Source organism: Lycium ferocissimum, chromosome 9 (assembly GCF_029784015.1).
Source record: "Lycium ferocissimum isolate CSIRO_LF1 chromosome 9, AGI_CSIRO_Lferr_CH_V1, whole genome shotgun sequence".
NCBI classification, from domain to species: Eukaryota; Viridiplantae; Streptophyta; class Magnoliopsida; order Solanales; family Solanaceae; genus Lycium; species Lycium ferocissimum.
Genome location: NC_081350.1, coordinates 40,258,134 through 40,329,647, shown reverse-complemented (window position 1 = coordinate 40,329,647; position 71,514 = coordinate 40,258,134). Strand labels below are relative to the sequence as shown.

General features: G+C 31.6%; 7 protein-coding genes and 1 long non-coding RNA gene across 9 annotated transcripts; 5 read left to right on the top strand and 3 right to left on the bottom strand.

Moving 5' to 3' along the window:
• The first annotated feature begins 13,016 nt into the window (after positions 1-13,016).
• LOC132030765 (homeobox protein knotted-1-like LET12) lies at positions 13,017-17,938 on the top strand. Its single transcript, XM_059420506.1, has 6 exons — positions 13,017-13,729; positions 14,455-14,575; positions 15,340-15,539; positions 16,313-16,444; positions 17,311-17,447; positions 17,538-17,938. The coding sequence occupies exons 1-6, from the start codon at positions 13,340-13,342 to the stop codon at positions 17,572-17,574; spliced, it is 1,017 nt and encodes a 338-aa protein (XP_059276489.1). The 5' UTR covers positions 13,017-13,339; the 3' UTR covers positions 17,575-17,938.
• A 5,852-nt stretch (positions 17,939-23,790) lies between these two features.
• On the top strand, positions 23,791-24,947 carry LOC132069511 (uncharacterized). Its single transcript, XR_009417795.1, has 2 exons — positions 23,791-24,094; positions 24,872-24,947. It is a non-coding gene; the product is annotated as an uncharacterized LOC132069511 (long non-coding RNA).
• A 5,745-nt stretch (positions 24,948-30,692) lies between these two features.
• Positions 30,693-32,477, top strand: LOC132030764 (uncharacterized). 2 transcript variants are annotated; one of them, XM_059420505.1, is made up of 4 exons: positions 30,693-30,842; positions 31,023-31,349; positions 31,627-31,742; positions 32,008-32,477. In XM_059420505.1, the coding sequence occupies exons 2-4, from the start codon at positions 31,206-31,208 to the stop codon at positions 32,270-32,272; spliced, it is 525 nt and encodes a 174-aa protein (XP_059276488.1). In that variant the 5' UTR covers positions 30,693-30,842; positions 31,023-31,205; the 3' UTR covers positions 32,273-32,477. The 2 variants fall into 2 exon arrangements, with proteins under 2 accessions (XP_059276488.1, XP_059276486.1); XM_059420503.1 differs by having other exon boundaries at positions 30,702-30,842; positions 30,974-31,349.
• A 1,134-nt stretch (positions 32,478-33,611) lies between these two features.
• Positions 33,612-37,905, top strand: LOC132030762 (putative glycerol-3-phosphate transporter 5). Its single transcript, XM_059420501.1, has 2 exons — positions 33,612-34,662; positions 35,886-37,905. Exons 1-2 carry the CDS (start codon positions 33,702-33,704, stop codon positions 36,428-36,430), a joined length of 1,506 nt encoding a protein of 501 aa, XP_059276484.1. The 5' UTR covers positions 33,612-33,701; the 3' UTR covers positions 36,431-37,905.
• A 651-nt stretch (positions 37,906-38,556) lies between these two features.
• LOC132030763 (probable protein phosphatase 2C 27) lies at positions 38,557-42,697 on the bottom strand. The gene is made up of 4 exons (XM_059420502.1): positions 42,078-42,697; positions 40,413-40,607; positions 39,555-39,766; positions 38,557-39,372 (listed from the first exon to the last, which is right to left on the bottom strand). The coding sequence occupies exons 1-4, from the start codon at positions 42,240-42,242 to the stop codon at positions 38,814-38,816; spliced, it is 1,131 nt and encodes a 376-aa protein (XP_059276485.1). The 5' UTR covers positions 42,243-42,697; the 3' UTR covers positions 38,557-38,813.
• Positions 42,698-47,773: 5,076 nt separating this feature from the next.
• LOC132069510 (uncharacterized) lies at positions 47,774-49,036 on the bottom strand. The gene is made up of 2 exons (XM_059462847.1): positions 48,776-49,036; positions 47,774-48,179 (listed from the first exon to the last, which is right to left on the bottom strand). Exons 1-2 carry the CDS (start codon positions 48,890-48,892, stop codon positions 47,988-47,990), a joined length of 309 nt encoding a protein of 102 aa, XP_059318830.1. The 5' UTR covers positions 48,893-49,036; the 3' UTR covers positions 47,774-47,987.
• Positions 49,037-56,226: 7,190 nt separating this feature from the next.
• Positions 56,227-58,432, top strand: LOC132069508 (protein RGF1 INDUCIBLE TRANSCRIPTION FACTOR 1-like). Its single transcript, XM_059462846.1, has 4 exons — positions 56,227-56,453; positions 56,594-56,839; positions 57,086-57,223; positions 57,948-58,432. The coding sequence occupies exons 1-4, from the start codon at positions 56,451-56,453 to the stop codon at positions 58,299-58,301; spliced, it is 741 nt and encodes a 246-aa protein (XP_059318829.1). The 5' UTR covers positions 56,227-56,450; the 3' UTR covers positions 58,302-58,432.
• Positions 58,433-60,099: 1,667 nt separating this feature from the next.
• LOC132030760 (heptahelical transmembrane protein 2-like) lies at positions 60,100-65,456 on the bottom strand. The gene is made up of 5 exons (XM_059420500.1): positions 65,226-65,456; positions 64,944-65,113; positions 64,459-64,551; positions 63,648-63,708; positions 60,100-61,046 (listed from the first exon to the last, which is right to left on the bottom strand). The coding sequence occupies exons 1-5, from the start codon at positions 65,292-65,294 to the stop codon at positions 60,363-60,365; spliced, it is 1,077 nt and encodes a 358-aa protein (XP_059276483.1). The 5' UTR covers positions 65,295-65,456; the 3' UTR covers positions 60,100-60,362.
• Positions 65,457-71,514: the final 6,058 nt, after the last annotated feature.

Genomic DNA, 71,514 nt, shown 5'->3' with positions numbered 1-71,514 from the left:
CTTTATACAAGAAATCTGATATATTGAGATGTACTGCCGTCAAATATAGAGTGACAATACAAATTTAACATAAACATACGAGACAATTAGCAGCAGAACAACTGACAATCATGGTAAATGAGTGAATGTTCACAAGTAAAAGAACCAAACACGCATGTCTCAATTAATTGAAGGTAAATTATAGGCTTCATGCATATGCGCCCTCTAAACTTGTCTCTTTTTGCCATTTTGGTACATTAACTAAGTATTGTTCCTATTGAAACCCTGAACTTGGCGTCAAGTGTATCTATCAAACACAGTCCGACTTACATAATATATACGGTGGGTTTCATTTTTTTTTTAGTCGAGTATGGTTGGCACAAGACCTTACAACTCACACTAACTAAAAATAAGCGGGCGGGACGGATGTCTCGAGCGGTTGAAAAAAATCAAAACATATTTTACAAAGAGAATCAAGAATTCACATATGAATACACCATCAACATAGTATTATCTTTATCAACATAGTCAAATTCCTGTATTAGCTTAACTTTCAAGGATAAATCACGTGAGATGCTATATAAGTCGGATTGTATTTGATAGAACACTTGAAGCCAAATTCAGGGATTCCATATGAACAACACTTAGTTGAGGTGCCAAAATAGAAAAAAAAGTCAAGTTTAGAAAGCCACATATGCATGAAACCTAAAATATACTTTTATCGTATCGTAAGGACTAAATTCAGAATTTATCAATAACTCAGGGATCAAAAGTGTTATTACCCATCACTATTTAATTATTTCTCTTTTCACTTTTCTCAATTTGCCATTACCACCCTTGCTCTTCACGAGCAAAAAAAAAAACAGAGGTGGTTTATATTTAATCAATTAACTAAAATGGCTACCGGAGCTGCAGGTGAAGGAATATTCCGTGGAATATTCGAAGGATCAATATCCGGTCACGATATGGAGATTTCAAAAAGGCCTTATCACCGTAATTGTGGATGTGCGCTGCACAAATCCCGAGGCAACTGTTCTCATTCTTCGCGATATATGAATATATCGTATCCGATAAGGAGGTCTTGGAGTGAAGGATGTTTATCTCTCGTTGCTGCTGCTGCGGCGGCCTCAGGAAATTCGTCGCCGGCAGGAAATTCTTCGCCGGCGGTGGAGATTGGAAAGAGGAATTTGAATTTGGTTACGGTTAATGAAGATGTTGAAGATCGAGATCTCGTTTTCTGTAAGGTTTAAATGATTTAATTTTTTATTTTTTTTTTATTAATAATTTGCTGTTTTTTGTTTACTCTATTAAACAATTTGTTCCTCTTGAAATTTGTTTTGTTTAATGTGTATTTGACAGCATGGAAGAAATTATAAATTTTTGAAGAAATTTAGCGTTCATCTTCATGAATTTTTAATTTTTATTAGGAAAATTTAGGCAATTGTGGCAAATATTTTGACTGTATTTATGATATATAGCTGTAGTTTCGAAAAATCACGAAACTTAGTTACATTTTTAGTTTTGCAGTAAATACACACGTAACTATATACAGTCCTTCGCAATTTCAATTGATACAGTATGGATTGATACATCTGATACACGGCGATTACGCTCTAAACTATAACTATTTATGAAATTTTCTCCTTTTGCCATTCACTGTAAGGTCTAATATTTTTTTAAGGGAATAATAATTGCTGTTTTTTACTCTATTAAACAAAAATTACTAGCTGTTGTGAGGTACAAATCCAAATCGGGCGGATCTTTACCCGGAGTAGAGGATAAACCTAAAAAGATGAAACAGACCCATTCAGGAACAAGAAAATACCATCGCGGTTTGGATTCAATCTCCATGAAAGAATACATCAATGAGAAGTTAATTCGATAAGTTTAATGACCCTTTCTTATAACTTAGAATTTTCTAATGGAAAATCGAAAATATAAAAATGAAATTTGTTTTGTTTAATGTGTATTTGACAGGATTGGAAGAAATCATAAGTTTTGAAGAAAATAGTTATTCCATCTTCATGAGTTTTGGTCTTTCTTATTCACAGTTAATTTAATTCCTTTTATTTCTTATTGAATTTGCTTATTAATGATTCTCGTAAACTGTTAAATTTATGAAAATCAAATGCTTAAAATTGCTGGAATCCAATAACTCCATGAAAACTGTACATTGTGTTTTGTATGTTTATGATTGTTGCTGATCATATATTCTGAAATATCTTAAAAATTAAAATTTTAACCAAATTGTTTATATTTAGCGCCTTCACATTTATAGATATAGAGGGAATGTGAGAACTTTTGTAGTCTTCACATAATTTTCAAAATTTTAAAAACTTTTTCATTAATTACTTTTATGTCTTAATTTTATTTATTTAAGTCAATTTTTTTGTTTTTTGTTTTTAAAGTCTACTTTTTTTTACGGCAGTGACTTTTGTAGTCCTCACAATAATTTTCAAATTTTTTTAAAACTTTTTAATTAATTACTTTTAGTCCTAATCTTATTTATTTATGTCAATTTTTTTGTTTTTGTTTTTAAAGTCTCTTTTCAAAAGTTTATCGAACCTCCTACCTCATTTTTCACGTTCTTTGATTTTCGATTCTCGTAAATATCGGATTAAAGCGCAATTAATCCGGATAATATCATCGCGCCTCTCGGGAGCGCTTCCTCTAAAGATTTTTGAATATATCCATATTCTCTCCACCCCTAATCCCTAATTAAGAGAGGTGCGAAAATTGTTGTTAAATTATGTATTTGTCTTAAAAGTTCATTAACTATGTATAGATTATTTATTTAGAACTAAATAACTTGTAAAATTAGGATACATAAGTTATAATTTCATCAAAATGGAAGTTAAAATATTTGGAATGAAAATTTCTTTTTTTTTTTTTTATATTAATTCAAACGGATTGGATGGTCTTTAAATTTTCCTTCGATTTGAAATCTTTAAAATTTGTTTGCAAAAAATGAGCGGTCAAAATTTTAAAAAAAAAATGTATTGGGCAAGTTTAAATTTAGCACAGCATACATGAAATACCAAAGTTACGCACGGAGCTTTTTCTTTGGCATATTCATGAATGTGTTGTTTTCCTCTTACTTTAGTTGTGTTAGTTCACGTTTCTTATAGACTGCACTGTACTGTATAGCATATGCCAAAATTAAGGAATTATCGAATAATGAGGGCAACAACTTGATGCCAATTACAAAACTTTGATAATCCTTTGTCATATTAGGTTGCTTTATTATTAACTTATCAATGGGGCATACTTATGCTCTATCCTTGCAAATTGTCTTGCATATATATGTATTTTTTTTTTTTAACCACTTGCCTATGAATATTCACAAATTTTACAAACATTAGACAAACCTATGTAAATATTGAATGTGATGTACTTAATTTTTTTTCAATTATCATAATATCTTTGATGGAATATACACTTCTTTAGAATCTAAATATAACATATTCAAGTCCATATAAAGGGCCAATTAAAACACATCTTTATTAATTAAGCTTTTTTTTGGAACGGTTATGAGTAAACTACCGGTTGCCTTATAAGCAAAGTTTAAATTTTGTATCCTGACTTTTAGTTATGTTTAACTAAAAAATCTTGTTTCCGACATTTAGTTATGCGGATGCGATAACTTTAACTTTTTTCTCAAAGATAGTCATATGAGATCCGCATAGGACAATAAATTTTTTATTTTATCAAATGGGTTCGAAAAGATTATGTTTTCATCTTTCCAAGAAAGGGCAAAATTTGGACCACAAATATGAAGGGCAAAATTTAAAGATCACTAACAGGGGCAAAATTTAAAGACCACCCCAAACGAAGGGCAATCCGTGCAAAAAAATGTTATATAACTACCCACTTGTGGGACTACAATGGGTATATGGTTGTTGTTGTTGTTGTACACTTGTACTAACACAAATTATATTTCTTTAGTTAAAATATGGCGCTTTTATATCTTGAAAATGGGGCACGGCCTCACATAACTAGTATAGATATACGTGAATATTAACAGAAAAAAGTGATCTTCGTTTTCATGTTGACACTACCTATAATAATTGGGGGTGGATTTGGAGTGTCGTCTACGGATAGACTAAAATATGGGCTTAGCCCGAAGGCAAACCCAACCCAACACTTTATTTAAGTAGGGTTGGGTTATTTTCTTTAGCCCATATAAATATGCTTTTTTGGAAAATATTTTCTAGAGATACATTAAGCAAATTTCGAGGCTAGAAAAGAATAATAAATTAATTAATTTTTTAAAATATATAAGTAAATTAAACAAAAAGATAAAAAGTAATAAGAAAAAAAGAATGTACTTTAGTACTAAGTAGTAAATTAGAAAATAGAGCTATACTTTTTAATCTTAGAATTTATATTATGTTTAATTTCTTTTGAACGTGATCTGAATTAGTGATAAAAAATAATAATTTATATTTATTCTCTTGATTTTTTTTTTCTTCAATGATATGAATACAAGAATGGGTGGTAGAAGATATATTAAACAAATAAACTAAATCTCAAGCAAAAATCAATTAGAAAATGTTATTTTAAGATGGAAAATCTTAAAAATGGGCTAGTCTAGCCGGTAAAAATTTGGGTTAGGGCCATTTTGGTTCTTTTAAAATGGGCTATGTATTTAATTCTTTGGTACTTTAAATCGTCAATATAAAATTATTTTGACACCGCGGCCGTGAACTCAATAACGTTTTTTTCTGCTCTATTTACTAGTAAGAAATACATTAAATATTTATAAACTTTAGAATGTAGTTGCACAAGTGCACCAGTCTATCAAATAATGTTGTCTACAAAAATATGGATATATTTTTTTTAATGAAAAATGAACTCTCAGTTCAATTTGTATGATCACTAAACCATATCTTTGATGCTATTGTTGTAAATATTAAATATTTAATTAATTATTATGTGAACTTAATGAATTATTTTGTAGGCCAGATACAAAAAAATCATGATAATAATGCTAACATTTATTTTCAATATATTAATTCAAATGGACTGGTATATTAATTCAAATGGACTGGATTCAATTTTCCATCAACTTTCCAGGAAGAGAGATTGCAAAAATTGAAGAGGTCAAAAGAATGTAGGGAGTTTGACTAGAATTAATGTTTTCTTTTGGTTTTTCTGCATATTCAGGAATGTATCGTTTTCCTCTTATTTTAGTTGTGTTAGTTCACGTTTCTTAATAGACTGTACCGTATAGCATATGCCAAAGTATGCCAAAATTAACTTCTTACGAATAATGAGGGCAACAATGACCAATTACAAAAGGAAATATTGTCATATTAGGTTGCTTATTATTAGGAGTATCAAGGGGGCGGATCTCTCTATCCTTCAATGACTTGATATTTGCATTTTTTGTCGTTTGCGTATGAATATTCACAAATTTTTAGAATTATTAGAGGTCCTATAACGATGCAGTACTGCAAAAACAGTATTGTTGAGTCTCCTCAATAAATTTTATCTATCACTAACATTGTTAAAATTATTTTTTCTTGTGTATATAGTAGATGATTTTTCAATAGAAACTTTTTGTGTATTTACTCCTTTTAACTATTTGAATCTTTAAAATCGTTCTAGTCCTATCGTTTAATTATTCATATGTCATGTTAATCTTAATTATACTACTTATTATCCTATATTTGAGGGGAATATACTTCTAGTCCAAATATAACATATTTCCTAAATAAAGGGGCTAAAACACACATTTTAATTAATTGAAGGTCAGATGTCTTTGAGTCACATAATTTCTTTTCTGGATTCCCTAACAGAATCTCTATTTCCGTTATTGCTCTATGCAACATGAATTCGGATAGTCATATGAGATAGTCCGGACAATAAATTTCGGATATCAAATGGTTATAAAAGATTATGTTTTCATTTTGTGTAGACATGGAATACTAATAAGTGTTTGTCTTTTACCTTAACTATATTATCAATTATTTATCAAAACACACAGTATCAAATAATGTTGTCTACTAAAATTTGGATATATTTTCTGAATGAAATCTCAGTTCAATTTGTTGATCACTAAACCATATCTTTGATGCGATGAATGGGATATATTTAAATTAAACCTATGTGAACTTGATGAATTATTTTGTAGGCCAGATACAAAAAAATCAGGAAATGAGCACTAGTATTTTTTTATTTTTTTTTAAACCCCTCACCTAGGAAAAAATCATTTCTGTGTGGTTTTTGACCATTATTTCAAAATTGAAAATGAAAAATACTTACCAGAGCAGCCCTCTCTTGTCATGAGCACTAGTATTTAGTCAGGAAATGAGCACTAATATTTAAGCATATCTCTTCGGTTATCTGTTGGTCTAGTACTTCATTATAATTGTACTAGTTTCAAAGCAGAGCAGGTTTGACTGAATTAATGTTTTCTTTTAGTTTTTCTGCTTACTGCTACAATTTTAATATTACTGTTTTCCTTTGGAAATTATAAAATGGAGCACATATGCAACTTAGATCTATATCTAATAGTTATGCCGCTCGGATTCTTCAAAAATATAATCGGGTGCGTCTCCAATACAGTTGCGTTAGCATTTCTAAATTTCTATGAATTATATTGCTCTAATTAATTAACTAGATAGTAGTCGGGATGATGATTTTTTTTTTTATATATCAAGCATCAAATAATATACACAAAAAGATTATTTCCTTTCCACCAAAGCGTATTTTAAAGAAGATTCTCCCCTTAGTTAAAAACAATTTAACTTTATAAGATTTCCATTCAAATATTCTCTTTCATCTCTCATATGTTTCTCTCTCTTCTAAATCTTTTTCACGGAGGGAGTAATAAGTATCATTACCAATACATAATTGGATAATACTGGTACCGTATCTTGACTAAGGTTGATAAAATCCACCCGAATAACATGGATTCAATTTATTGATCATTAAATCACACCTTTGGCGCCCTTGGGACACATTTAAATTAAAACTTGTATCAATTTGATTTTTTTTTTTTTACGCTTGATACGGAAGTCGGAAATGAGCTCTAATATTTAGAGTTATTTTTTTGGATTGGCTTATAACTTGCTTTTAGCTTTTTTATGTTTTTTTAGATGAAAAGAAAAGGTCATTTTGTGCTTAAAATAAAGCTCAAAAAAATAATTGTTGACTTAGCAATTTTTAAGGCGATTTATCATAAGCAAAAAAAATAAGTTTGTTACCCCAATTTATCATGATGGCGGTTAAGGCGAGTTCTTCACGTCCAAACATGCTCTTAGTAAGATACAGACAGTGCTACATTATCATTGTACTAGTTTCAAAGCAGGAGCAGGTTTGACTGAATTGATGTTTTCTTTTGGTTTTTCTGCTTAATGCTACAATTTTGATTTTGCTGTTTTCCTTTAGAAATTAAAAAAGATAAAATACATCAAATCACACTTAACTATACCCAAAAAATTGAGTTCACATTTCAACTAATCGGGCGACCTATTTGCCCCCTATTCTTCTTTAAACTGTAACTAATATCTCCCTAACCATGACGTGGAAGAGGATTTTTTTTTATCTTTTTAAGCGCGAGTAAGAATAAAAAAAAATATTAAAAATTTATTAAAATATACACGTGTCTATTTTTAACGGGATGTTACATAACTAATTGCACTTAATTATTTGTGGGCCCTCGTATCTTTTGTTTACTCTTTTTTTTTCTTTCTTTTTTCTCTGCTTATTTCTTTTTCTTTTTTTCTTTTTCTTTGTGCAACTCTTCTTCGCCCTCATTCTTTTTCTTCACCACTGGAACTCCATTTTTGCAGATTCAATCATACATTTTCCTCCAATGATAGAAAACTTAGGATAATTGTTTAATTAATCATTCTAAACTCCAAACACCACACAGGACATGGCCCATGAACACCCACAAAATCCCTCGTTTATGAAGTAGATCACCTTTCATCTTTTATAAAGGGACAACATCTAAATGTGGCCGGAAAATTTATCTAGAAAAATTTCTTGATCCAAATCCATTTTAAAGTCAATCTTCTACCTTATTCCTATATCTCATTCTAGTCCTCTTTCTCTTAGAATTATTATGCAAAAAATCATTGCCGATAAATTACAAATTATTTCCACAAGTTGAAACCATGTCAAATTCTTAAATCTAAAATGGGTTGGAAAATGTTATTGGTTTACCAATTTTATGGGAAATTTTTGTTTGTTGGTGATTTGTTAGTCAAAAATTTTTTAAAAAGATAATGTCTAGGATAAAAAAATGAAGAAGAATTTTAAGAAAAAAAGAGCCTGGGGGTGGGGGTTTAATTTGATGAAGAAGAAGGGTTTGGGGGGTGGGGGTGGCGTGAAGGTGGAGTAGAAGCGGGGTGGGAGGGGTGGTGGTGGTGGTGAGATGAAGAAGAAGATGAAAAATCAGTTTTTTACTTTAATTTTGTAAATAAAAGAAATATGTGTGAATAAAAAAGGTAAAGAATATAAATATATTGTATTTCTGACGTGGGTTGACATATTTCAAAAATGGGCGATGGCGGGCGTGGAAATGCGGGCATGTGGAGCACCTCACACCATAAATCTTTATACCTCATAAGGTGGTGTTAGTTACGGTTTAAAGAAGAATAGGGGGCAAATAGGTTTACAAAGAAAAAGTGTGAATTATTTTGGGTATAGTTTAAGTGTGATTTGATGTATTTTGCCATTAAAAATAAGCACATAGCAATCCATTAAATCTATATGAATGCTGTTACTTCCTGACCATAAAAAGGTAGAGTAAAATAAGGTTTAAAAAAAAAATTTAGAAAGGAGTCTTGATGTGAACATAATCAACAAGTTATTCTTAAGTTGTATTAAAATGATTTTGCCGGAAATAGAGGTAAGAAACTAACTATATACTACTGCAAAAAGAGTATTGTTGAGTCTCCTCAATAATTTTTATCTGTCGCTAACACTGCTATTATTTTCTTGAAATAAGAAACCGGTTTTTCAATAGAAACAATTGCTACCAACTATACCGTTCTAGTCCTTGGGTATCTTTTCTATTTGAAAAAGAAAACCCCGATAAAACAATTTTTCCACATTAAATAGGCGTATACAATGGACATGAAGTTTGAAGATTATTTTTTAACGGTTGGAACATTTTTCATCCAAAAAGAACAAAAAATAAAAGAGATTTGGGGTTTCAAAAACAACCATTATTTTTAAAAATTTTAAATATATCGGTGTTTGTGTTTCTCAACTAAGTTTATATTTTATAAGAAAAACCCATAAATTGGTAGCAAAACATTTTTAATTATGATTCTGCCATGTGGACGAAATTTTATGGCAAATTAAGCTATCACGCCCTTTTGGTGATTATATTAAAAAATAGTTTAGATCACTATTCAGGCGTGTTTCAAAATTTGATCGTTTTATTGAAACACAAATCCGAAAGTTTGATCAATTGATATTGTGTGTTTTTAGAAATTATTTAAAAATAGAAGGAACGATAAATTCTTGAATGCAGGTAAAACAAAAAGTATGCAATTTATTCTCAGACGTAATAGGCTTGCTTGTCATGTTTTGGGCCTCTATGTAAATGGACCAGACCTGCAATATTAGTGCAGGCCCATGGTAATGCATAAAAACCCATTTTCATTTACTAATACATTACAGTGTTGACCCATTGCATGATCTTAACTGACTAGCGAAATAGTCTAAGCAAATGAAAAAAGTGAATTATATTGCACATGATATATGTGCTTCTAGAGCAAGAAAAATAAACTCCTGAGCAATCCTTCTTCTTACTTGTTCGATTTCTTGTTTATTGCACTAATATAGTCCCATTCGTAATTGCTACACACACTGATTACAACTTCAGAGATTCAAATTGATACACAAGAGAAAACTGAACAATGATTTGCTTAAACGGATCTATATTAGTGTTAAACTTTTTTAAAACTTTGGTCCTTTCAAGTATAGTAGAAAGTCTTCAAAGCACTATTTTAGATCTATGTTTCTTCAAAAATACACTATTTTTGGAGTATTTGACACTCATGACGATGCCGAGTAGTGAAACTACCATAATTTTTAGCAGTAGTAATAGAAGCATCGTGAATATTGCCAGTACTTTGACGATTTTCTATCGTTTTGGAAGCCTCTTAAATTCCACTATCATCGTAAATATTGTTACCACTTGGACGATTTTTACTCATTTTGGCAGCCTCTTGAATTCCACCATCCTCGTACATATATATATATATATTTATTTAGAGTGGGTAGGGGAGCATCGTGAATATTGCCACTATACTTTTGACAATTTTTTAATCATTTTGGAAGGCTCTTGAATTTCACGTTCATGGTAAATATTGCTACTACTTTGGCTATTTTTTATCATTTTGGAAGCCTCTTGAATTCAACCATCATAGAGAATATTGCCACTACTAGAACGATTTTTTATCGTTTTGGAAACCTCTTGAATTTCACCATCATTGTGATTCTTAGCAGTACTGATAACACCCTGACAAGTTGCTGTGACCGTAGTAACACAAAGGAGCACGACAAAGAGGGCTACTGTGATACTTTTATCCATCAAGACAATTTTGTTTAATTTAATTATGTGCTTAGATATATGGAGGGTTGATGTTTATGCATTCACTCAATATATATAGGGAAGAATTTAAGAGATAAGAGTCCATTGTGGAATTGTTTGTATGTGCCTTTTTGCAGTAAACAATCCATTCACTTCCGACAAACTTTGCATTGTTAAATAATCAACAATACATAGTTCACCTATGCAACTTCGAGAAAAAGATTCCACTGTAGAATAGTTTATATAAGAAATACAAATTAGTAGTAACAATCAACAAGGGTCATAGTGGAGTATTAATTGCTCCTTTCAGCTCATTCTCAATCAGAGATCTCGAATTTGAGTCTGAAATTACCTTTGTCAGAAAGCAGTTTATCCCGGGCGTAAGACTTTCCGGCATGGATCCGTTTGAACCTAGCACTCTGATTTTGTCAAACAGGTCATTTGCACGATTGGCCTTCAAAGGCATTGGTCTTTAATTTTTGCCCCTCAAATTATTGGTCTTTAATTTTTGCCCTTGGTTCTGGGTTCGAACCCCGACTCAGTAAAAAAAAAAAAATCGCAAGGCAGAGGTTTGTAGAAAAATTAGGCCTATTCGGAAAAAAGTTAGAGCTTGCCTCAAGGCAAACTTTTGCCCAAACTCTGCCTTATAAGGTGCAAACTCTAGGTAAAGTTTGAATCTAAAACGATGCCTGGCGAATCCAAATCCTTGCATTGCGATTTCTTTTTTTTTTAATTTTTGATTGAGCGGGGTTCGAACCCGGAACCCATGAATTTTTAGGCGAATGCCAAAAATTAAAGATCAGTGCCTTTGAAGGACATTCCGCACAAAAAAAATGTTGTCAAACGCCAATACAATTACCGAATATTGAATGTGAAATTACTAAAAAAGAATAACATGCAAGCATCAACTTTGCAAAAAAATTTAACCCAACCATGGTGGATGGGCACTCTCTCTGGGAGTGGAGCCACAGATTCATCCAAATCGGGATTTCTCAATTGAAATGCTAACGCACCCATGGTGGATGTGCATATATCTTCTTCCTTATCCAAATTCATGGGAAACACACCCTTGTTGGGTGTTGTTTCATGATACCACATTGTGGTGACAAGTAGTGCGTTGCATGTAATAAAATAGAAGCAATTGAATTATAAGTAATCGCTGTGGTAATTTTCACCAGTATTTATTTTTAGTAAATATTACTCGGTATTCATTTAATTTAATTCCCTGTTTCCATAATAATTAAAGATTTGCGTCGTCCGTGAAGTTCACTGCATTGCACAGATTATAGAACAACAAAAAAACAATTAAATGAAAATCATTATAAGTTGAGCAGATTGAATTATGATCAATTGTTTAGCACTTGACCGTCTTTAACCTAAGGAAACTTTGAACTGATTATGATCACCTCAAAACTTTAGGTACAAGTATATGAACTTTAGGCACAAATGTCTGAGCTGCACAAATTTATGAACGTCAGACATGCATGTTTTGTCTAAAGTTTGATTGCACAAGTAATATGCCAAATTTTTAATAAAATTTGATAATTCAGATGCGGATTAATTGAGCAACCACGAACGTGTTTGTCAGCAGTTGATTTTAAAGTTGCTAAACTTATAAAAACATGTACATGCGGCTATGACTTAGATGCGAGCCTTAGAATCGGCTATATATATCTCTCTGCACTTCGCCAAAATATCTGAAAATGCTACTAAATGTTTCAATACTCTAGAAGAAATTTCATCACTATTCCATAGATTGGAATAATTAAGCATTATAATACTTCAGCAAATCACAATTAGAAACGTTAACTGTCTAAAGAATAACAAGACAAGCCGTCACCCGCAATTCTGATATAAAATGTCTGATTAATTAACTAATGGCCTAGTGGTCCTGATCCTCATCAATTAATAATTAATCTTTCTCATTAATCATTATATGGTTGTCACTATTATCAACATGATCTGTCAATTTGCCTAAGGCCTTTATTTCGCAAAATAAAATAGCATCAAAATTTTAATTTAAAAGGGAGTGGTTGTAACAAACAGAAATTTTGCATAAAATACAATATTGAAAGCTATTTTATATGTACACTATTCATAAAAATAGTATATACAATATATAGGATGATTTTTTTAATTTTTTCTGCTGATATTTTTGGATTGAAGCTTTAATTAATCACTGGAAAATCCACATTTTCTTGGTTAATAATCAATTAGGTATGGAGCGTTAGTTGATAAGAGTTGCTAAATGAGACTTTTAACTCAAATAGTTAGTTATTTAATTCATCTACATATTTTCCAAACACCAGCTGGTAGCTGATGTCATGATTTAATTATCAATGCTGGTGAAATTACTTACCTACTTGATCCATATAAATGAATTATGTCCGCAAATTCTGTACATTTGTCGGTTGTAGCAGGTAACTCTTGCATAAGAATTTCACTTTTTATGGATCGTTACCACAAGGGACAGAGCGAGAGTTGTAGCAACGAGTTTAGCAGAACTCAATAGCTTTAGCTGAAATTCAATATTTCTATTAAGAAATTTACTTCATATGTATACCAAATTTATCCATAATCCATTAAGCTTTGTGACTTTTGTAGAATCTAAAAACTCAAAATTTGGTTTCGTCCCTACTAGTATAAGAAGAAAAATTAAAATCGTATGTAAGTTAAACGTCTTTTTAATATATATAAACGACTATTGTAGTAAACGTTGTTTCTTTATTATCTCACTTTCTTTCTGTATTCCATGAAAGAAGCCAATAATTTAACTTGTGAAGAGAATCTCTGGAGTTAAACATGGAGTTTCATGACCATTTTTCTCAAGAATTAGCTCTACAACAACACCAACAACAAAACGTTGATGACGATGTTTCAGATCAATCGATGAATTTCTCCATGAAGCTAAGTCAACAATATAGGGACGAGGTCAATAACAACAACAACAACAACAATAATAATTATAACAACTGGGATCAGAGCGAGAAATATAAAGCGGATATTATGAACCATCATTTGTCTGAACAACTGTTATCTGCACACGTGGCTTGTCTGAGAATCGCGACGCCGGTGGACCAGTTACCGAGGATCGACGAGCAGTTGACGGAGTCACAAAATTTGGTGGCTAAGTATTATGTTGTTGGTCAAAGTCAACGGCCTCTCGATGATAAAGACCTTGATCAATTTATGGTAATTTTACTCTTTCAAGCTTTCTTCGTTTCTATGTGCATATGATCTGTGGCAAATCATGAATTTTTCTATGGTGTTAAAACTTTGATAAAGTATTTAAATTTAAGGTATATACATCGCTGTATAAGGAATTTTACACCATCGGATTACCTTTATCTGTTGTTGTAGATAATCTGTCTTATTTTTATGATTAAATCCCACAATTGAAGAAGATTTTTGGTGTTAAAAAATTGTGAAAGAAACCTTCCTTTGCTCCTGTCGGCGGGATCAGCAGTGTCCCCATGTGTAAGACCCTTTCTTGAAAGAGGTTAAATAGTTCCTGTCCCATTCATACTATTATTGACTTATGTGCTATGTTTAGCGCCGGTGGAGATGATTTAGTATTGTATTAGATTGAATATTTCCTCGATTTTTGATTCAAGAAAGGGTTTAATGGCGAGATAACTCAAATTCTTAATATATATATATATATATATATATATATATATATATATATATATATATTAAAATTTAATTTTCCGGCAATGATATTCAAGTGATTGTCCTTCGACATACGTAGCTCTACGCCTATATATAGTTGTATTTGGATATTTCACCTCAAAAACGAATTTTGAAGTTTAGATATTTTCCTGGCTGTTTCATACCTCAACAAAGAAGAGCGTTGATGTATAGGTTTTTTGCATTCCGGTGTATATAATTAAGCTCTTTTGTTAATTATGATATAGGCACATTATGTTGTGCTGCTGTCTAGCTTTAAAGAGCAACTGCAACAACATGTTCGTGTCCATGCAATGGAAGCTGTCATGGCTTGTTGGGAGCTTGATCAATCTCTACAAAACTTAACAGGTATATATTAACACACATTTCTCTTCTCTTATCTTTCTAAAAAGTTTCTCCAACTATAACATATGTCTATCATCACTTGTTACTTGGTTTTTATGAACTATTATAATCATCAATTATGAGAATTATTCATCAGGAATTTGGTCTTATGCTTTTCAAAGTCTTTTAGATGTAGCAAAGAGTGATTTTTACGTCAGATAGAAAATATAAAAATCTTCTACGTAATTAATATTTTTTATAGTCAGTGAGGATTATATTCATATAACTAATCCCAACTTGTTTTAAATTGAGGCATAATTGTTATTTTTATCACCTGTATTAAAAGTTTCACACAAGCGGTGGATTTAGAGATTAATATATGAATTCATCTAAATTCAGTAGCTTTAGTTTAGACCTTGTACATCTGCCAAATGTTTTACTATATAAGTACAAATAGTTTGATTTCGAACCTAGTAAATTATATTCCTCGTCGGAAGTTATGGGTTCAATTGAATCCGTACCTATAATGGTAAATCCGCCCCCGTCTACCCTGACATACACATGTAAGTAGAGTCAGGTGTAGCCTATGCAATAATAAAACTGAACTCAATATTTTAGACACATGAAATATGTGTGTGTTTGTGAGAAAACCAACTAAAATTTCAACGAAAATTAAATTCAAAATTCATAATCTTAAAAGTATAATAATTTAGTATAAAAGCTTTTAAAAATTGAATTTATCAAAATTTACTTTGGAGATCTGATAATTGGGTATGATTTGCTAACAGGGGCAGCATCAGGAGAAGGTACAGGTGCAACAATGTCAGATGATGAAGATGATCAAGCAGAAAGTGAGACAAACTGTTATAATGGAATTTTAGATGGAGTAGATCATACTAACAGTGGATTTGGTCCTCTTGTACCTACTGAAAATGAGAGATTCTTAATTGAACGTGTAAGGCAAGAACTGAAGCACGAGTTCAAACAGGTAAAGAATCATAGGTTGGTTCTGTATTATAACTTGTTTATGTACTTGCAGTTTATGTTGAAACAATTTAAAAATACTTTTAATATGTGAGCATATCTACACTTTACATGTAGCTTTCTTTTCTTTTCAACTATCAATAATGCAGGACTTTGTTTGCACACCTAATAATTTTTCCGTCGATCTAAGTTTTACATGTCCATCACTAAGTTTTCATGGGCTAATCTGGATATCTGTGTGCCACCTGCATCATCTTAGTATGACCACCAAAGTCTACAAGCTTCTTTTGTGTATGTGTCACCAAGCAACGATTATAAATTGGCCCGTAAAGAAGCAAAGACATTAAGTCGGGCCGCACACCATTACTTTGCCATTTTCATACTCATCTTGCCGGATCATTAACTCTGCTATCAGTTACTGGGCTCAATCTGCTTAAAGATACTTTTAACATGTTTTGATATTGTCGCTTTGCTAAGCCCTCACATTTGTTCTCCATAAGGTCTCATACCATTAAGAGTGTCTTCACACTTTATATGTAGCTTCCTTTTCTTTTCAACTACTAGTGTGGATCTTTATTCACACATCCAGCGATTCACTTATGGAATGAATTTACGACGAGTTTAGTGAATTGAACTAAATCGGTTACTTTATGTTCGAATAATTATGCAAATACAAGCATAAAAACCATTATATATGATCACTCGTTCCAAACATACAAACTTTAAATCTTGAATTCGTTTCTATCTGTTAATTAATTTCTCTTTTGTCTTTTTTAGGGTTACAAGGAGAAGATTGTTGACATTAGAGAAGAAATTTTAAGAAAAAGAAGAGCAGGAAAACTGCCTGGTGATACTACATCTGCCTTAAAAGCTTGGTGGAAGTCACATTCCAAGTGGCCTTATCCCACAGTAAGTACTACATAAAGTTACTAGTATAAAATTATATTATGAATTTAAGTTAATTACTGTATTGATAGTGTAGAATATCTTTCTATTATTAATTAGTACGTAGTTTAACTTATTACGACAAATCAGTTACTGTTTTCACCTACATATTAGTAGTGCTAGTAAAAATTATCATATAAACTTATTAATCGCCTTAGAAATGATTTAACTTTATGAATTTTTTTATTTCGCTTCAATACGTAGAAAATAAAGTAGGGAGTCTTAGAGTAATGATAAAGTTGTTTCCGTATGGCTTATAGGTTACAAATTCGAGCTGTGGAATTAGCCACTGATGGTGACATCAACCGACATGTAGGCGCCTTGGGGCGGGGGCCAAACTAGGCATTAAATTACGGGTTCGATAGAACCTTATAACTTTAGCTCATGTATATATGTTAAGAAATCCATTATGTATATATGTACATAAATTAAATTTAAACCTAATTACTAGCACTTTAAGTCATTATCCTAGAATTCAGAACCCATTAAGGTTCAAATCTCGGATCCGCCTCTGTTTTAAGGTGCGACCTTTTGTTGAACCATACATAAATGTGAGATGCTTTGTGGCGGAGCCACATGCATCCAAGGGGTGTCACCCCTTCGCTGGAAAATTACTCTGTGTAGATGTGTAAAAAGGATTTTTTTATGTATGTATACTATGTGTTGAATCCCCTTATTTCTTCGTATATTTACTTTTTCATATTTTGACGTCCCTTAGTAAAAATCCTAGTTCCGCCACAGTACATCGGGCTGTCTTTTTTTGATGCATATAACTTTAACTTTCTTGGCTTCTATTACTTATACTTTATATGGAAATAAAACTATATTAGGAGGAAGATAAAGCAAAGTTGGTGCAAGAGACAGGGTTGCAACTAAAACAAGTCAATAATTGGTTCATTAACCAAAGGAAAAGAAATTGGCACAATACTCCATCATCATCTTCTACACAAAAAACCAAACGCAAGAGGTATAAGGGTGATTCACTAATTATTTTTACTCCATTTGATGCTTTACAAGTTTATGCTTACATTGATTTTTTTTTTTTGGGTAAAAATAGTGTTGGTGAAAAATCAAGAAATGATCACTTTACATGATGGGGAGAACACTCATGCAAGGGGAACTTGATCGAACATGCATGTCTGGTATAACTGAAGTAATTTTCTGTCCTGGAAAATATTTTCCGATGTTTGATTAGTAAAACATGAGTTGGCTAGCAAAACCTTGCAATTTAGAGGCTGATTCAAAATATAAGGAGTGGGTGCACGTTCATTCAGTATCCCCAATTTAAACTATTTATGTATATATACAAAATCAGAAGATTTTTTGTTAAAAAATATGTATATCTATTAGAGTGAATCCACTGTCTTTATTTGGATCTTGACAAAGCACAATAGGTTCCATTTATGTAATTTTTATTTGTACCATGTATTAATATAGGCTTTGCAATTTTGGATGCTACTATTGCTCGTTTTGTTAATAGAACTATGAGCCTGTTTGATGGGCTTAAAAAAAAGCAGATTATAAGCTGTTTTCAGCTTATAAGCTGCTTTAGATAAGCTAAATCAAACGGATTCAATTATTTTTTTAGGCTTATTTTAAGCACAAAATGGCTTATATTTGGTAAACAACAAACACTCAAAAAAAGCGAAAATTTTATAAGTCGTTTTCAGCAACTTATAAGCCAATCCAAACGGGCTCTATAGCTCCAAGGTTTTGTGAAAACTCTATGCTTTATTCTTAACTTAGGCGCAGTTTGAATCCAGACTTTGTCGTCTTTTGTTAACGTTTTACCCCTAATGCGAGATTTCCCCGTGTGAATTTGAATTTTGTTAGCTTCCAATACGAGTACCAAATACCAAGTGGGAACCAAAACAGAGAAAGAAAACTCTCTTGCTTTATACCAAAATGGCCGAGATAATTTGATATCGTAGATATAGTTCTAATACTTTTATAACAAGTATTTTTTTCTAGTTGACTTTTACATGAAAGGTTTTCTACTATAGATTCATTTCCTTTGATAAAGGGGTCTCCTTTAGGTTTCTGTCTCTCTCACATTATCAAGTAGTGTATACACTTTACAACAGTGAACCTTATCCATTTAAATTGAAATTGCTTTCATAATTTACCTTTAGGGCTCGTTTGGAACAAGATATAAGAATAAATAATCTTAGAATTATATTTGAGATAAGTTTATCAAACATTTGAGTGGAATACAATGGCAGTACAACTAATTCCGGAATTAGTTATCTCGGGATTGTAGTGTTGTTTTATCCCTGTGGGAGGGTGAAATAACTAATCCTAGGATAAGTTATCCTGAGATAACTTGTTTCCAACCAAACGACCCGTTAGTGTTAACGATTGTTGTTTTGCTGTGCTATACTTTATGTCACGGTAAGACTTTGAAAGAAAATTTTATATAAATTGAGGTAAACGCAAACTGATTCAAACATCCCGAATATAAAAAAAAATTATGCATTAACCTTTTTGTTTTGTTTTTTTATATTGCTTGACTGAACACGAAGTTCGTAATATTAGTTTGACATTTGAGAAAACAATCATCAATATTTAAACATTACAAAAGATATGAACATCGTCGGGAATTTAAAGAAAATAGTAAGTACAATTATATTAGTAGCATTTTAAGTGTAAAAAGAGTGTCATAAAACTTTCTCTTTTTTTCTCGAGCTACAATCCTAGAGTAACTTTTATCCGTTGATCGATACCCTTCCATTCAACACTGTTGGTTCGCTAAGGCCGACTTTCCTCCCTACGGGTGGGTCTTTTTCCCATTATTGTATTTGGTGGATATTTATAACAAACCTTCTCTCTGTTTTTTATTTATAACATTAACACCAACAGGGACAGCAAACCTAGATGAGAAATTACACAAAAGATCATCTTCTTCTACACGAGCTCCATCATCAAAATTCAAAGCATAACTCTTAGCATCATACTGAAATTGGGCTTTCGATTTCTTTGAATTACGATACATTTTTCCAATTTTCCTCACTAAATTCTTCAATATCTTGATCTTCAATAGCAGTGACCTGGTGTGAACTTTGTGGGCTTGGGCCCAATTAAAGTTGGAAAACTTTAAGCAGTCACACGGCCCATGTCCAGTTGGAGAAGATGATGAATCGTCGTCGAAATTTGGACTTTTGGTTTCTTGGTTTTGCTCTGTAATGGGAATGTAACTTTTCATGATACTCCTTTTTTTCTCTATATGTGTTTGTTGGTGGATATGGTTGGATGAATAGGAGTTTTCGCGCTTAATCAAAGATTTCAGAGTTTGAGTTCTGAATATGACAAGAAATTCTGATAAAAAACGTTTTGGCTTTTTTTGAATCTTACGCAGCACGAATCTGAATTAGTTGAATTTCAAAATGAATCGAACACTGAATGAGAAATAAAAAATTTGTATGTTTGGGTGAGGGTGTGTGAAGGAGTATATATATGTCAACAACCACCAAGGGTTATGATCGAATGAATAGAATTTTTGTTGCTAATATGAAATCTTGAGTTTATTGGGTTCACAATGAATATCGAACACTGAATGAGAATGGAGAAATAATATGTATGTGTTGGGGTGAGAGAGTGTGAAGAAGGAGAATGCTGGGAATTGGAGAATTGGTAAGTGTTTATTTATATGTATTTGTTTGTGCGTGTGTGATGTGTGTGTGATAGGATAAAGGGAGTGAGAAGTGGACAAGTGGTTGCAATTAAAGGAAGCTTTGAGAAATATTAAATCAATAGGAGCAAAAGGAAGGTTCTTTTTTTAAAAAAAGAAAAAAATCTTATGTGGATTCATCTTAGCAAACAAAATCGAACAAGAAAAGGACATTTTCTTTTTTATTTATCGACATAAATAAAGGAAATGGGGGAAGGTTCAAGATTATTTTTAGTTCGGAAAAATAGGTCAAAGATAATACATAGAGTCAAAGTATGACTGGAAAAGATATAACAATGACTGGAAAAGAAATAACAACACGGTGGAGTAGAAAAGATCTTGTGTTCAAGCCTTCAATATGACGAAATAATCTTTTTTCTAACATTTTTTTACTTAGATTGTGATTCGTTTAAAAGTTATGGGTGTTAGGTATTTCAAAACTTTTGTTTCTCTTTGTTATTCATCTGGATTTCGATACTTGCTTTACGACCCGACTAATTCGAATGCAAAAGTTTCACTTTAAGTGGTAAAACGTACTCTAACGAAGAATGCGTCAAATGGACATTAAATGGTTGATATTATCTCTCTCGGATCAAAACTTCTTGTTTCCATTGACAAATTTATCAAACTTTATCAATCATTAACGAATAATCCTAATGTAATCGAATTTGTTCGGGAAAATGCAGAAATAGTACTTCAAGATGCATTACGTGTCTAAAGACTTATGTTCTTCTAGTCATATGTTATTTTGACACTAAAAAGACTCGAACACGAGACTTCTCTCACTAAGAACGATGGCACATTTACTGCAATCTTTGGTAGTGCATATTTTGTTTCTCTAAATAGGACAGTGTCACATACTCACATTCATGATTCAACATCTACTCTTAATCGTAAGAGTAGTGTCACACTAATGGAGATGATACTCTTTGTACAGTTGTACTAGTTCCTCTTTACTAGCTACAACCTATTTGTTGCACTTGGGAGTTAGTATACTGGGTCTTCTCCCAGCCGCCAAAAAATATCTCATCAGTTTACGTGTATTAATAAGTACCACAAGTCTTCAAAGCAAAGAAGAATTGAAACAGCGTTGGAACCGTGAGTATCGCGTCGACAACGTGTGGCGTGATAATAAGTGCATGCATTTAAATTTTTCTCTTTGATGTTGATGTGGTTCTGTTTAAAGGACACATCTTCACGAGGAACAGTCTTGGTTCTTGATATATAGATGCTATTAAAATTAATCACAAGACTGACGATCATGTCATACCTAAATATGGTTACTCTTTTTCAAGGCGTCTAGGATCGGGCCTAAAGCCAACTTTAATGAAAGACTTATTTTTCTTGCTAAATATTTTTTAAAAGAAAAATTAATTTATAAATCTATTATAGGTAAAAAATTGGCAAGGTCATTCTTTCTTAGTGTGAGTTGAGTTGCTTGTTACAAAAAAAAAATTGCTAGTAAATGCTTCCCTCTTTAACCAGCCTTGCGTGTCTCAAAATCGAATTAATCGGAAAATTCAATATAGGTAACAAACACCGAATGAAAAAAATGGAGCCCCTAAAATTTTGGGGCCTAAAACCCCCGCTTTAGTGGCTTGGCCCTCTGGCCGGCCCTGTCTTTCTGTACCACACACTTCCAACTTTATTATGCCGCGCTGCAGTTATAGAGTCAAAATTTCTTTAAAGAGGTTAAAAATATAAATAGGTAAATATACAAAAATAAAAATTGAGGGATAAAAAAGGCTACACAATATTATTTTGGGGCAAAAGGGTATCAATTTATATCCCTTGGACAAAGATAGCTATGCCACTGCCGACACCCAAATTATATGTTAATATTTGATTGGGCATGAAAATTAGAAAAAAAATAAATATTTATTAAAATTTGTGATCTGAAACAAGCTATGAATATTTATATTATTAAAAACCATAATGTGAAATTTAAAGGCAGTTTGCTCCATTTCTTAACAAAGAAGTACTTACGACAGTCGGCAAAGTCTTGAGGCATATAGAGTCTAAAAGTCGTCTAATTTTCATAGTTCTCTTGTTAATATGGACATTCAAATAACACGAACAAAGAATATGATTTAAAATATTCAAAATAATATTTAAAGATTATTTGTCATGTGCATACAACTTTTGCCAAATACTCAACACCCTATTGGAAATTCACGATGCTGACTCAATGCCCACTTTCATCATAACACATGCTAGCTATTCTTTTGTGTCACTTACTTATCCATATCTTCTCATTTCTATTTCTTTTTGCTTTTTCCCCTTTTTCCCCAACATAAAAAAATACCTTGAGTGGATCTTATCTTAAAGTTATGAGTCATAAAAAAGTCATATTCTTATCCAATAACAGTTCTACTATGATCTTATTATTATTATATATAAAAAAGATAACGCAATTGTCTTTTCACCTCTTTAGCAGAAATAGAAATACTCAACCACAGACGCCAATTCATTTGGTAGCCAACTCACGGCGATTCTGAAAAAATCACACATATTGCTTTTAAAGACAAATGAACATAAAATAACTAATTTAACATATGCGTCAGAACGAGGGAATAAACAAACAACCCATTTTTTTTAATCAAATCTCCTAGCTGACATAAATTTTCAACATAAAAATAAATCAATTGCCTCTCTCTTTTGGAAATAACCCTTTATAAATTTGTATTTCTATTGAGCTATAAGTAGGCAAAGTATTCTGTTTCCCTTCTTTCTGAAAGAGAAAAGCTAGTAGGAATAGTTTGACACATTATTGAGCTCAACTCTCCACGCAGAAAATGATCTCCCATGATCAATTAAAATATCTTCTCTATTCTTATTTATCAATCGCATGTTTTTATTTGATCTCAAGTCAAAAAGGATCATTTAACTAAATATTTACTACGTTGTCACAATTTATGTAATACACTTTTTTTAATCTATTCCAAAAAAATGATACATTTCCTTATTTAGTAACAATTTAACTTTAAACTTTATTTTTCACGCTTAACGAGATAATCTATAACTATATAAATATCTTTAACTTATTTTAGATCACAAAATTCAAAAAACTTCCTTTATTTCTTAAATTTTATGCCCAGTCAAACTATATCACATTACATTAATGACCTTTGAACCAAGTAAAATGGCAGGTGGGTAACTCTGCTATGTAGATGAAATTCATGCCAAATTCTGCAAAGAGAAATTTCAGTATCAAAATTCATGTGTCCCTTAAATTTCTTACAAGCCAAAGAGAAATAGAGGTAATATACAGACAGAATTAAAGGCGAATGTAGAGTGTAATATGTACAAATATACTCATTAATTTTTTGTAAGATCATGTATAAATGTTCAGAAATATACTAATATGTACAAATAATATATCACAAACTTATAAATTTCAAATATACACCGCAAAGCAGAGAGCAGCAAAATAAAAAATAAGGAAAAAAGACAAGATTTTTAAGATTGAGAGTTATGTACAAATCAACCTCAAGTTCAATTTCATATTCTATAACAAAGCTTTATAAAATAAAAAAAAGAAGGTAAATATTAAAACAAAAAGAAAAAAAGAAAGGTAAAATTACTAGTCATTAACCCTTACAATTACACATAAATTTAGCTTGCAGCAGTTACTTCCCTAGAAGAAAAATTCCTCAAAGGTGCTTCTTCTTCTTCATCATTATTATTACAAAACCCATGTTCAAAATTAAGGGAATAACTGAAGGGATCATAACGAAACTCAGTAGAAGAGTGTCTTTTATGCCTATTTCCAACGAAATTGAGAACAGTTAAGACCTTCTCTTTTAAATTCGGGGGTTCTTCCGGGTTGACCCAGATTAGACCCGGATTTTCATCGGAGGATGAAGGCTGAGGTGGCGGAGGACGGCGGTGAGGGAAGCAACAGGAAAAGCAAAGAGAGTTCTTGAGTTTCTGTTTGAGAGATGGACGTGAAGTCACTACCGAGAATTCATCGTTTTCATCCATTGTGAGAGAGAATTTGCAGAGAAAAATTGGGGATTTTTGGATATACTAAATTGGGGAAGACGACTAAAAAGGTGATGAGGAATTAGCGGGTTTTACTAAATGCTCGTTTTGTTTCCAATAACCGTTTTTAATTAAAAAAATTATCGATAATAAAGTGTCACTTAAATAAAAATATAAAAGCTAGCTTTTTTCCAACTTTATCTTTAGATAAAAACCAAAAGTTAAAAAATTTAATATTATTGAAAAAGTCACATGTCGATAAAGATTATTATTGTTGGTATTTTAATCGAAAGGAAAAAGTAAATTATTTTTATTATATAGGAATAATTTGGTAAACTTCACATTGCATTATTAGTTTCTTAATATGCCTGTTTTTTTGTTAAAATGACATTTATTATAGGACGGAGGAAGTATGTATTAGCGTTGGTATTACTAGTTTCTCATGTGGTACACTTTTTCGATTTATGTATAACTATTTTATTACTATCTTATATATAAAAAACACTAATACATAACGAATCGTGGTATTAGCAATACCCGAATTATTAATACATGCATAATCATGTTAAAAGACAAAAGTACACTTAAAGTCCCTCAAAACTAAAGATGTGCAGTTTATTTTGTGGACAAATGATGTTTTAAAAAATAATGCCAATACATGTTATTTTTTACAAACAGTCGATAAGAAATGTAAGATTCTCATCGGTCCGAGTTCTTGAGTTTATGTTTGACAGATAGAGGTGAAGTGGCTATGGAGAATTGATTGTTTTCGTCCATTTGGAGTTGAAATTCCAACTGAAAAATGGTGGAGAAAAATGTGGGCTTTTACAAGTGGTATTGTAGTAGGCTAGTAGCCAAATAAATTGTTTTGGTCATAAATTACTATATATGCTTTTTGAATTGAGCATCTCAAACAATCATGTTAAGGTGTTATTGTAAGTGTTTTGAGCATTTTAATATTAGCTATCAATATATTAAATGTGACCTTTTGCATACAGATTTCTTGCTCCCATGGTTCACTTTAATGGCATTAAGTTTACCTTTAAATATTATACTTAATGGCAATAATGCCTTGTAACTTCTTGTTGCTTGGGCAGCCACAAAGAACGTAATTGGTCTTAGTTTCTTACGGTTTGGTGGCATAAAGTGACCATAATGTGAGATTATTCCTTGTTAGATTACTATGATATTTTATTATAATATAAGTTTAATATTAAACCATACCTTTTTATTATTACAAATAAAATTACTACCTATAAATCTGTCCATATAACTTTGTACCCAAGTAGAGAAAAATATACTTTAGAGTTCTTGAAAAGTAATAATATAAGAGAGTTTAACATATGTTACTTCTTTTGGAAAAAACTCCCATTTTTGTTGATTATAAAAATTCATCTAAATAATAATTGTGTTACATAATTCCTTAAAGAGAAGATATTCGCGTAATATAATAATTTCTTCATTTTATATTGTAATTGTAATTTGTAAATCTAAATTTTGTTTGGCTACAATTAAAATGTCCTCAGGAGATCTTAACAATATATATCATTTTAAGAGATTTTAATACATTTATAAACTCTTAGTTTATTTTTCCTTAAATCCAAATAAATAGACAACTCTTCCATGAATGATTTAACTTTTTTATTTTCTTCAAAAAAAATTTTTTTTTTACAAGTTAGATTATTTACTTAACTATCGGATAATTTTTATGATTAATGATATCTTACTCTCGCAAAGAAAAGGTGTCGAGTAAATAGCCCAAGCTGTGTGATATGTTTGATGATCAAGCTCAAGACTTTATAATGATTGTTGGTTTTTTGGATCAAAATTGGAGATAACTTGTTGTTTGTCACTTTGTAACTTCCACCTTCATGGAAGGAATTTCAAAAAAATATGCCACGAACAAAAAGGAAACCTTTCTTGAGACGTTGATTATAAATGCTGATAAGGCTTGTCAAATGCACATACAAACGGAAGAGAAACTTACAACAAATAAGGTAAATTTAATACTTCAAATAATGCACAAAAATAAATGAAGCAAATAGAAAAATAATGGGAAACAAAATCTTGAAATCAACAGGCAAAATGGAGGACCGGATTCAGAGTGGGCATATGTTAGTTTCACAGAAACGGGTCCTACACCTTATTCAAAAATTCGTATATATACATATATATATATGGATGGTGGGCTGAAACTCAGTAGCCGTTTTATGCTCATGCAACAAAGATTGGTTCAAAGTGTATACTATTATAGTGCGTATGTGTATGTAGTTGTGTTTGAGATAGTTGAGCTTTATATATATATATATATATATATATATATAGTTTTCTTCTTAATAAACGATTCAATATAATATTATCGTTTGTAATAGTGAAAAAAGGTATTTTTGTATATTAATGTGATGGGATGTTTAAGTTGAATGTTGAGATAAATAAAGTTACTAATTTTTATATGCTTTTTTAAAAGCTCGTTTGTGTCATATTAATAATCGTTATGTAGGAATCATGAGTAGTTTAGGATTAATCCCAATGATCTCTTTGAAAAATGTGAAGCTTGTAGTAAAGCCAAAATCACAAAAAGGCCTCATTTTCAATTTGACAAAAGCGAATTATTGATACTTTCAATTTGTGAACTTGGAGGAATTTAACTCGTGGAGGAAATAGATATTTTATTACTTTTTTTATCTAATTTATGTTTTCTTGATGAAAAATAAAAGTTCTTTCAAATTATTAAATTTATTTTAAATCTTATATTAGAAAAATAAAAAGAATTAGAAGTGATAGAAAGTGAATATGAGTCTAATGAGTTTAATTCTTTTGTTAGATCATTGGGAATAATTCATGAAACTACTCCTTATTTTTTAATGGTGTTTGGAGAAAAAACTTTAGTTGAGTTGACAAATGCCATGCTTATTGAGTCTAGTGCACCTCTAAATTTTTTGGGGAAGCTATTTTATGCTTGTTATGTGTTGAATTTTAAAAAAGACTAACGTCCATTTGAGAAATTATAAATTTGGGATTAATTTACCTTATTATGTAAGGCTTTGGATCTCCAAATATATTTTTGGGTAAAAAAGTTACTAATGCTTTTCTTGGTTATTTCAAATTTATTAGATTTTTAGTAAGATAATATAATAATAGAAAGAGCTATTTTTCATTAAATTTCTATCTTATTTTAAAATACTAAATATTTGTAAGTATATTTATTTTAGTAAAATAAGAAATGATGAAGTTAAGAGAAGTAAAAGAGCTAGATAGAAAAAGATACTGATTTTTATATTTTTTAATATGGAAAAAACAAACTAGCTTTATCTTACATGATGCTTTTTTGGAAAGATTAGAATATAATGAAATGGAAATTTACAAAAAAACTTGATTAAATTTTGCTGGTTGTAAAACAATTGTGTTAATAAATTGATAAGAAAAAGTATAAAATATATCATTATTGATAATATAAGATAGTTTGGTTTTAAACAACTAGAAGGCCTAAATTTTTTGACTTTTTTTAATAGAATTACATCCATAAGGCTTTTAATTTTGCCAATTTTGATTTTATATTCACCAAATGGATTTTTATGGGGACCTAAATGAGGAAATTTATATTTTTTTTATTAACACACAAAGTGTTAAACTTACTAAATTATATGGCTTGCAGACAAAAAAATGGTAGAAATTTGATTCCAAGCATGATTGAAAATGGTTTTATATTGATAAGTGTTTACTGGAAAATTCACGTGTTAGTAACACTATGTTCATGATTTATTGACATTATTTTTAACATGGGTTTTGGTGAAACTAAAAATATTTTAGAAGCCATTTTTTTTTTGGTGAAAATTATTCTTGGAATAAAAATTACTAAAACATGTGATGGAATTTTCCTACGGTTTTTTATTTGAGAAAATTTATATATATATATTTCTTGATTGGTGTTGTAACTCTTTTGATTCAAGTATTCACTTGTTTTCTTTCAAAGTTTGATTGATAAATTTTATATATATATATATATATATTTATATATGGGGTGCACTAGGCACAATTTTTTATGCGACATTGGAGTACTTAGCACTTTTTTATGCATAATGAATATATATACGAGGATTATGAAATATTTGTTTAAAAAGATGGCTTGTTTTTATAAAAAATATTAATATAGGCTTTTCTTAGTTTGAACACTTTATCGTATCTGTTCTACCAATTCGGTTATATTTTTACGTTAGTGGTGCTTATTATTTTTTATCAAAAAAGCAAACGATTATTGCTTTTTTATTAAATTAATTTTTTTTAATAATGGTTAAGAGATTTATTATTTTCATTCCTTATTTTTTTTTTTTTAATTTTTTTATATTGCTGGTAGAGTTTTGTTATTATAACGGTAAAATCCTTTATAGGAGAAAACACTTTTTTGTGAGATCATATTTGACAAGTTTACCATTAATTGATTATGTCAAATCTTTGATTTTTGCGGATTTTGGCAAAAGAAAATTTTGCACATTTATTAGAGTGGGATGGATTATTTAGTATTATAGGGGCCAACCCCCTATTTTTCAATGGGAAAAATAACATATGATGACGACGAAAAATGGGTTTATTTATTCCCTCCCCATGCTTTATAAACTCTTAATGAAGTTTCTTATTGGGGTGTTAAGTTCCCTTGACGATTTCACCTATTTTTTTTTTATATATTGCTTGGTGTTGTTTAGTATGGGGCCCACATTGATTATTATTTGCACTATTTTTATGCATATAATATATATATATATATATATATATATATATATATATATATATATATATATATATATATATATTAAAAAGTGGGGGATTGTAAGTGTTTTGAGCATTTTAATATTAGATATCAATATATTGCAACCTTTTTTTGCGAGATTGTTTTTTTCTTCTCCCCTCAAAATTTTATTATATAATGCCTTGTAACTTTTGCTACGAATATAAAGTTTACACGGTTTTTTTTTTGACATTATTCCTTGTTTTCATTTTTTTTAATATGTTTAATATCACTTTTTTTTTTATCCATTATTACAAGGATAATATTGTTACCTATAAATAGTTGTCCATCCTTAACTTGTTTTTAGAGAAAATATATACTTTGGAGAGTTCTTGAAAAGTAAGGAATATAAAGAGAGTTTATTAGTTGAAGGAAGGTGTTCTTTTTTGGTGGAGCTTGGGTTCCACTGTTTTTATACTTCTTTTTTTTTTTAAATATTGGTTGGTTTTTTCACTTTTTTAATCCCATGAGTTCTCAAGATATTTTTGTTTTTTTTTATTTTTCAATTGTAATTGTAATGTTTTTCATGAATCGTGTGATTTTTTTCTTGCTCTTATGGCTCTACGCATTACGAATTTGAATTAATCGGATTCAATACGGATACGAAAAGTGAGTGAGAGAGAAGTGTTAGATTGACTAATTTTTAATATGAATTTCAAGTTTTTATGATAAAAAAAAACTACTATATCTTTAGAATTGTATACAAAGTACTTTAAATTAGAATAATTAATAATTTAATATATATATATATATATATATATATATATATATATATATATATATATATATATATATATATATAATAAGTATGTGTGTGTGTGTGTGTGTGTGTGTGTGTAAAAAAGTCCCAAATATATATAATTTTTTTAATACATTTATAAATTAGATTATTTTTTGAAACAAGATGCCCTTTTTTTTTTTTTTTTTTAAAGATTAGAGGTTATTACTATTATATTTGCGAAAGCCGCTACAAAAAGGTGTCTAGCCCAAGCTGTGTGATATGTTTGATGAAGAAGATATTGTTGGTTTTTTGGTTAGTCACGTGTCTCACTTTGTAACACTAACACTGTCACACTTATATTGTCATGCTGATAATTTTAAAGTCATACATCTAAACAACAAAAGAATAATAAGCATTAAAGGAAAAAGTGGATACAAAAATCCTATTCAAGAGTTACGGATCTACATTGTTTATATATATAAATATATATATATATATATATATATATATATATATATATATATATATATATATATATATATGTTACTTAATTTTATAAAGATTGATCATGAAATCATTATTATTATAAAATTAACTTGAAGTCATTATAAGAACGGAAAAACTTTAAATTTTCAGTACACCTCTAATTCATTAAATCGACTATTTTAAAGTCACACGGCGCAAAATGCATTAACGGAAAATTACTTCCTATCAAGAGTTCTTTTTGTTTCCAAAATGCAAACTTGAGATAAGATCTCATTCATTACACCACGTCCAGTGGACATGATTCATGTTAAGTGGTGTCAAAAAATATTGATATCACCTATTCAAACACGAGACCTTGTAGGACTTTTTTTCAACTTGTGGCTTTAAGAGGCGTCAACGTTGGTATACCTATTAAACTAAAACTTCCTTGGGCAAAGATATCTTGACACTCCAAGGATAGCTCCGCCCCTGACCACGTGTATCGTACGTACCTACCACTACCAGCTTCTTTCATTCGTTTTTTTAATGATAAATAAATAAAATGGCCGAGACAAAGGAAAATTGGAGCTGAAAATGGTATCTTATATTATTATTAAAACGAAGATAAGCACATGGGTGGGAACTTTTTTGGTCTGGCAAAAGCTTTAGTGCCTAAAATCTGCCAAGATTCAGATCAAAGTTAATTTACTTGCCAAAAAAAAGATTGTGCTTTTCATGTGAGGTACTATATTCTTTCTTTTTTATCTTTAAAAATATAATAATGAGATCTTTACATGGTTCCTTAGTATGATTGCTCTTTCACTTTATGATTGCTCTTTCACTTATTCTTGCTCATGGCTATATGTTTTGTAGGAAGTAGAAACTAAGGCAACAGGTTCATTATTCTAATTTTCCTTTGTAGATCATGTGTGGAGAGTTGCTGAGCCGAAGCTAGAGTTGTAGTTACCGATTTGAATAATTCGATAACCGTCTTTTTTAGAATTCAGAATCGATAAACTCAACATTTTAGATCCGATATCCATATTTGTAGAATTTTGTTTTCTCTCTTTTTCTTTTTGTTCTTTTTGAGTTTGTGTAAAAATATATGGCTGGCATGCTTCCTGGTGTTGAACATGCTAGGAGAAGGAGGTTTCATCAAAGGAGTGGCAATAATTGGTTGAATTCGTCTAGTTTTTGCCTCTACACAAGCAACTATGATCAATTCCATCTAAGCTCAAGTTCATCCAAGGTAAACTAGTAAAGTCCTCTGACAATTATACTCATTGTTTGTTGATGTTTTATTTGTTTAAAATAATCTAGTGGGAGAGAATTAATTCAGATTTGTATGCATAGGGCAAGAAAGAAAGAAACACTCTTTACCAAAAGCTTTTCCATTTTCAGAGCTCGAGCTCAAAACCTCACTTATTAAGCGGAGGAGGAGGGATTTGATCCGTTCCACCGTATATAGAATGAGTTGATACTAATTCTTATGTCCTTTTTCTTGTTTGGTTAAATTGAATTAACAGCAAAGAAGTGCAGCAAGCCATGCATATCAAGATGAGAAATTAATTGAAATTTCCAGAAAAGCCAAGCAAAGATTGGATAAAAAGCTTAGTGGACAATGGAATTTAGAAAGCAAATGGTAAAAGGCTAAATTTCCCTAGCACCCTTATTTATTATCTTCCTTTTGACCCTTTATCTACCTAGGAAGATCTATAATTTTAATTTGACGGGTTCAAAATTTTTATATTTGTTATAATTTCAATAGCTTTTCACACACATAAATACGTGAAAGGTCCATTTAAGTAAATGACTCATCGGGCAAAAGGACTTGAATAAATTTGTTTTCCTGAAAGAGTTGTTAGCTGGCACTGATTGTTTATTTCATTTGTTGTAATGGATTTCAGGAGTACCAATAATAGACAAAAAGGGCAAGGATTTGTGTGCAAAGAAGTGTTTGGATTAAAGAAAAGTGTGTCAAAGAGGTTCATCAATTGGGCAAAGATGGGATGGAAATCTTCAGAACAAGATGAATGCATCATTTGCTTGGACCAATTTAGAATAATGGACAATTTAATGCAATTGCCTTGTGCCCATAGGTTTCATTCCAAGTGTTTAGAGCCATGGCTTGAGTCTAATGCAAATTGTCCTGCTTGTAGAATGAAAATCTAGATCACTTCGTTAATTTTTTTGTATCTTAACCAATTTTATCGGATGACTCGAAGGACCCTTAACTACTTCGTATGACGTCCTTCTAAGTGCACAAGACTTTCTGAATATATAATATGAAAAGCTTTTCTTGCAGCATTTGAGATATCTTGTGTGCATAAATATGTTGATTTAATCAAGATTTACAAATTGATCATTTTCTAGTCCATACTAACTATTTCTTCGTCTCAATTTATCTGATACGAATTTAGATTCAATATATATACAAATGCAAATACTTGTCAAAACTTGTGTAATTAACATAGTATAACGTATTTAGAAAAAAATAAAAAGAGCAAAATTGTTAGTGTCTACTGAAAAGGTGACCAGGAAAGATCCTAATAATTATTTTCTTTAAAGGTGGTGTTTTGGGGTCAATTATGTGCACCTCAACTATTTTTTTCAAGTACCTGTTATCTCTCACCAATATAACGTTGTGTAACTTTTCCCATCAAATATTTTGTAACAGATTTATTAAATGAACCGAGCTCAAAATGTACAAACTAGACTAGTTTATGCTAACTCATAGAGCAATTCCTAACATATCTTAAGGTGCTAATCACCTTTAAAATTAGAAGAATGATTGTTTTGAACTATATTTCCTGATTTTTTAAGAATTATATGGTTTGGCTCTAAGAAAAATAATACAAATTCGTTAATTTAAAACTTATATGGGACAATTTGCTGAGGCACAACTATAGTACTTGATACGAGTTGAGACGAACTCAATAATTTCTTTTTAGACCTTTTATTTATATTACGAAATTCATTAAATATGTACACATAATGACGATCTTAGTAACTAAAATAAGTTATGAGTTTAGTGACAAATTCAGAATCTATAAGCTTCAAATTCCGATTCCGCTACTGACAATAGATTGATCTTATATTTTAAATTTAAACAGCTATTAAACTTAATTATTATTTTTTAAAATATTAAGGTAATACAGTTTAAAATCCGGTAATAAAGTTTAAAATCCAAAAAAGAGGACAAAATGTTTGTTTTTGGGGCCAAAAATCTTCATTTCCATTTTCCTGGGAAGTTCCCAGGAAGAACAGTCAAAACAAAACTCCCAAATTCATCTTTCCTTAACTTCTACGACATAAACACCTTCAGACATTATAGATCTGAACAAAAAATGTCTTAAAACAAACAAATTCAAACACCCTTTACTCAATTTCATCTTCTTGAAAACCCCATTTGATCAATTTCTCAGTAAATCTTGATAAACCCCACATACAAAGATTTGATCTTTATAATTTACATAAACCCCACATACAAAGATCTGATTTTTATAATTTACATAAACCCCACATACAAAGATTTGATTTTTATGATTTACATAAACCCCACAAAGATTTGATTTTTATGTATGTATGAAACTGAAAAAACATGATGGAACTTAAACCCTTTAATTTAGTTCCATCTACAAAGCAACCACCAGGTTTAAATCTATTTCCAAGTCTCAATCCACCTGAAAAAACCTTAACTTTCCACAAATTTTTAGTCCTTTTCCTTACATTTATAGCATATGCAGCTTTTCATGCATCTAGGAAACCACCAAGTATAGTAAAATCAGTTCTTGGACCTGAGATTAAAGCTATTAATGGCACTGGATGGGCCCCATTTAATGGTCTAAGTGGACCCCACCGTTTAGGGGAACTTGATCTTGCATTCTTGTTAGCATACTCAATTGGGATGTATTTTGCTGGTCATATTGGTGATAATATTGATTTGAGAGTTTTCTTGAGTGTTGGGATGTTGGGTAGTGGGCTTTTGGTGATTGCTTTTGGTTTAGGTTACTTTCTTGATGTGCATTGGCTTGGGTTTTTTCTAATTGTTCAGGTTTTATGTGGGCTTTTTCAGTCTATTGGTTGGCCTTGTGTTGTTGCTGTAATGGGAAATTGGTTTGGGAAAGCTAAAAGGGGTTTGATAATGGGAGTTTGGAATTCAAATACATCTGTTGGTAATATTATTGGTTCTTTAGTTGCTTCATCTGTGTTGGGATTTGGTTGGGGTTGGTCTTTTTTATTGCCCGGGATATTCATTTTAGTTGTGGCGGTATTGGTTTATATGTTTCTTGTTGTGAGTCCTGATCATATTGGTCTTGAATTGGATTCGAAGGAGATTGAGATGAATGTGGAGGGAGTTGCATTGGTGGGTCCGGAAACGGGTGAAGCTGAAGAGGAGGGGGGAGTTGTGGGATCTGAAATGGAGGAGGGTGCTGGTGCGATCGGGTTCTTGCAAGCCTGGAGGTTACCAGGAGTGGCACCGTTTGCGTTCTGCTTATTTTTCTCTAAGCTAGTGGCCTACACTTTTTTGTACTGGTTACCGTTCTACTTAAGGCATACAGGTACCATGAGACCTCTCTATAACAGCTATCCTCTATAACAACATTTCACTATAACATCCATGTTTTCTGGGGAACCGATCTTTCGTGTTATGTTATATTATATGTGCTCTATAACAACATTTCACTATAACATCCAAAAATATCGCCTAACTTTTGCTAGGAAAACTACTCTTTGAGTGGAAAATAGGATAGTGGTGTGTGATTAAGTTTAGGATTGTATCCTTTTTGCCTCTTGTTGTAAAACACTACTATCCTATTTTCCATGTGAATAACATGACTTAGATTATGAGAACTTCTTGTTGCTTTACAACACTTGAACTGGAGTAATTTAGAGTTAGAGACATATATGGTTGTTTTATTGCATATTGTGTTCATTTGCTTCTTCTAGATGAGCATAGAAGTAATCAAAGCCTTTGCTTGCTTAATTTCGGCGCTTGAAACAGTTATGATGTTCAAAGTCAGCTCTTAATCTGCTGACCTATTATACTTTTTAACATGTAATTGCTCTGTTTATGAGTAAAGTAATCCCTATTCTACATTTATGAGCCAAATAAAAGTCTTTTTTTTTTTTTTTTTTTTTGGATGTTCGGTTGTGTAAAATGTTAAGCTTCATTTCAGCTAGTCCTACTACTAGGTCTGGCAAAATGGTTAAAAAAAACAAGTAACCATCCAATCTGACCCATTAAATATGGATTGGATAACTGACCATTTAAAAATGGATCAAAAAATGGATGTCCAGATGGATAATATGTATATCCATGTTATCAATACCTATTTGTCTGCTTGTTATTTTTCATGAGTTCTTGCATTCTGAGAGTCGAAGCTTATTTTGACTTTTAACTTATTCGTGGGTTAACATTTTTTATCCAAGTTAAATATAGGCAGTTTGGATATTTTATCCGTTTTTGTTTAACCCATTTTCGACCCCCCCAATATTCGATCTGACCCTCCTGTTTGCCGCTCCTACTTCTGCTAGACGAGCATAGGGGTAGCAAAGCATTTGCTTGCTTAATTTTGGAGCTTGAAACAGTTATGATGTTCAAAATCTGCTGAATAATATATTGATTAACATGCAATTGCTCTGTTTATGAGTAAAGTACTCCCTGTTTTATGCTGATGAGCCAAACAAAATTTTGATGTCCACTTGTGTAAAATTTTAAGTTCCGTTGCAGCCACTTCTACTAACCTTATGTTGCATACTTACAATTTTGTCGTTATTGCAGTTGTTGCTGGTGTGCAGCTGTCTCACAAAAGTGCTGGGATCCTTTCGACAATTTTCGATATTGGAGGAGTCGTCGGAGGGGTTTTGGCAGGAGTTACATCCGACATAATCGAAGCTCGTGGGGTTACTTCCATTGTATTCTTGTTGTTATCAATACCGGCTCTTCTTTTTTATCGCTTATACGGGAGTGTATCTATGTTTACCAACATTTCTTTGATGCTCATTTCTGGTGCACTCGTCAATGGTCCTTATTCGCTTATTACCACAGCAGTTTCAGCAGATCTTGGTACTCAGAGCCTGATAAAAGGGAACTCACGTGCGCTAGCTACTGTGAGTGCAATTATAGATGGTACTGGTTCGGTGGGGGCCGCTCTCGGGCCACTTTTAGCTGGATATATTTCGACTAGGGGATGGAACAGTGTGTTTGTTATGCTAATTCTTTCAATATTCATTGCAAGCCTATTTTTAATCCCTATTGTGAAAAATGAGATCAAAGGAAAGCTGAATGAAGGGAAATGGCTTTGGATCAGCATGATTAAAAGGTGATTCAGAACCTCTTGAAGGCAAAACTACCTCTATTCGATTATGAAAATGGTTCATGATTTGAACCTTTGAGTAGTTCAGCAGTTCACTATTGTTTGTATAGATTCTTAGAGCTCCTTATTGAGAAATGAGGAACTCAATATTGGATTCCTGAAGCTGTCATTCATGCATGCCCTTTTCTGGGTTGCGATTTTCACACAGCAGAGAGATTACTTTTTTTTTTCTGGGATCAGTTAGTACAGCATAGTGGATACTTATACATGGTTGTTCATTACTGGCAAGCTGACTTACGTGTATATTTCCTGTGCCTTCTGGTGTTTTCTTATAGCAAAAGGTGAATGTATTGCTGGTTCGTTGAAACTATTTCCTTCTCAATGTATAATTCTTCCAATCTTTTCTTTTGCACAGTGCATTGTGCAGTTTTGTATTAGAAGCATCTCTCCATCCCCTCTTTCTTGGTCTATCTATATATCTATATGTGAGCTCTGCTTGACTCTTGATATTTCACATAAAACATGGCCGTGGCTATCCACAGGATCAGTCAATTGATTTCCAAACTTTGCGTGTAGAAAGCCAGAATTGTTGGTGTAATTAGGTATGACAAAAATGTGGCCTCTTATCAAGAGGCGGAAATTTGTTGTGTCCATCAGTAGGACAATGTGGGAAGCTCCGGATATGTTCAGCTCAAGATCTCTACCTGTCAGCCTGTTGCTCAGCTACTTGACTTGCTATATGCATGTATTATGTAAATCCAGGAATCGATTTCCAATTATGGTTTCTTATGGTTGTAGCTCTTGTATTGCCTGTATCTCATAAAATGATCTTCAGTCTGATTTTAATCATCATGGAGTTCATTGTGATACCGAGGTGTGCTATCAAAGACAGCTTTTTTGTTGTCTCAAGTAAATTTGCTTTTGTTGAAAGCATATTTCTCTTTTTCTACGATTTGGGTTTGCCTGGAAGCCTATAGATAAGTTTCTTTACCTGCTTCGGAATATATCAATTTTGAAGGAGGAAGGTGCTATTCCATTCATTTTGTTGTGATGTTTCGGTGAAAGCTGGTGCATGCAGGAATCTAGTCAATATGCTTCAATATTTTGAGGATTATATTTTGGATCCACGGAAACAAGAGGTGAGGGCTTAAAGAATATAAGTTTGACAACAACACAGATACAAGAAAAGAACACTTTGAGTCAAAGATGGTGTTTCTAGCTACAAGGGGCTGAACCAAGACAATAAATTACAGCAAAGTACAGATTTGGTTGTATATGCTTATAAAGCATTCCGTGTATGTGTGTTGATCATATTTCCTTCTATTTGTGACAATCTGGTGTTTCCAAGGCTGTATCTGAAACTTTAGACATAAGCAAGATCATCCGTGGGCGGATTTAGAAGGTAGCTGTGTGTGACTGCATTTTTTTGGGCTTAATCCCCAGTTAAAACTGGTTTTTACAACTAGCAGTGTGTTTGTTTTCCTATTCTGTGCCTGAAATCTGATTCCTCCCTTAGCAATTTGGCCAACTTTATGTATACATCCGATTCCAGTTGTTCTTCTTTTTGCACTTTTGCTATTTTCTACTGCTCCTAGTTGCACGCATGGACGGATGTAAATTTCGACCACATGTGCCATCCAACAAGGTTTTCATGAAAACTAATCCTCTCATGTACCTCTTGTCCATAGTCATGCATAAACCAAAAAGACAAAAACGATGCGTCAGTCTCAAAAAAGTTGGGTTTGGCTCTTGGGTGAACTTGCTCACATCATCTGTCTCAAGCTCGAACAAGAGGAAGGTTGTGGTAGGTTGACAGTCAGCATAAACTAGAATCATGCATGTACCAAGCAAAACCAAACTAGAATCATGCATGAACCAAGATTGCATGCAATGGAGTTCTACACTGCGACCGATAGCAAACAAGAAGTGTTTTCCCACAATATAAAGTCGAGCTGATGCCACTAAGATTTCTTTTGAAATAGAGGAATGTATTTCTGCTTCGCACACCTGAAAATCCTCAGAAAGTACTTTAATGGTGCATCTAATAACAAGGAAAGTTTAATAGAGGAAAGCTGCTAAATCAATCAACCAATAGGAGTAAAAGAATGAGAGTCTAAGGCATTGAAAAACAATAGCTCCCAATTTTGTCTAAGCCTTTTATTCCTCATCGATGAATCTAAAAGTTTCTGCTACCAGAAAATGAGTACAGATGTGTGCCCTTTAGTGAAAAGCGAGCATACAATTTAAGAATGAATTATATACGAATTTTTGGTTCAATAGCTTGCTCATCTCTCCCTCAAGCTTTTATTCCATCTGCTTCACTTCTAAATTGGAACGTTACAAGGAAAGAACAAATCCTACCTCACAGATATTTACAAAGGCGAATTCGTTCTCTACCCTTCGAGCAAAGATCTCAGATTTTGAAGCCCTTCGGCAGAGATACACTTCCTAATTCTTGATCTTTGGAATGCGATAGGTGGCGGTGGTTCGGAGTGAAAACACACCATGACTACTGTTAAGTTGTCAATAGCACCACGTTTTTTGGCCTCATCTACTATTTCCTTGCAGCATAATTTTACGTTGTTATGTTCTTGCAGTCTCCTCCGGGCGAAATCCACTGCGTTTTGGTTTCTAAAAAAGTCCCATATTCCATCACTACCGATGATCAAGAATTCATCCTCCTTTGTTAATGTAAGTAGTTTTAGTTCAGGTTCAGCACTCAATGGTCCACCCTTTTCGACTTCCTTCAGTCCCTTTATGTGCCAATCGCCCAATGCTCGGGTCACGCCCAACTGTCCGTTCAAATAACCATCATCGAAAAATCCACCCAAGGACTCAACACGTGTTCTTTCATTGACACAACAAGGTCTGTGATCCTTTGACATTTCCATAGCCAGTCCACCTCGAGAGAGTACAGCTCGACAATCGCCAGCATTTGCCACGAGTAATGATCTGTCCATCAGATAATAGTACAGAAAGATAGAAACTAATATTAGACTCTGATCTCCCAAGTGTAGCCTATTGAAGATAAATTAGGGTTGAACCATAAATCAGAAGACGGGATAAAAAGAAAATAGCGAGAAGAAAACAAAAAATAGTATAGTCCGACGAGGTCAATATGCAGGATCGGTTACCTTCCAAAAATCATAGCAGTGAGTGCAGTTGTGCCCGAGGACAAGGCAGCATCGAGGGAGGATGACTTGGCAAAGGCAGCATCAGTCTCCAAAAAAGATTTTGTGACCACTTTTTCGAGCTTCAAAGGAAAATCTGCGTCCTCAACGATAATTCTTGGTAAGCAATCACGTACAAAGAGTGCTGCTCCCTTCCCACCATGGCCATCAAAGACCTGTCACTAAAACCATTTGCATCAGATGTCGAAGAATATCAGATACGACATATGCTAAAAATTTGTAGAAAACTTGGCTTATTATCTCTTTCCAGGAGAGATCAAAATCCTGCACTATGTAAAAGTGATGAAGTTGAAAAAAGGTATTTGGAAGTTCGAAGTTGTGTTTGGAAATGCATTTCACTTGACAAAACGTTCAAGTTTTGTGAATGGAATAGAAAATTCACTGAAAAACTGGTTTTCTTTGGAAAACTCATCTTCAAAAACTAACCAAAAAATAGTCCAATTGACAAAAAGGAAGAAAATATCTATGTCCAAGTGGCTCCTAAGTTTTCAATATGTGGAGATGAAAAAATTCACATGAAGCATCCAGCTTCTGTAGTGCATTCTATTTCCTTCTTTGATACCAAAACCCTCTTCAAAAAAAATTCAATATCCAGAAAAGATCTATGATTTCATTGGATATTGCCAGTCCTAAAAGAATCGCTCTGGCACTCTTGAATACACATACACCCCATGTTCCCTACGTTCCAATACAACAAACAAAATCTTATAGAGAGGAAAGATACAAATGCACAACTTAGTAAATTGAGTAAATTGTCAAGTACGAATAGTCATGTATGAGCGATGAGTTCAAAGAACTTACTCCATAGAAGGAAATAGCTTCCTCATCAAGCATACTATGACCAAATTTCTTAGCCAAGTCTGAGATACAGATGTGAGTATCTTCCATATCATGACGGCCTCCAATGTCAGACCACTCTCCAGACCTAAGAGTTGGAAGGAATATATTGATCTGCTTATGGTCTGCAATAGTCATATCCTCAGATATACTTTCCATCTGGAGGAAAGTGAAAATGAAAGAAATTAATTATAAGGCAAATAAGACGTCCATAGGCATGTTTACAATCAGCTTAGATGTTATAATGTTCAAGTGAACTTTCTATTTCGAAGCGAAGCTTAATAGATCTATTTTAGGAAACAATACAGAAAGACCGTAGGGCTAGGAATGTGTGATACTACTCAACTATGTTGCTTGGACTTCCCAAAATATTACCGGATGTGTGTCGGATCCTCCAAAAACACACTACTTTTGGAAGATCAGACACGCACCTAACGTATTTTTGAAGAGTCTGAGTAACACAGTTAATGATTTTAACTGCTGAAAGAACATCCAAACAAACACAGGATGAGTGTAATTAAAGTAACTTCAATGATTTACTATGGCACATAGCAATAAACCAAGATTCTACAAGTTTTCCGTGGAGAGTCCATATAATTCAAATTAGTTTCCAAAAGACAAAGATTTCTAATTATCATCAAAAATTTCCATTTATGATTGACTTTCTACCAGAAACACCTATAACACTGTACAAACAGATGAAAAAAATATACTAAATCCATCTACCAAGTCCCACACTTCACCAGAAGAAAGGATCCAAAGAAGTGCAAATTACAAAAGATAAACACCCATGATTAATAAATAGACCTTCCAACAAAAAGTGGCAAAACCAAAAAGGAAAAAAGGAGAAATAAAGAAAAAGACATGCTGAGGTAGCAAATAGTAGAGGAACATAAAAGCTCCAAGCCAGCCTAGTAACAATAGATAATTGACAACAACACAATTACTGTTCCTTTCACTACTCCGTGAAAGAAAAAAAGAATCAAATCTGCAAGATCAATGAACAAATCCCAAATTGACCAATTTCAATATAAAAACAAGCAACAGCTCTCAACATCCATTTGCTAACCAAAAAAAAGCTCTAACTCATAATTACACAACAAGTACACCTAAATCTATATTAGTCAGAGTCAATCATATGAACCCTTTATATCCATATACCAGAAAGGAAAATCATATCTTGCAAGATTATTGAAAAAAAATTCCAAAGATACCAAATTTATTATACTAACAAGTAACACCTACCAACAGGCGGAACCAAAATTTTCACTAAGGGGATTCATTCAAAATACAAAGAAAAAAAAAATTATATCTTGCAAGATCATTGAAAAAATCTCAAAGCTACCAAATTTATTCCTATACTAACAAAGTAACACCTCTCAACTTCCATTTACAAACTAATAGGCGGAACCAAAATTATCACTAAGAGGATTCAAAATATAAAAAAGTAAACAAACTAAGAAGTCAAGGAATTCAATATCTACTGTGCATACAAAAACAAAATTTGACCTTATAATATAATGTAATTTTCCAACAAAACTTTGCCCATCAAGAGAAAGGTTACTAATACTTAAAAAAAATGGAAAATTTACTATAAACCCATAGTTAATTATAGAAAAAGATCCTTACTGGGAATGAATTTCTCATCACAGCACAGCTAGAAGATGAATTCTTTTCAAATTTCTCTTTATTGGTATTTGATAATTCAGATCTCATCTTTTCACTACAATCAGTCTTGGAAATGTCCAAATTCTCCATATCTTCACTCACTTCATCTGAATCTTGCACACACATTTCTATTTATATCAGTTTCAACCAAAAAAAAAAAAATGGTATTTTTTTGAGAACCAAATTGGAATTTTTATTTTTTTCACTTAAAAAGTTGTTGAAAGCTTTGTGAACCAGAGAAACAGAGAATATCAAGAATATGAAAAAGGGTCAGGTGAAAAATGATTAATCAAAGATTATATACTGTGTAATGCAAGTAATAATATTTATTTAAATATATATATAGATGTACATTGAAGAGAGACAGTGGAAACTTTGAGTTTCCAGATTTTTCTTCCAAGAAAAAAGTGGGGAATAGCTGTATTACTGTGAAAGCAATGAAACAGAAAAGCTTTTCTATTTGTTTTTGGAGGCTATTAGGTGAAGATTTTTTTTCTTGGCTCAAAGTATTCGTATTTGGGTCCGACTAAATTTAGATTTGGCCAGGAAGGTCAGACGAGAGGTAAAATTTTCTAATAAAGATTGATTTTGCATCTCATGTTATTGTTGGAATTTCTTGATTAACTTTATAGGAAACTTTTAGTGGTGTTTTGACGTCAAAATTACAGATTAGTTATTGTTGGTTTAATTAATGTTGGCTAGTACTTACCAACTTTATAGGAAACTTTTAGGGGTACTAGTGGCTTCTTTTTTCCTGTTTATTTAATTAGTCATTGTCAAACTAAAGAAAGGAATAAAAAGACAAAAGAAATATTATTTTGTATATTTCATATGTATATATCATGCTATTGTGTATATATCGGTAAAAACTTACTCATATCGAGTACACGTGATATGTGTTTAAACATACACAACTCATACTTAATCATAATTAATTGATGATTATATTACTGTATGATTGTACATATTGTTATATTTGATACCATTGTACTTACCATAGAACTGCTTATACCTTGTTTCTGTTTACAACCAATATACTTTGGGTACACAAAAGGTAATTCTTTGATTGACAAAAGAGGAAGGAAATGACTCTGTAGCAAGAGTAAAACCAAACCTATGTTTTACATAATACTCATATATTTCAATTTTATGAACAGAACACATACCAAAGAAAGTACATCTACTAAATAATGTTGTTATTATTTACTAGTCAATTTGCCCAGCGCGATCATAGAAGAAGATAGGAAATTTGAAATATGACGATCTTATAATAAAGTTGGTCTGAGATACAAGGACAAAATTTAGTGTATATGCAAAATAATATTACAATTTTCACATTATAATAACTTATTTGCAAACAAAACCACCCTTACTGTTATAAGGTATAAAGTCCTCCAAAATACTCTAGTGTGCTAATATTATTTCACAAGCAATAATTATGAAATGATGAATCTGGAAGCAATGATAAACAAAAATTGAAATAAAACAAAAACACAGCCATTGAGGAAGGATGAAAAAGTCAAAATATCATCTCTATTGTAAAATGACAGAACACATACTTAAATATGTTTATCTGTTTATAAATAAATTTTAATACAAGTCAAGAAATGAAAGAGTAGAAAATAAGAAACAAACTGGGGAAAAGGGAGTAATGGGATGTACCTAACTTTAATGATAAGTCTCTGCTATGAAACACGTGATAAATTAAATTTAATATAAACTTTTAGCTTTTCAATAGAGTATTGTCATCTTATGACCCATTATTATTAATTAGAGTCGACATAAATAAACGTGTTAAGAAAAGTTCCCTTTGTTTTCTTTTTGAAAGGGAGATGTATGACAAATCAAATTTACATCAAAAGGCATATAATTAATCTACCACTCTCTTTATATGGTTTTCTGAGGATAATTCTCACCATTTGAGTTAATTTTCGAAGTTGAATTAGTTATAAACTTCCTTTTCTCACATTGTACTAATTAAATCTTGACACATCACGTGTCGCCAATGTTGAACCTCTCGTGTTATGTTATTCTACGTTTCAGATTTCCACTTCTAAAAGTGTCTGATGGTGGTATCACATAGATGGCGCGCAATATATAGTTATAATTGCCGTCTTATATGATCCTTACATGATTGTCATCAGTATTTGAACTATTTTTTGGATTGAATTAGATTCAATATTCATTTTCTCGTGCTCTTTTTCTCTATTATTATTATTATGAAATAACAACTTATTAACCGAATTAAGAGTAATATGAATGTAGAAAAGTTGCGTTAAAGTTGTAATGAAAGGAGATAGCTGTCACTTAAATTTATATTTATATCTATATGACTATATCTACCTACCAAAATGAAAAATGGAAGAGCTGTTGGAGACAAGTAGTGTTGCCGCTATTCAAAGTAATAATGATTTATGAGTCAATGTTTTGCTAATTAGTCCTTATTGTCAGTGTGAAAGCAATTGGATATGATGTAACATAAAGATTTTCTCCATATGCTACGGGAAATTTTATTATTGGGCCACGTGTATGGAAAGTGATGTAATTATGCATTTTACTTGGTGTGAAATGGAAAGATACTTATTTTTTCTTTTGATGATGCAAGAAAGTGACATCAGAGATTTTTGAACCAAAAAGAAAAAGATAGTGAGGACTTTTAGTATCCTATTCTCGATGAAACCACTAAAGATAGATGATGGAGCGGAACGCATTTCTTCATTCTTTTGCAGATACCCCGTGTTCGAGCTTTGGATATAAAGTTATCTTTATTAGGGAGCATTTTACTTGAATTCGAGGCTTTCAAATGCGAATTTAAATTTAGTCGGACCCAATGCAGATACTGAAAGAGAAACGAAAAATTAAAGATATTGATGGAGCGGTAAGTATTCCTCCATCCTTAATTAGATATCTCAAGTTCGAGCTCTGGAATGAAACCGCCTTTGGTCTGGAGAGCTTCACCCTCCAAAGTGAGACTTTCCATTATGTCGGGATTAATCGGGTTAAAGTAAGTATCGAACATCAAATGAGATTAAAAAAAAAAAAACCAAACTTGAAAAATATGAAAAATAAAAAGATTTCTTAGAATTTCAATGGTCCATAACCTAGTAACCTTTTGATTGGTATCAACAAATAACAAATTAAAACCGAAAAGATATGTACACTTGATTCCTTCTACTCATTCCATTTTCAAAAGAATGATATTATTATCATTGTGAGGAATCATAACAATTTTTCCTTAATCGCGATTTAAAATATGTACACATACTGATCTATACTCCAGTATCTTAAGTAATTTCAAATGCATAATTTATCTAAATTATTCGATACTTTTTCTAAATAAAATTAACGCTTATGAATAAGTATTTTTTTAATCTAGAAATATGGGTGCTTGGTGGAGAGGGGGGTGGGTGGGTTGTATGTTAATTAATACTCCCTCCGGATAAAAAAGAATGTCCACTTAGCCATTTGTATACCCTTCAAGAAAATACTAACTCCTAAAAAAAAATTAGATAATTTGACTAAACTGCCCCTAATTAAATATGTATTGGAATTTGATCATATAACACTTAATAAAGCAAATCTGAAAAAATAAGATTAACTTTTTCTTTATTGGATAAGTAGATACTTTTTTTTACCCAAAAAAGAAGAAGGCTAACTGCTCTTGTTTGATCCGGAGGGATTATTATCATGCCCATGCCATAAGCGTATGAGAATAATAACCACACGAATCAAGAATTGCGTATGGTCATAAAAGCACTAGCAACAAAGTTGACAACTTGTATTGATAGATTCAATATGACCAACACAACAACAACAACAACCAAAAAAAAAAAAAAAAGAGGAAAGCTCTTTCTTTTTCCCAAGAAAACACGAATCGAAAATTTCAGCTTGTTAAATCTTGAAATTATTCTTTTCCTTTTATTTTTTGGGGATTTGTGAATCTAATAATGTTAGACTTAATCGATGATACGATCATTTTTTCCCTTTTGATTTAACGTTGCTATAGCTTGATCGCGTATACTTTTCCTTAATGCGTGAAATTAATTTTTTTAGTTCATTTGGAGAAGGTATTCCCCCTTCTGAGTAAAATTTTGACGCGTTGCATGTTTAAGAAAAATCATATCAACCTATTAAGTTGATTTAATGAAATAAAAACATATATTAACTAACCATAAGTAAGTGAAAAAAGTTTAAACACAAAACACATGCATGACATACATGATACATCTATTGATTGGTGTGACGGGTAAATTTTTATCCTCCTCCCTTTCCTCTTTCGGTATTTCCTAAAAGAGCTCCAACTAGTAAAAGAAAAGAAAATCTCATTAAATTCTTTTTACAAGAAAGTAACTAAATGGATTAGATGTTGATTATTAACTTTTGCAGTTACAAGTGCATCTCATTTGAAGGGAAAATGTCATATCAGGAGCCAAAGCCTAAGCCAAATTAAGAAATTTCCTTTTGCTATGGGAATTTATTCAATCCATTAAATGCTACAAGAATCTCTTTTGTTGCATGAAATTGGGGTGAATGGTGGAAAATGCAGTTTATGGAACTTGACGTGGCCTAATTTTGTCCAATTATTTTGGGTATCTATAACAAAATTTATGAAGCTAGAATATCATAAAAAAAAAAAAAGTTACTAAATAATTAATTTCTTTTGTGGCTTTTTGGCTTTTAGGTTTTATTTCACAGATTCGGTGGTGGCTTTCATATCTTACCTATTCTATACAACTAACTATTAATAGCCTTTTTTGACCAAAATGTCATGTTGGTGAATATTGATATAATTCCTACAGATTAACAATGTTAAAGTAACTTTCACAATAGGAAATGAAGGTTTATGTGTGTATATATACAAGATAATTCGTATAAGTGATTAAAAAAATAAAAAAAATAAAAAAAAACTATTACACAATGAGATATATCTGGAACTGAGTCACGATAAACAGTTTTGCTTCGACTAAATCATTAACTTGCAAGAATTACAAAGTGATGCAAAAACTTGTGAGTAATACGATAACACCCCAAATACACAAAGGCATAAGAAAATACATTATCTTAGATTCGTCCCTGATACTTAAAACCCAAAGTGATGATGACTCAATCATCAATCAATATATATTCAATAAGAGTATAGTACATGATATATTTATGTACAAAATCTTGCTAATCCTAAAAGAATGGCAGCATTTCTGCATACTGTCTCAGCTGCTCCTATTCCTTTTTTATATATATCTAAAAGTTTTTCACTCAAACTATTGCAAATGTGAATATATTTTAAGAAATAACAAAAACAAAAAAAGATTTACCATCTTTAGACATTGTCTTTTCTTATTTTATATTACTGGTGAATTTCTTTATAACCAAAAATCCCCAAGAACAATGGATCTGCATCACATCACTCCTCTTCTCCACTTAAGTACTCCATTATTTATTTCTGTGACAAGATTCAAACATCATGCGTTACGCTCTTACCAATAGACCAAAACTTATTTTATAGTATTAATTACTCGAACATTTTCTTAAGTGAAACCTGCCTTTATTGTGGTTGTGGTAGAATTAGAAATATATATGGTTTTTTTTCATAATTTTCCTATTTCTTCCTGCAAACAGTAGATCAAAACCATACAAATAAATAAACATAATGAAAAATCCATTGAATTTAAAGAAGCAATTTGAACAAGTTAAGAATTAATGTTAGGGAGAAGCTACAAAATAGCTTTGTAGAATACATGGACAATATGGATTTCAATCGTTTCTAAATCCCCCTAATTAAAATCCCTAAGAATAATTGTTAAGTTTATCAAGAAAACAAAAATAGGGAAATTAAATTTGCTAGCTAGTATAAAGAAATCTATTCTTGTAAAGCTAATGGTGTCTAGGTCTATGTCCTCTTGGCCCATAATAATCTTCATGAATACTTGGTAACCAATGGTGTGGTTTCTTGGCTACTCTTGAAAGTCTTCTTTTTGTAGCCAATGATGATGAACAATGGTCATCTTTGCAAAGAGTACTAACTTCTCCAAAACCTCCTTTACTACTTCCTGTCAAAATCTTTTCCTGCACAGTCAAAAAGAAAATATTATTAAGACGTATGATATAATTAAGTTAAAAGTACAATTTCTCCTACTCTTTTAGATGGGATAGTCGCAAGCAAAGGCAGAGCCAGGATTTTTAATCTATAGGTTATGAATCACAATTTTCTTTTGCTGGTTGGTTCTTGATAGATATTATTTCACATATTCAACACAAATGCAGGATTTGTGCTTAATCTATTGGGTCTGCCAAACCCGTAACCATAATATTGGCTCCGCCCTCGACTCACACGATTCAACGTGGCATTAATTAAGACAGACAAGATATCATGAGTTCAAATTTCACATATTTTAAAAAAAAAAAAAAAAAAATCTTGAGTCGGATAACCGATCGAGGGTTGTTTCTTGGCACTCTCTTAGTCCCGTTATACTTGAGTATAAAATCAGAAAGATAGTATCTTTTCTTTACATGTTTGAATCATAAAAAAAAAAGTATTGAGCCCTACACATGAAGGGAGGTATTTAAGTTTTTAGATGAAATGGTCACAGATTTGGAGAAATATTAGCACTAAAATTCCAAAAAAAAAAAAAAAAAAGTTGTATATTTATATATATCCTCACCTGTAATTTATGAATAGTAGCTGAGAAGTACTGTCCTTTCTTCAAGTGTCTTCCTTGTGCTTCATGGATTAGAGTGGATAAATAAAGTAGAAATAAAAGTAGTAGAACTTGCCTCATATCAAGAATGGGTATAAAAGTTTTTTAGACAATATGCGAATGAATTGTAAAAAGCTGAACTGAATTGGAACTCTCTTAAGTTAAGGAATATGTAGAAGAAGTAGTGAGTTTCTGTTTGTTTCTAACTTCAAAATCTTCAAGATATGTTACAGTTGAATGGTGAGAGATAACAAATGTAAGTTTGGTTTATATATATACACATACAACGAGAAAAGGTCCAAGTCTAGAGGACCACGAAAAAGTTTCTTGAACATGGTAATACTATTTTATTGAGACTTTGAGCTTTTCTCTAGTTTAATTTTTATGCATTAATTAATAGTAAAAACATATATTATACAATTAGTTAACTATTAAGTACTTACAGATAATTTTTTTGATAAACACTAAATATTGATAATATATATGCACAAAAAATGATAACTAACCTATTATTATATGTAAAATTTCACTGATAGTGCAAAAAATAAGAAAGCTTACATTGTCCGTGTACATGGTCGGAACTATCTGTATTCATTTGACTTTCCTTTGTCGGAATGTTACATTGTACATACAAGGTCATTAGTTTTTGTGTATATATATAATAGATGTTGAATCTCCTTAACTTTTCAATGAGTTTACTTCTTTATATTTTAAATCCTCTTAGTGAAAGTCGTGACTCTATATAGTGCTTTCTGTGTATACAAATTAACTAAATCATTTATTTCAATATATTTTGTTATTTTAGTGAAATGTGGATACATATAACAAAAAAAGCTTAATTTTTAAGGAGTCCATTTTTATTTGGTTTGGGGGTGGGGGTAAGAGGATGACAAAACTATTGTCATAAGAAAAGGGACTCCATCTATTCTAGTTGCATGAAAAGAAACTTCCAAATGAATAATATCCCAACATGACAACTCATTGAAATTGGACGAAAGTGTAAAAAGTGATCTCTTTCTTTGTTCTATTTCAACAGTATCCCAGAATTTGCTAGTTGCTAAGATATGGTGTGTTTCCCTTGTTAGTTTGTCTACTCTTAAACCAAGAAAACTATAACTCTTAATTAGCTTTCCAATAAGTGGATATAGCTACTAATAATTAGCCAAAAAGGAAAGAGACTACTAAAAGCTAGTGAAAATCGAATTCACACGTATGGTTTGAAAAAAATTATACCAAATAAAAAAGAAAATAACGATGAATGATTTCTATTAAAAAAACAGTAAAAAGTTGTTGCTGATTTTGTTTAATGACGTATTAGTAATAAATTATCGAAGGATTTTGTTAGCTTCGAATTAACTTAGCTACTATAAATTTTGTAGCTAATATTTTTTATTTTATTTTATGTAATAGTGATTGTATATATGACTCTTTATCGTGATCCGATCAAATCTAACCTATCTACTAAAGGAATCTTTGAATTACAAATTATAAAGAAGCAGCTATTTTGCCAATTTTCAAATATGTAATCATAGCACTATTTGTGTCAATGTTTCAATTGTCTGTTTGATGTGTCAAGACTAGATAGCCAGGCTTTGATGGATCAAACTTAAACACATGCAAATATTTGACATATATAGCTCACATCATAAGAATGGATATATCCTTCTTCTTGGGCAGATAGATGATTACTTCCCAATTCCCATGTTTAATCAGATCACATCATGGATGTATACAAAAATCTTTTTGTGTCTAACCTGCAATGAAAGAAATATATCAGTTGGACATTTAACTAAGGACTAGGCACGACAATCAATCTGACAGGATATAAGTTCCAACTTCCAACAAGTACTATTTCTCGATCTCCAAATTATTTATGTGATGTAGTATATAGTTTTTCTTTAATTTACTCTTATACGAGATGATTTATACATTAATATCAAAGTTAAATGTGTAATGTGTTAGTACATGTGAATTGTTGAGTTTAAGTTATATATATCATTAGTGTAAGGAATTTTTACACCATCGTATCACTTTTCTCTGTTATAGCATGTACATCATACATGTCTTATTTTAAGATTACGAATCTCATATTTTATGAAAATTACATGTAAATATCCTTTGATAACCTCGTAGTGACAAAAATGCTTTTTGCATTAACGACGTACATTCCTTAATTTATAGAAGCTTTTCTTTTTCTTACTAGCATCTACTTACGCCGTCTTTTTTATTGACATAACATTCTGGTTTTATAATTTTGTTGACATGAGTACTTAAATCACCAAAAAAGGAGAAACAAAATAAATGGGGATCATAAGAGGGGAATTCAAGAGCAAAATTTCACTTTACTAATTGAGAAAGCTGCTATTTTGATTTTGAGGATATATATGCTGTTAATTAACAATTATCAGCAGACAAAGAAACATATTATATATGCTAGAAACATATTATATATGCTTTTTTCCTAAGAACTGACAGAAAATATTGGACCACTTAACAGTAAATCATATTAAAATTTTAATTATTTTGGGACATGTTTTAGGAATGCTTCGACAACAAGAAGCAGCAACTAAGCAATTTGGTGTGGGAATTAGCTGGTTTCCCACTTGAACTAGTTGAACGCTTGCGTACCAATCGAAATTTAGAAGTTGATGAAATTTGGCCATAGAGTCTCACCAATTGGTGAACTAATTAATTAATTAATTAAAATTAAGATCATGACCCTCAGCTGAAAATGTACATGTCATCTTGAAATAAGTTTATACTTTTTGGGAAAAATGTTAGTATGGTTGTTATGTAGCTATTAAAGGTGATCGACATAGAATATGATTAATCCATGCAACATTTCCCTCTTGTTTCTACTCTTCACACACACAGGCGGATTTATGGTACTCCCTCCCTATTTTTTTTTTTTTTTAATTACATAGGGGGTAAGGGAAGGGGAAATGGGGAGGGAATTACAATGTGGAGATTCGAACCTTCACCAATAAGGTGAAAGTTCAAGGGATTAGAGTACTCCCTCCTTTTTATTTTTCGAAAGTTATTTTGACTATCTTCAAAGTTAAATTAAAGTAGGTTAATTTATATATTAAAAATTAAAATTTTGATATTAAAAAACTATATGAGAAGTACTATAAGTCATAATTCTTCTCATATCAATTTAGTGAAAAAATACATCTCTTAAAATATAGATCAAAATTCATGTACTTTGAATATCGAGAAATGAAAAGTGGCACATATGGAGGGATATGTTACAGATTCGACAGGATCCATAATTTCTACTTGGACCTTCTATAGATTATGTTTTTAAAAACTTAGTGTGGATAAATGATATCTATTTCGAACCCAATAAGCAAAAGAGCTATGAATTTAGAGCTCATAAATTTAAAATCTCACCTTAGTTACTTGTAGAAATGTCACATGGGATGAGCTTTTGCGTTGGATAATTAGCTAGGATGGCCATAGTAGATGGCAGTTGATCCAATGGGCCAGTCCGATAGACAAATTTACATGGCCCATTTGCTCAAGGTCAAGAAGTAGCTGGTCCATTTCATTTTGAGAGCAGCTTTGGCCTATGAGTAATTAAGCCATTAAGGTCTGATTTGCATAAGGTAGCCAATTTTACATGAGATATTTAAGCTATATTTAATTTTTTTTCAGATTATTTGACTTGTAGTCAGTGTTAGAAAACTTCATACTAAAGCTAACATACCATGTTGTTCTTGTGATCTTTTTGGCTCCTCTTCACTAGGCTACTCCATAGACTTCTTTGGCAAGTCCAGTTTCAGACTCGTATATCTGAAGTTTTTGAAATTTTAGACCCGTGAATCTAAAGTTTGATTTTTAAGCCACTAAACTTACAAAAAAATAAATAAATTATGAATTTGATTATTTTTAAATTTGGAACGAACAAATAAATAAATAGTGCCGCATTGGAGAATATATCCTCTACATCCTAATTCTTTTTTCGTTTTCCTATTTTTTTTGTCCTTTTTATTAGTATCTTTTCTTTCAAGTTGCACCGGCATGAGAATTCTATATTAGGAAGAAAGTAGTAATTAAAAATTAGAGGACAAGTCGTGTAGAAATTAGAGCCTCATCATGTGAAGAAGCCAATTTAAATACTAAGTTTTTTTCGAACAAAACATGTATGGTTAGCAGAGATCTGCCCTCGTGTGGCTCAAACGCTGATTCATCCTTTTTGTTCTGAATCTTTGACCTTTGACCAACTAAAAGTACTACTTATATATAGCCGTTTTAATGGTAAACACTTAGTAATTCTCACGGTGTTTACATCAAATCGTATTAATTTATCATGATTAGGGCTGGCAAAAATGGTTAAGAAAAACAAGTAACCATCCAATCTGACTCATTAGACATGTGTTGGATAACCAACATTTTAAAAATGCATCAAATATGGATATCATCCATATTATCGACTAAAAAAAAATAGATATTCATAACATGGATATCTATATTATCAATACCCATTTGTCAGCTTGTTATTTTCATGAGTTTTTGTTTTCTGGGAGTCTAAGTTTATTTAACTTTTAGCTTGTGTTTAATAGGAATATCCATATTAATCCATTTTTTATCCATGTTAAATATGAGCGTCTGTTTTTAATTAAATGATTTTCGATCCGCTCATATCCGATAAGATCCGCGGGTCCGCCCAATTGCCACTCGTAATCGTGATTAAGTGATAAGTCAAGGTGAGATATTGGCTATAAGCTGAGGCCTTTTAAAGTCGTAATCTTATGACACACACTTTTTTTCAGAGTGCGATGACAATATTTCTTCTTTTTTCTGTGTGTTTGTTGGTGATTACACTAATTTCTAATTCTGCCTACCCAGAGCAAGAATCAAGGACCATAAGCTTATAACACCACATTATTTTGGACAACACAAACAGTAGAGAGGCTTTGGGAATATTTGAAGAGTCCGAGGCCATTAGGCAAATGGAACAATTTGGATATCATATGTGAATTTCAGTTCATTGGATCCTTTGCATGTGAGATTCATGACTTCCAATGATTAAAAATTTGAAAAAAAAAAAAAAAAAAAAAGGAACCCCCTTAACATTAATAATTAACCTTTTTCCAAGTGTGAAGACCATTCCTTATTTCTTTTACAGTTTCATGGATAAACCCCAACTAACTTTATCAAGATTGGATACTAGCTACAGTATTTAGTGGCGCAGTTAGAATTTTTATTATGTGATTTCATAATATAAATAAATTAACACATAAATAAATTAACAAATAAAGAAGCTAAGAGGATTCTGCTATATATATGTAAACAATAATTTTAACTTTATACATATACAATATAATTTTTCAATGGAAGGGAGTCGTTGCTCCCCCTGCTTTTTTAATTTCAAGGTAGCCACACATTGGTTTAATTTGTTGAGTTGAAAAACAAGGGTATATATGTACTACGACTCACTCACGGCAAGGTTATTTGAAAGCGAATTATTAACAAAGGGTATGCTTGACTAATTTTATAAAATTAAAGGCATATATTTAAATCCTTTCCTTTTTTGAATCAATAATAATGCAACCTAACATACGGGGTGGAGGGACGGCTAGACGGGAACATTAGATGTACCTTTAGTAGGAGTAGCAAATGAACGGTTTGGACTAAATTTGAACGAATTAAAATTAGCTAAGTTACTAAATGGACTGGTCAATGTTAACTCGCCTAAACTTGAAAGTGTTGGAGGAGTCATATTTTTATGAGCTAATTTTGCCTACCCTAACTAGTATTTAGGTGTATGCCTCTATAACTTGTATTTCGAGAGTGTTACATGTGACAAGGATTCACTGGTCACTGTTTTAATTGGATATATGCATTGAATTGCTCGAAAAAAATAAAAATAAAAATAAATACGGTAGACTAATGTACAAAAGTCACTATTATAAGGGGTATTTCTTGTTTTACTTTGCTGTAAAGTTTCAATCTCCAAGATAATATCTTGATTAAAGCATAAGGGTGCAAGAAACAATGCTGTTTCTCAAAATTAGCGAATAAGAGTACACATTAATTAATCATGTCATTAGTTTGTCTAACTAGTGCTACATGAGTTGTTTTCCTCTGTCAAATTAAAGCTGATACTAGGAAATTAAGCCCATTACACGATTATACGTATAAACAAATTAATTACTTATTCATTAACTTAATTGTTTTATTTTTCATTAGTGGAGTAGTTGATGATTTGTTGCCATGTTTTCCCTGAATCCGAGTTTCCTCGTACATGTCTTGTCTTTGCTTTATTATTTGTTCTTAAGTGATCAAACAAGATTTATCTGCTGCAGATACAATTAAGAAAGTTTTGTAATTGGTAATTTTCAGCTAATTTATGGTAGAGTTGTTAAGGGGTTGGAGTCAATTCTATTGTTGTTGAGAAAATCATTATAACGAGAGAGGGGGGGAAAAAAGAAAAGGGCAGAGAATTCTTGATTGGGTAGATGATATAGGTTTTCAGGCTAAGGATAAAAGTTTATAATCTTTTTGCATAAAAAAGGTGGGAATGAAAGTCCTCACAAACGGGTAAGTCTTTTCGCATGCATGTTAAAAGATAAAAATGCAAGTCATAACAAATTGATATTGACTTTTTAATATATTCGACTTATTTGTTATGTTAAATTAGTCACAAACAATATCAGATTGTCATGATCTCTAAACAACAGAAAAAAAAATTATGGTATGAAAGTCATGACAAACAGGAATAATTTCATGTTGTATTGAACCTTATTGTCCTGTTAGATTATCACAAATTATACCGAATCGTCAAAAGTTCTAATGTTAACTTGGATGGTAGCTTGTTTGAACTTTGCAAAGCTTGAATTATATGTCGGCTTGTAATGCTCGTAAATATGCAAAATCGTAAACAAAAAATGAATATACTCCGACCAATTTCTTCACTACCAAAGACACGAGAATCAAAGGACAAAGTAAATTGTTTTTTTTTTTAAAAAAAATTGTAATGCATTTCATAATTTAAGAAGGGCTCCTTTAATTGAGGGTTTAAGCTCTCAACACAAGGAGATAGAGAAAATTTGTTTTCATATATGGGGGAACAGTGTCCATGTTCTCCTCACATATCTTACTCCTTTTTTCCTATTTCTTTGTTTCTCTACATGTTAATTAAAATAAATTAAAATTATGTTCACTAACAATTCTAATTAAGTTTTTACAAAATCAATACAATTTTAATGTGTTGTAATATGTACCTCTCATATCTTTCAGGTTATAATTAATTTCACGTATTATAGATAGTTGTAAGCCTTAGTTATCTTTTCAATAATACTTATAATAGTGTAAAGATTCTGCAGCTGGTGTATAAAGTTAAACCTTATATAAACTACAATAGAGCTCAGAGACAAATTGTTGTGTATGTACCCAAGGAATAATATATTTCCATTTCCTCTCTCTTGTGATTCTTCATAGTAAATACACTATCATCCATATATACTATAGTTCCTCTCTTTTTTTCCAATCAAAGCTATTGTGTCCATTGCTTAAGTGTTTGAGTATTGATCAGAGGCGGATTTGAGCGTTGAGTCTGAAAGAACAACGGGTTCAGCATTTGAAGTTTTTGGCTTCCAATAACGATTTTGAGAGAATAACTGTTTATGTGATTATGGTAAGCTTTGGCTCCATTTCTTCACATTCTATATATGTGGTTGAATTATTCCTTCACCAAACAATACTTTTGCTTCTTAAGTTTATTTATTAATTAGCATCAACATCTACTAATTAATTATGGATTATATTTTTGATTAGGGAATTCAGAAGCCATCATGGATGAAAGCTCTTTATGTGGAGAAATTCTTTGCGCCATGCTCAATTCATGAAAGTGCTAAGAAGAATGAGAAGAATGTTTGTTGTTTGGATTGTAACATAAGTATATGTCCTCATTGTGTGACTTCTCATCGTGTCCATAGATTGCTTCAAATTAGACGCTATGTATATCATGAAGTTGTTCGACTTGAAGATTTAGAGAACCTTATAGATTGCTCCAATATTCAGGTAAGGTATTCACTAAGAAACCAAAAAAAACCAGAAAACCGTCTATATCAAAATTTTCAGTGGAACCTGTTGGAATTTGGCTTGTCGGGAACGTTTTCGATGGAGCCAAATTCCGATGGACGTTCCATCGGAAATTAGCAATTTTCTGGAGGTGAATTGCTTTATTTATTCTACTAACTTTGCTAAAATATAATGTTCTTGATGGTTGGTTTTGCTCTAATAATATTATTTATAACTTTTACATAGGCATATACAATAAACAATGCTAAGGTGGTATTTATCAAGAAGAGGCCTCAAAACAGGCAATTCAAAGGAGGAAACTATTGCACTTCTTGTGATAGGAGTCTTCAAGAACCATATATCCATTGCTCTCTTGGGTGCAAGGTAATTTTTTTTTTTTTAAAAGAATTTTGTGTTTTTGAGTCTCAACCATAAGAACTTATATCTACTTATCATAATTGATTTCCTACCAAATATACTTAATTGTTATATATGCAATCCTGATCTGTATGCGTAATTACACTTAACTTGACATCCTCCAAACATAATGTAAAATTGAATATGCTTGCTACAATGAAAGTCATTTTATTTGAAAAATATTTTTTGGTGCTTTATTGATGAATGGGAAAAAAATACACTAAAGATACGACAAGTTTAATTTGATGAAATTTTGGATATTAAAAATTAAGAATAATGTTTAAGTATTAGTGGGAGCAAGTAAATATATGAAATTAAAAAGTTTAAGAAATCAGTTTCCCCATTCTGATGGAAAGTGTTTCCTTGATACCAAACATCAGAAATGGCTTTCTCATAAAAATATTTTCCTGAAAAAGGACTTCCGTCGTACTAAATACACTCTTAAGTGAAATAACTTAAAGAATAAGACCTTAGAATTGAACTTAATATAGGAACAACTAGAGACGGATCTAAAATTTCAAACTCTACGGGTTCAATCTTAAAGGTTTTTAGCATTGAACACATTGTATTTTTAAAATAATAGTAATTTTTTGCAATTTAATTTTAATAAATTTTTACACTAAACTTATGTTCCACGTCGACAACAACATTTTTCTTGTTGGTTGACAACAGCTTTGTTTGTCATGATCAGGTAGATTTTGTGCTAAAGCACCACAAGGACCTTTCTCCATTTTTAAGGAGATGCACAACTTTACAACTTAGTTCAGACTTCTTTATTCCTCAAGACATGGGCGATGATGACATGGCCATCGAGACAACCCATTCAATGGTCGTGGACAACGACGAGCCACGGAGCTCGTCGTCGTCCACGGGCTCGGGTTCAGAGAACATGAGCTTCCCATCCACCGAGTTTGTAAGGAAGAAGAGAACTGGAATGCATGTTTGTGGAAGAACAGCTAATAATTATAAGGACATTACAGAGGAAGACATTGCTAGTAGTATGAGTAGAAGAAAAGGCATTCCTCAAAGATCTCCATTGTGTTAGAATTTTAGAAGAATATTGTCTCGGTTTCAAGTATTAGTCGTTTTGTCAACCTTAATTTGTTTTAACAATTCGACGTTTTAGAAGAAAGAAAGAGGCATCTATTAGTGGTACTTTTTTCAAGTCTATCGTTGCTGTTCCAATTAGTGGAGTATTAATAAGACGTTTAAGGAGAGAGAAACGAAAATTTTGACGTTTAAGGAGAGATAAACGAATTTAGATAAATATTCTTATTCTTAGGGAATTAATTAGGACTAGTAAATTTTATTCTAAAAGGGCCTGAATATTAGCCCCCCTCCTCTTTTGGTGTTAATTAATTACTTGGTCGGGGTGTTTTGTCTTAATTGCACCACGTGATATTCCCTCTTCCTAGTTATTCCTGTTTTTGTTTTTGTGATTTCAAAATTTCAACATCATATAATAATAGTTGGAATTATGAATTCGAAATCTTGTTTTATCTGACAATTTCTATGCGTACAAATTTCTAAAATGACTGGAACTGTTGTGTAAGAAGAAGTAAATCAATTTTATAATATATTACAAAATGTTATTTCAGTTATATGACTCCTTTCATCGGTGATCGGTAAAGTATAATACATGAAATCATGAGTAAATAAAACATGAAAACTTTATGATCGTTTTATTCTATTCAAATTATAAGATGATTTACTCTTAAACAATTGAATACCAACACTGAACGGCTGAAGTATGACATGCAATATATCTCCATAATGATGTCATTTTCTCTGTGTTGTGTCAAGGAATATTCGTACTGTAGTACTCAATATTGGATGGATTTATATATTTTTTTTCAACTCTTACTCATATGAGTACACAAATTCGAGGTTCTTGTGTTATTTGTAATACTTCTCTAGATTATGATATGGTTTACGTACGTGTTGTTTTTCTTTGACTCATCTTTTTATTCTCTAGTTAATTTCCTGCTTAAACTCTTGAACTGCATTGAAAAGTTAAGTGTTCTGCTTAGACTCTTGGTTGCCTAGACAATAGATATGTTGCTTGCATAGACAAAACAGGTTTACGTTGAACCGTAAAGGAACAGAGCTCATCTATCTAATAATTAAGCAGAGGCATATTTAGGATTTGGACTTTTGGGATGCTGTTGAACTCACTGACCGTTTGAATTATTAGCATGGAATTTAAAATGTGTACATGTTTAGTAGGTTTCTTAACACATAAACAAGGTTCAAGCCAAAGTTACTAGATTCGACTAAATAGTGTAATCCACAATAATATCCTATAGTTGTTTAGGATTTGGTGTATGGTACAGACAACTTGATTGTATTTATATTTCTCTTTACTATTACCTTCGTAAGTGTATCTGTGGCATTTCAATCTACTGATGAATTAAATCTTCCGAACTGTGTGCTGCCAGAGTGTTTTCAAGCTAGCATTCTCTACCCATTCATGTATTTTGGGTAGTCCTTATAACAACTATTATTACGCCTCGATGTCAAGCTAGTTGGAATCAACAAGGCAAATATTCAATATCTAACTATTTCCCTTCATTCATACCCTGTTTCATTCGAATAGTCAATAATTTGATGTTCTTTGGCATTAGAGGTTGTTTAATTAGATGGTCATTACAACAACTACGTACGTCTCCGTCTCAAGGTAGTTGGAGGGGTCAGCTATATGAGTTTTCAATTCTTCATCCAAAAACTATATGAATCTTCAAGATTTAGCTACATGTCCCTTCATTTATACTCGTTTTCAACAATTCTGTTCTCTAGCACTATAGGTACTTAGGCGAGCAGTAGGCAAACAAAGTCTTCCAAAATAGGCATCAAAATATCACGTATATATGGACTCATAAGAATCCATGGCACAACGGACATATATGTTTTAGTAAGATACAAAGACAACAGTATGAGAATTATCAATGTTATTATATTAATGCACCGTGCACGTAAACTACTCCTAATAGAAATGGTGAAGCATCTAATTGGTAATCAACATAGTGATATCTTTCTAATTCATGTTCGTGCTAGGAGCTAGAGTAATGAAGTTCCTGAGTTGGCAATGTCATTTGAGATGTATTTTCTATCCAAGAATACCTGCATTGCACGGTGGCAATCCTCGACGCCAGTCCATAATAACAAGAGTTGCTACACTATGCGCGAAGGCTGCTGCAACAACGAGTACATGGAAGATTTGATGGCTCTGTCCTACAAGGTCAAACGCACCAGGTTTCCATCTCTCTGGAAACCTTGTAACGTAGAACACTGCTCCAGCAGCATACAAAAGTCCCATGGCGATCTCGTAGACTAGAGCCACCAGTACTTGTGGATGATGAAAGTAAAGGGAAACAGCATGTGCTGCTGGAATTACACCTGAGAAACCCATAGCAAGAAACAAAGCAGCCCTGAATGATCTGAATTTACCAGAGGTGAGAGCCGGGGCGAAAAGTGTGATAATGACAAGGATACCGACTATAGTAATGGATGTTAGGTAAAAGAAACGCCAGCACGGTTGACAGCAGAAAGTGTAATATATGGGAGCGAAGAAAGAGCAGATGATCATGATAGAAATCCCAGAGTAATCAAGACGCCAGAAGAAGACGGTAAATTTATGCGAGTGGCAAGCGAAAAGGTGAGAGACAGAGCTGAAGACTAAACAGATCATAGCCCCTCCTAAGAAAACAAACCAAGGCCATATGGCAACTTCATAACCATCTCCATATGCACCTAGAAATGAGGGGTTTGAGATCTGACTTGTATAAGAATCCTGCAAATCAGAAATCAAATTTTACGATGAGATGGTGCTTAGTATCTTGTTTGCAGCTCAACAATTACATAAACACAAAAATTTTTCCCAAAATGTGGAGGTTAAGAAGTAACCTCCATCACTTCTTTCCACTCAACAATGTTATATTAGGAAACAGTCAGATAACATCAAAGTGTTCTGTTTTTACTACTAAATCTTTAGAAGATATGCAGTTTTAGTAGGTTTGGCAATAAACTCAATTATTTCCAGCACGATTGCCTTTAGTGTCTCAGAAAAAAGAAGCTTCGTTGTGACTTCACCGTTACTAATTGAACAAAAAATCCGTTTACTGGTCTAGCATGTGTTGGGTTCATGGAGCAGCCAAGAAAGTAATAGTCATTCAAGTTCATCAAACTTCTCGACACTGATCAGTGATTACCTACCATTTGAGAATAAAAACAACTTTTTGACAATGATCAGATTCATTTCCATGTTTTAGAAATTAATGCCAATCTGACTTATGACTAGCTTAACTGAGATTGAGACAACTTTGTTTTAAACAACCTATCACAGTCAGCAATCCAGATAAGTTAATATGACACTACATTTGATCTGACATTCAACTCTAGATCTGGTCTTCCAACTTAAGTGGTGTAACAATACAAACAACCAGCTTAGTTGAAACCACAGATTTTATATGAGAACCAAAATCAAGAATGCCTCTTAATCTTTCCTTTGCTATTTAATCCTTTCTCCTTCAACAAAATGTTGAGCTCTCTAACCATATAATTTGTATTGCTGTTAAATTTGATGAGTTGCTAAAGCCTAAGCCATGGAGAAGTGGCCTGATTTAGTGAAAAATTGACAAAGAATTGTATGGCCGTTAGGATTTGGTCTGAGAACAGCACCAGGAATGATTTTAGAACTGTGTTAATGTCACATGTTTGGTCTCAAAAGCAAACCAAGTCGCTCCACAACTTATTTACCCCATCAAACAGGTAAAAAACTTCTGGCTTTGGAAATGGTGTTAAGATACTATATATGTCTGTACGATGCCATTTCCAATAACCTGATTTTGCTAACTCTTTAGTCAAATTTAATAACTATACGGACCCCCCAAGAAGTCCTCGATCGTGGCAATGACAGTCGAGGAGTGATCAAGATAATATTATTGGGTACTTCATACTTGTCTTTTGAGAAAGTATAGTCTCCTAGAAATATCCCAAAAGTTTTTCAGTTATGTTTTGTGTCACATCTTAATTTTTTTGGTTGTAAGTCAAATTTTCTAAAAGTTCTTTATTTTTTCATTCAAATTTTTTTGTTTGGATATCTTTTTCTATCTAAATAGTAAACAGTAATGTTGAACCATTTCTTCTCGAAATATGAGAGGCTTCAATCAAACGACATTGTCACAATTTAAGTGACATAAAAAAAAGACTCAATCTCAAAAAGATCCCCAAAACACAAATAAATAGTTCCTCCGTCTCAAATTATTTATTGTGGTTACTAAAAATAATTGTTTCAAATCATTTGTCGTTTTAAAATTTCAAGACACAATTACAATTATCTTTTCCCATTTTATCCTTAGTAGAATTTTGTCATTAATGGAGATGACACATAAATAGACTAAACATTTTATTGAGAGGATTATCACTTAGACATATACCCGTCCTAATTAATATATTTCTTACGGGGCGTGTAGAAAAGCAACAGATAATTTGATATGGAGAGAGTAATAATAATAAATCCGAACATGCGAGATACAGCTAAAAATCCTAAATTACAATATCAAAAATCTTAGTAGGCGTTTGGCTATGAAAATCACATATTTTTCACTTTATTTGGTATTTTGGAGTTGGAATTGAAGATGGAGTTGTGTTTGGTTATAGTTTTAGCAAAGAATATTTGATTGTTTGAATATATTGAAAGTGAAAATAAGTTTTTTGGTGTTTTTCAAATTTTAGATACAACTTTAAGTTGTATTTTGAATTTTTATGGCCAAATATTAATTTTCAAATAAAGCGAAAACGTTTTTCGAAAAAAAGTGAAAAAATTTAATGGCCAAACGGGCCCTTAAAACGATAAATAAATAATCGAACATGATTTACAAGATCTTTTTCTTTCTAATCACAAAAAAAAAAAAAAAAAAAAAAAAAAAAAAAGGTTTGTTCAGAGGGGACCCATCAAATAGTAAGATTCATTGCATAGCTCATCGATATTTCAAGGATTGAAAGAGTAGGACCCACCTAGGCCATACTCTTGGAAAAGTGTTGTCATCTCAAGCCTTTTAGTGGTCGTTTGGCAGGTAGCTAAAATTATTCCGAAATTATAATTTTGGAATTAATTTATCTCATGTTTTGGGATTATTTTATCTCAGTTAGATGGATAAAATAATCCCAAGATTATAGAGATAAGAAGGGATATTCCATCTTTTAAGTTGAAATGCATTTTATATTTTGTTTGGTGCAAGATATAAATTTATTTTAAGATAAATTTATACCTTTTACCAAATATGATACAAAAAATTAGTCTTTAGAATATCACAGCTTATACCATACATTGTCTCTATCTTAAACCAAAAATGTACCCAACTTTAACAAATAAACGTAACAGGAAACTCACCGGAAAATAATCAGCTGTCCCATTTTTCTTCATCGACATCCACCTTCCCTCACCCGCCGGTCTGTTTATCCCATTTTGATATTAGTATAGGGAAGCGTACTGCTCTCTTTGTCCCAATTTATATGGCATAGTTGGATTTCAGAGTCAACAAAAAAATCTTAACCTCTTTTTATTCGTGTGTCCTTTGAATATTTTAAATTATTAATTATTACCTTGTTCTTCCGTTTTTACTTGTTATTGACTTAGCACGACTATCAAGGAGCAAAAAATCAATGACAATTTTACTATATCACTCATAATATTACCAAATCATCTAATGGTTGAAATCAATTAAAATATTTTATAAATTGTGCACGCACTAAACAATTTCTTAAAATTTTCAACCCAATAATTAATCACAAGAATAAAATAGGAACAAAATATTAAATATCTCTTGATTTTTAAAATGAACAAGTAAAAAACGGATAATTATTTTTTATATACAAGACAAGTAAAAATGGACGGAGGGAAGTATAACTTATAATACTTTTTATATAGCTTTTAAATATGTAAATTATTTTTCAAAAAACCTAAAAATTATATGCCTGTATTTCCGGTCAAAATAAAAAAGTTTTAATCTCATAACTCGAACTATATCATATAAATTGTCAAAACACTTACAAATTGGTATGTTCATATACACAGTCAAAATTAAAAAGTTACTCTCATAATTCAATTATGTCATATAAATTGCCACTGAGGAAGTATCCTTCAAACAACGGGAGATAATGACAAAAAAGGACATGAAGAACATCAAAATTACGAAAATAACCTCGAGAAACCAGGAAGCAGAGTCTCCATTGCTGTCTTCTCCGTCAAGCTCATTATCATCAGCGTGATGAATATTAAAAAACCTCCCAAATGCCTATAAAAATTTATAACATAAAGCTTAATAAAACTAGAAAATCAACGAAATTTAATTGCAAATGAGTGAAATTGAGTTCTCGCATTTGAGATTTGCCTAATAAGAGCAAAAAAAATCTAAAATCGACGAAATTCAAATGCAAATGAGTGAAATTAAGAGGAAAGTTTTGCAAATAGAATATTCTCCAAATTTGAAATTTGTAAAATATGATCTAGAAAACTAAAAAATCAACAAAATTCAAATGTACACTACAAAGAAACTGAAATTAGCTACAAACTTCGTCGTTAAATTGCTCGTAGCTGATAGAATCTGCAGCTTAAATAAGATAGCTATGAATTTTATTATTTAGTTACAAAATTTATTCGTTGCGAAAAATTGAATTGAGAACTTACGTCCAAATATTAAGAGTCTCATTGTGCCAAGAGAAGATGCTAAGAGCAATATCCTTAAGAGGCCATTCACACCGATAATAATCTCTAATAAACTCATTATCTTGAAGATACACAGGTAATTCTTCAAACTTCATCAATCTACTACGCTTCAACTTCTTCTCCTTCATTTCCTGCCGGTGAAAATACCGATAAATTACAGTTGAAAAATAAAATAAACAATAAATTAGTAATAAATATTCAGGCTGAGGCGCAGATATTTCGCTTTGTTTAAGGAGATTATACGGATTCAGTATGCTCTGATTCTCCGATTTTCAAGCTCTTCTTAGTTCCTCTGTTCTTCATGTTATTCATCAAGCGATCTCAGATTCCGGCGACTTTTCGCCGGAAAATTGTACGTTGCTCTGTTATCGCCGATTTAAACCAAAAAAAAAAAAAAAAAAAGGTGATTGCTTGTGATTCTATCTAAATTGTTGAGTAACGAACTAGTGAGAAACTTGACGGGCGTGACTTTCGCTCAATATAGTACAACTTTTCTACTTATATCAAGGGTGTGTTTGGTGAAAAATGTTTTTCGGAAAACATAATATTTTCTCTCATTTGGTTGGACTAGGCTCCAGTTTGGCTATAGATTTTGAAGTTGAAATTTGAAAATTTGAGTTTTTGAAGTTGTGTTTGGACATGATTTTACTTGGAAAAAATTAAAGTTTTTAGAGTGTAAGTGAAATTTTTCCAAAAAACTGATCCGAGCGAATTTTTGGAACTTGAAAATATTTTGATGATAAATTTTGAAAAACTTATCAAATTTCGTAGACAAACAGATATTTGAAGACAAATTTTCAAAATCTATGGCCAAATACTAGCTAAATATCTTAGAAAATATTTTTCTCAAAATAGGAGAACATGTTTTCCGTAAAAATTTAAGCGTAAAATTTTCCAGATCAATAAAAACACATCTCCAACGCAACCCTGCACTATCCACCCACCCCTTACCTGCCTAACCCCCACGCCACGCTACCCTTTCCTACGCACCTCCCACCATGCTTATCCCACCACTAGAACTTGCACTCTGAATTAAAAAACCTCATAATATTCTGCTTTTATTATATGCACGTGCTCTTAAAATGAAAATCTCTAACTTGCATATCAAATACAAAAAAATGAGTAGGAAAATCACTTATTCTCCGAGAAAATATTTTTAGTAGTAACAAACACACCGTAAGAGAGTTGGAAAAATAGTTGACCTGTATTTACTTTTTTAGGACAAGAAACACAAATAAGCATAAACTTTGGCAAATCTTATTAAATAAAATATATTTCCAGTTCAGCATGCACTGATTTTCCGATTTTCCGGTACTTCTTAGTTACTCTGCTTTTCATGTTATTCATCAAGCGATCTCAGATTCTACGTTGCTCTGTTATATTGCTTATCTAGAGCCCGTTTGGATTAGCTGAGAAAAAGTGGCTTTTAAGCATACGTACTTAAAATGCTTTTTAAGTGCCTAAAGTTATTTTATAAATAAGTAATTATGTATTTGGATAAAAGTGCTTAAAGGGTTTTTAAAAATAAGGGTAGTATTCGAATTAACAGAAAATATAAAGGGTAAAGTTGTTGGTCAAACCAAAATGACTTTTAAGCAAAAAAAGAAAAATTGGGTTGAGCAATTTTTTAATTTTAGCTTATTTTAAGCAACTTTTTAACTTAATTTAAATTATTTTCTATTTTACCAAATACTTAAATTCGTTTAAAAAAATAACTTATAAGCTAATTTGATCAACTTATAAGCCAATTCAAACGGGCTCCAAAGGAGGAAAGGTCATTTTTTGTGACTTGTCATTTTATCTAATTGTTTGTGACTTGGTCATTTTATCTAACTGTTGAGCAACGAACAAATGAGAAACTTCACGGGCGTGACTTCTACTCAACATCTTTTCTACTTATGTAATCAAGAGACAGTTGAAAATAGTTCAACTGTATTTACTTTTTTAAGCCTTCAGATCACATACAAGAAAGCACAAATAATAAAATTTAGCAAATTTATTCAAATGAAATGATATGTGTGACTTAGATTCATATAGCCAATGTCAATTTACTTAAATTGAAGTGTACATATTGTTATAGTTGTAAAAAGAAATAGGAGTTCCACCTTTGTTAACAAACTTGTACAATTAGAATTCAAACGAATTAGAACATGTAATCAAGTTTAAGGCAGTACAGTTTCTTTTTAAGCTGTTTAAGCGGTAGTTTGAGTGAGTTGCAATTAAAAGTATTTTGTTTGCAAGTAAGTGTTGGGAGCTAATTATGTATTTATATAAAAGTGATGTAATAAGGAAATACGCTGGTGAATAGACGATGATGTATGTTACACGTGCGCACAATTTTATGGATAGTTTCATTCGAGATCATGATTGAGGACATAACTTTCGATTATCGGCTTTGATCATGCTGCATTTGTCGATGGATATGTATGACACTCCTCCGTGATATCTACCTATACCCTTTAGCATTTATGGTCTAATTAAAATCGAAATACTCGTCAAGGGCCAAACTTGAACCTTGACTTACTCCTCTAACCAGCAAAAGAAATACGCAAGATCTGGTGGTTATCCAGTTTGATGTCAACATTGGTTATATGACTTGTATCATCAAATAGAATTAGTTTATCAATCTAAACTTTTCATCAAGGCACGCGTGCGGCTAAAATCTGTAAACATATTTTATTTCGAGTTATGATTATTAATAGGATTCGAAAAGTACTTTGTGGCCAAAAGTCAAACCGAAAAGGTTAAAGCTTCTTCTTCATTTCTTTTTTGAAAATTATGCATACCAATTCGTACGATTTTATTTTAATAATATGTTGAAGATCAGTGAAAGAAACATTAATGTCATCATAATATAGTTTATCTAACAGAGCATTTAAAATAACAGTTGAAATAAGTGGAAGTAGAATAATTTGTCTTATTAAAAAAATGAGAGTTACATCATGATCCAAATGATATTTGACGAGATGTTAATTTGCTCGTACATATTATTAATACTAGTGTACATCTCCGCGCTTCGCACAGTCATAAAAAAATATCACTATGTATCGATATCATAATTTTTGAAAGGAAAAAAAATCAAGTTTTTCTAATTACCATATTACTATAGTTTTATCATCCTCTACAAAGTTCTTTGACAAAAAAATTGTGAAAACATTTGGATTTAAGTATGAAACATATACTAATGATTATATCATATTTATGTTCTCTTTTATCGGACATTCAAATACTAACAAAACAAATCTCACAGCCATACCTTCAAATATATGACCTTAAATTTTATGTTACCAATATCAATATACCTTCACAATCGTATGTACCAATATGGTAAATAACAATGAAATAAGAAAACCTTAAATTTTTAATTCTCAAGAATTCATTTGTATTGTTCCTCCAAAGTAAAGACATCTCAAATGTTTGTCTCCTCCCTGCGCTATTCACCAATATCATATCTTTATGGTGACTAATATGAATGGCTTTGGGGACATTCCCTTCCCCGATTTGTTGGTTTAAATTTCATTCAAGGTCAACTATATGCACTCGCTTGTTGATTGATTCAAATTTCATTCAACGTCAACTATATTTTTGGGGGACCAAAAAAAGGAGAAAATATACAAACAGAATTTCTACATCATGAGAGACACTTATGACCATCTTTATATGTATACAAAGAAGCATGAAATTTACAAACTTTAAGAATAAAAAATTCAAGTCCCTAGGCTCGAACTCCTCCCTAGTTTTCACTTCCACGTTCCTCTTCCTCTTTAGTCTTATTTGCAAGAGCAATAGGCCATAATCTCTGCAAAAGAAATTAAATTAGATATTTTCGTAAAAGTTTATGTTTCCTTTTTCCCTTGTTCAAAGCTTGATTAACGTATAATAACTAAAGTAATAAGCAACTGGTTAAAAACATCAATAGAAAAATAAATTTGCTGAAAATACGAAACCAAGAACAACCAAGACATATAAGTTTCTTCCAATGGAATGAATATAGGAACTTGGAGTTTTCCTTTAGATTTAACTATAAACTTTTCATCAAAAAATATATGTTTCTTCCTCCTGGTAATTAACTTTTACTATCTCAAAACCTCCATCATTGAGAGGGGAAACAACACAAGTATATTAAAAAAAAAAAAAAAAAAAAAAAAAAAAAAAAAGAGTTTCAGTAAAAGGAGTTTCAAAGACTGAAGCTCTCTGGGAATGGAGAGAGAAACTCACCAATTCTTATCTGAAACTCCAATTTAGCATAGACACAATTCAAATGACTCAAAATCAACCCAAAACTAATTCTGTCATGGAAGTGATTTTTTAAGGTTTTAGGTTCTATGAGTTCTGAATACGCAGTAGAAATAATGGAACATGATACATATATATTACTACTGATTATAGGTTGTAGTGGTATTGGAAGGGACGCTTAGTGAGACTACAAGATTTGATGATTTTTTAGTTTTTTTAATTAATAATTAATAAGCCTTTATTAGAAAGAATTTAAATAGAGAAGTTATTGCAACAAAAATATGAGAAACGTGGGCTGCTACATGGGATGATTCAAATTTAATGGACTTAATTGCATTTGATTGTTGCATTTAGTTGGAATTTATGACGCAACTTTATGCATTAGTTAATATCAGAATTGTATCCAAAAATGCCAAAAAAAAAGAAGAAAAAAAAAGAAGAGAAAATGTCAAAAAAAATGAGAAAAAGGATAAATGGGTGTAGAGAGGTTATAGGAATTAGCTTTATATTATATATAGATTGGAAGAAAAATATTAAGGCAATGGAAGATAAGTTAATTTGCTAAGAAAAACGTCACATCAAAGTTTAAGAGTTTAATAATTTAATAAATTCAAATTCTTCAAAGTGGGACATTTCCTTGTCCTTGTACAAATAGTTTAAATAGAGGCAAAAATACTAAGTGTAATTTCGAATTTTACATTGGGATTCCGTTGTCATATTTCTTTTGGATTTTTTCAAAACCAATAATTCGGTATCATTAAACTATTACCAATAAACCAACGGAAAAGGGTTAAAAAATGTTTCCAACGTATTGAAATGGATTAAAAATACACTCCTTCCATCACTTGATCATAAATGCCCTCAACTTTATTTTTCAGCATAAAGTTACCCCTCATTTCAACAAATTCCGACATGGAAATATGTGAGGTTTTAAATTTAATAGGCAATAATTTATTGAGAAAACAATATAAATGATCCCTTAACTATGAGATAGGTTCAAAATAGCCCCTTAACTATGCAATTAACAGTTTTGGTCCTTTAAGTTTGTCACAAGTTTATAAAAATGATTCCTCAACTATGACAATAGGTTATAAATAGTCTCTTAAGTATGCACTTAACAATTTTGGTTATTTAAGTTCACCAAAAATTAACACTTTTAGTCTTGACAAAATATTTATCGAACTTTGTTTGTTAAATTCGACAGGAACTATGAAAAAGGAAGGAAATTAGCAAGAACTTACATTTAAAGGTATACACTACTAAAAGGGCAAAATTGAGGAAAAACCAACAGACTTGATAATGTCAGAAAATAGTGCCTTGGAACACAAAAACTAACGAACTCCCTCAGTTAAAAACGAGAGAGTCCATCGGCTAGATAAAATACACTAGACTTGATTTTATTGAAAATTCGATATAAATATAACTTCTTCCACACATTTTTGCCCAAAAAATAACCGACAGGCGTCCGTCAGTTTTCGTTTTTTTTTTTTAAGAAAAAAAAGATCATTGGCTTTCTAATAGTGTCCATCGATTTTATCCATCTGTTTTCGTTCATCGATTTTTCGCTTGTATTTAGTAGTGGCAATTTTTGTAGTTTCTGCTTGTTCTAATTTATTTTTAATGTCTGGTGTATTTTGCTTAGCAGATAGACTCTTTGATTTTAACGTAGTCTGTTGATTTTTGTGTTTCATGATACTATTTTCTGCCATTATCAAGTTTGTTGTTTTTTGCCTATAACTGACGGACCTCCGTCAGTTTTGCTCCGAGGTAGTTGACCTTTTCTTTAGTAATGTGTACCTCTAAATGTGAGCTCTCATTAATTTCCCTTTTTTGTTTCTTCATAGTTCCCCCTCAAATCTAATAAACAAAGTTTGATGTGTTATAAATATTATTATAATATTGTGATGTCTATCTTTAGGAGGAATTTTAGGGTTTGCTAGGGTTTGTGACTTTGGCACCAAGTCAATTCTCTCCTATAAATAGAGAGGTTCTCTTCATTGTATTTAATCCCTAACAAGAGAAATAACAACTCTCCCCTCTTCTCTCTTTCTCTACAATATTCTTGTTCTTGTTTTATTATTTTATAACACGTTATCAGCACGAGATTCTAACCAATTGAGAAATTGGATAATAAGTCTTGAAGTTGATTGTCAGTCTTCATGTCGTCTCTAAACCTACAGGTATGATTTGTATTATTAATCATGTATCTTGGTTCTAAAGTGAATGACCATTTTCAAGCTTTGAAAAGGAAAAGACTTTTGTAAATTGAGAATTATAACAAAGATGATCCCGTGCA

Bases quoted from the DNA above. Each gene is read 5' to 3' on its own strand.
- LOC132030765 (XM_059420506.1), top strand. From the start codon at position 13,340: ATGGAGTTTCATGACCATTTTTCTCAAGAATTAGCTCTACAACAACAC. The intron at 13,730-14,454 runs GTAATTTTACTC...ATTATGATATAG, and splicing joins AAGACCTTGATCAATTTATG to GCACATTATGTTGTGCTGCT. The intron at 14,576-15,339 runs GTATATATTAAC...ATTTGCTAACAG, and splicing joins ATCTCTACAAAACTTAACAG to GGGCAGCATCAGGAGAAGGT.
- LOC132030764 (XM_059420505.1), top strand. From the start codon at position 31,206: ATGGCTGGCATGCTTCCTGGTGTTGAACATGCTAGGAGAAGGAGGTTT. The intron at 31,350-31,626 runs GTAAACTAGTAA...TTGAATTAACAG, and splicing joins TAAGCTCAAGTTCATCCAAG to CAAAGAAGTGCAGCAAGCCA. The intron at 31,743-32,007 runs GTAAAAGGCTAA...AATGGATTTCAG, and splicing joins TGGAATTTAGAAAGCAAATG to GAGTACCAATAATAGACAAA.
- LOC132030762 (XM_059420501.1), top strand. From the start codon at position 33,702: ATGATGGAACTTAAACCCTTTAATTTAGTTCCATCTACAAAGCAACCA. The intron at 34,663-35,885 runs GTACCATGAGAC...TCGTTATTGCAG, and splicing joins GTTCTACTTAAGGCATACAG to TTGTTGCTGGTGTGCAGCTG.
- LOC132030763 (XM_059420502.1), bottom strand. From the start codon at position 42,242: ATGTGTGTGCAAGATTCAGATGAAGTGAGTGAAGATATGGAGAATTTG. The intron at 39,767-40,412 runs GTAAGTTCTTTG...TTTTAGTGACAG, and splicing joins AAGCTATTTCCTTCTATGGA to GTCTTTGATGGCCATGGTGG. The intron at 39,373-39,554 runs GTAACCGATCCT...TCTGATGGACAG, and splicing joins ACTGCTATGATTTTTGGAAG to ATCATTACTCGTGGCAAATG.
- LOC132069510 (XM_059462847.1), bottom strand. From the start codon at position 48,892: ATGAGGCAAGTTCTACTACTTTTATTTCTACTTTATTTATCCACTCTA. The intron at 48,180-48,775 runs GTGAGGATATAT...TTGACTGTGCAG, and splicing joins CTACTATTCATAAATTACAG to GAAAAGATTTTGACAGGAAG.
- LOC132069508 (XM_059462846.1), top strand. The intron at 56,840-57,085 runs GTAAGGTATTCA...ACTTTTACATAG, and splicing joins TAGATTGCTCCAATATTCAG to GCATATACAATAAACAATGC. The intron at 57,224-57,947 runs GTAATTTTTTTT...TGTCATGATCAG, and splicing joins ATTGCTCTCTTGGGTGCAAG to GTAGATTTTGTGCTAAAGCA.
- LOC132030760 (XM_059420500.1), bottom strand. From the start codon at position 65,294: ATGAATAACATGAAGAACAGAGGAACTAAGAAGAGCTTGAAAATCGGA. The intron at 65,114-65,225 runs GTATAATCTCCT...TTTCACCGGCAG, and splicing joins AATCAGAGCATACTGAATCC to GAAATGAAGGAGAAGAAGTT. The intron at 64,552-64,943 runs GTAAGTTCTCAA...AAATTTTTATAG, and splicing joins GAGACTCTTAATATTTGGAC to GCATTTGGGAGGTTTTTTAA.